The following is a 72089-nucleotide window of genomic DNA, read 5'->3' on the forward strand; positions in this document are numbered from 1 at the left end:
CACTAAGAGAAAGTGGGCAGTTGGGGTGGAAGAGAGACCTGGAGGAAGACAGGAACATATCTTACCATTAAGAAACAAATACTAATTAGAGAAGGTGCAGTAAGTTTGGTCCCTCAATGAAATCAAGACTATGTCCCTTTCAGAGAAATTGCGTGTCATGTCCTAAAGAGCTGAACAACAGCTTTTACTATTACTAGGCTAATGGCTGAGGTAACACAACGCAGCATAAAAATAATTACTTGTTTTATTATTGTTAAGTCTGGGAAAGCCAGCCAAAGTCTTGCTAATAAGCTGCCTTTTTTGGAAGGAATCAAGAAACCATCGTGGCTCTGTGGTAACAAACCGAACTAGATCCATGAGGAGGCAGGTTTGATCCCTGGCCTTGCTCATTAGGTTAAGGATCCTGCATTGCTGTGGCTATGGTGTAGGCCAGCAGCTACAGCTCTGATTCGACCCCTAGTCTGGGAACTTCCATATGACTTGAGTGGAGGGCAAAAAAAAAAAAAGAAAAAGAAACAAAGAAATGTATGCTTCCCTCTCTTCCAGACCTTTATCTATTCTAGCTGTTTGCTCCTAAGACAGTTGAATTACTGGGATGATAAATATAAACATATTGAGGAAAAGAGAAAGCCTGTAAATTATTGCATTTAAGATCCTGATACTGTAAGTCAGTTATACTTTCATTAAAAAGAAAAATAATTTTTTTAAAAAAATTTAAGGAGTTCCCGTCGTGGCGCAGTGGTTAACGAATCCGACTAGGAACCATGAGGTTGCGGGTTCAGTCCCTGCCCCTGCTCAGTGGGTTAACGATCCGGCATTGCCGTGAGCTGTGGTGTAGGTTGCAGACGCGGCTTGGATCCTGCGTTGCTGTGGCTCTGGCGTAGGCCGGTGGCTACAGCTCCAATTCAACCCCTAGCCTGGGAACCTCCCTCCATATGCCGTGGGAGCGGCCCAAGAAATAGCAACAACAACAACAACAACAACAACAAAAAAGACAAAAAAATAAAAAATTTTAAAAATTAAAAAAATAAAAAATTTAAGATTCTGAATTGACTTTGTAACTTTACAATGTATGAAGCACACCAGCCATAGGGATCCCACCCACCTTCTCTAACCACTGATGTCACAACCAAAGCTCTCAAACTCTAGGAGCATCAGCATTTCCTGTTTCCCACAGAACATTAGTGTCCCTAAGGATGTTAACCAATGTCCAATAACCAAAAATACTTGGGAAGGAACTATAAAAGGAGAATATTTTATCAGTATTGTCAGGTGTATTTTTTTAAATGCCAGGAATCTTGTTGTCATATGGTTCCTCACCCATAGCATCCATTCCGGGAGGAAAGAAAAACCAAAAGTAATTGAGAACAAACTGGGCTTTTACTGAAAATCAGCCATTGTCAAGAGTGAAAGGAATCTCTGAATTAAAAAACAAAGAAGAGGAAAAAACCTCTTTTCAAATCAAATGCAAGTTACATTTAAGTTTTGGATTGAACTCACAAAATTTTACTGTAATATGAAATGAGGGAGCTCTGCACATAGTAAAGAGAATTTTAAATTGTCTAGAGAGAAAATGGAGTTCTGGGACAGAAATAGGTAGAGTTTTGAGGAGAGAAGGGTAAGCACATGAGCATTATTGTATTGATCTGGTTCACTGGCTAGGACAAAATCCTAGATAAGGCTGTGTTGATAACAACCAGGTTAGCTGGAAGATTCCAGAGTATGTTCCATAGTGAGACTTTCAGACACGGACCGGAAGATTTTGTCTTCACTTGAAAGACAGCCATTCCCTGGTCACCTGAGCCATATGGCATCTCAAGAACAGGTTAGACCTAGCAAGGGGGGTGATTAGAGGTTATCCTAAAGTTATGTTCCCAAAGTAGCACGGAGATGCAAAAGTCTTCACATGCCATAGAGAGGAAAAGGAAAGGTGCCAACAGGGGTAATGATCAGCAGTCTTCAGTCAGGACAAAGAGGTCACCACAAATAGACATCAAAACCAGAGTCAAATGACCAGAAATTCAGTATTGGGCACCAACACACCATGCCTGAAAGGGTGAGATGAAGCCTATCATTCCCCAGTGGACATGAGTACAGGTTGAACCAAACCTGCCCCTCCCCACTCCTCTACAGCAGAGAGCAGTGCAGATCCAGAATACACCATATAAATCCAAAGGCTACTGTCCCCCATTGTTTCAAAGATCTGCAAAGCAGAGAAGGAGAAGAATCTCAAATACTAAGCATTTCCCCACAATAGAGGGAGTCATCCAATATAACCTCTCCAAATTGGAATAAACAGAGATACTGTTAATCAGCAAGATCTGTGCCTGCTATCCTCTTTTCATCCCACCCCATGAATCTCACATAGGAAAAGCTTCGAAAAGCATTACATAGGTAAATCCTCTTGTGAGGAAAATTAAAAATAATACTGGCTAAGAAAGATTCATAATTTATAACCCTATAATGGAATATTCACAGCAAAACCTTCTGCACTTATGGAGTTCAGGTGGGTGGTGAGAGGGTTCTGCAAAGCTTATTCCTGCAGAGATTCCAAATGCAATTTTTCTTCTAGGTCTCAATCTTTCCCATTAGGTGGATTTATTTTTTCTTTTAGGCTTATGCTGCATCCCACTTTCATATGGAATCACCTATAACTTCTGATAAAGTGATTATTTTACTTTACTTTTAATCATACTTGGTAAAAATAGAAGAATTCATGAAGCTGGGAAACTGTGCTGAAAATATTACTGTTTCAAACACCTTTTTTTTTTCTTCTATCAAAACTGAGCTCTTGCCATGATGGGTTCACCGGTGAATTCTACCAAATATTTAAGGTAGAAATTAAACCAATTCTCTACAACCTCTTCCAGAAGACAGATGCTGAGGGAATACTTCCCAACTCATTCTATGAGGTTAGCATTATTCTAATACCAAAATCAAAGACATTACAAGAAAAGAAAATTACAGACCAATGTCCTTCATGAATACAGATTCAAACATTCTCAACAAAATACTAGCAAATTGAATGCAACAATATATAAAAGGAATTATAGACCACAATCAACTAGGATTTATCCCAACTGTATGCAAAGCTGGTTTAACGTTCAAAAATCAATTAATGTAATAAATCACATCAAGCTAAAAAAGAAAAATCACACAGTCATATCAAGAGAAAAGCACCTGATTAAAATCTAACACCTATTCATGACAAAAAAAAAAACCTCTAAACAACTAGGACTAGAGAGTAACTTCCTCAATGTAAGAGAGAACATCTACAAAAAATGTAACGCTAGCACCACTCTTAAAGCCTTCTCCCTACTCCTTTCCAACATTATAATGGAAGTCCTAGATGATGCAATAAGATAAGGAAAAGAAATAAAATGTAGGCAGATTGAGAAAGAAGAAATAAAACTGACTGGTACACAGATGATGTGATTGTCTATGTAGAAAATGCAAAAGAATCAACAACAACCAAAAACACACTCTTGGGACAAATAAACTATTATATTCAGGTTGCAGGAATCAAAAGTCAATCACTTTCTTATATACCAGCAATGAACAAGTGTAATTTGAAGTTAAAAACACAGGGCCGTTACATTTTCACCCAAATAAAATGAAATACTTAAGTATAAATCTAACAAAATATGTACAAGATCTTCATTAGGAAAAATACAAAATTCTGGTGCAAGAAATCAAAGGAAAACTAAATAAATGAAAGATATTCATTGTTTATGGATAGGAAGACCCAATATTTCAGATGTCAGTTCTTCTCAATTTGATCAATAGATTCAATGAAATTCAAAATAAAATCTCAGCAAGCTATTTTGTGGATATTGACTAACTGATTCTAAAGTTTACAGGGAAAGGAGAAAGACCCAGCATATCAAAATCAATATTGAAGGAGAAGAACAAAGATAGAGAACTGATGCTACTTGACTTCAAGACTTCCTATAAAGCTACAGTGATCAGAACAGTGGTATACTGGTGAGAGGATAGACAAAGAAATCCATGGAACAGAACAGAGATCCAAGAAAAAGACCCTACACAAATATAGTCAACCAAATTTTGACAAAGGAGCAAAGACAATACAATGGAGAAAAGACAGCCTTCTCAACAAGTGGTGCTGGAACAACTAAACAGTCACATCAAAAAAGGAAAAGAAAAATAAATGTAGACACAGAACTTACATCCTTTAGAAAAATTAGCTCAAAATGATCATAGACTTAAATATAAAATCCCAAACTATAGTACTCCTAGAAGACAAGATAAGACAAAACTTAGATGACCATGAGTATGCTTATGACCTTTTACATATAACACTAAAGGCAGGACCCAAGAAAGAAATTAACTGGTAAGCTGGACTTCATTATAAACTTCTTCTCTCTGAAAGATACTGTCAAGAAAATGAGAAGCCAAGCTACAGACTGGAAAAATTATTTGCAAAGGACTGTCATCCAAAATACACAAAGGATTCTTAAAAATCAGCAATAAGAAAATGAAGAATTTCATTTAAATATTGGCCACAATCTGAACAAATACCTCACTAAAGAAGATACAGAGATGTCAAATAAACATATGAAAAGGTGCTCAACATCATATGACTTTAAAGAATTGCAAACTAAAACAAGCTACCACTACTGACCTGATAGAATGACTAAAATCCAAAATACTGACAACACCAAATACTGATGAGGATGTGGAACAATAGGAACTCTCATTCATTGCCAGTAAAAATGCAAAATAATACAATTACTTTGGAAAAAATTTTGGCAGTTTCTTAGAAAATTAACATAGCCTTACGACACAATCCAGAAATCACTCTCCTTGGTATTTACCCAAAAGAGCTGGAGAAACTTAGGTTCACACAAAAACCAGTACCTGAATATAGGAGCTTTATTCATTGACAAAACGTGAAAGCAACTAAGATGTCCTTCGATTGCTAAGTAGATAAATAAACTGTGGTACATCCAAACGATGGAATATTATTCAGCACCAAAAAATGAGCTATCAAGCCATGAAAAACACGGAGGAAATTTAAATGTACATTACCAGTTAAAAAGCCAAACTGGGAATTCCCATTGTGGCTCAGTGGGTTACAAAACTGACTAGTATCCATGAGGATGCAGTTCGATCCCTGGCCTTCCTCAGTGTGTTAAGGATCCATCATTGCCCTGAGCTGTGATGTAGGTTATTGACAAGACTTGGTTCCTGCATTGCTGTGGCTGTTTGTAGGCCAGTGGTTGCAACTCTGATTTGAACTCTAGCCTGGGAACTCCCATATGCCACGGGTGTGGCCCTAAAAAGAAAAAAAAAAAAAGCAACCTGAAAAGGCTACATACTGTATACTTCCAACTGAATGACATTCTGGATAAGGCAAAACCTTATGGAGACTGTAAAAGATCAGTGGTTGCCAAGGGTTAAAGGAGGGTGAGGGATAAATAGGCAGAGCACGGAGAATGTTTAGGGTGGTGAAACTATGCTATATGGTTTTATAATGGTGGATACATGTCATTATACTTTTGCCCAAATTCATGGAATGTATAAGCCCACAAATGAACCCTATGGTAAACTATGGATTACTACGGTATATCAAAGTAGTTTCATCTATTGTAATAAATGTACCACTGTAGTGAGGGATGTTGTAATGGGGAAGCTATATATGTGTGGGTATAGGGGGCATATAGGAAATCTCTATCCCTTCATCTCAATTTTGCTGGGAACCTAAAACTTCTCTAAAACATTAAGTCTATTTTCTCAAACTGAGCTGTTCATAGAAGCACAATGCCTATTTTCATGCCCAGGAATTTGTCTTCAATACTCATATTGAATAACCTATGTCTTTGGCAGTGATCCCATTAAATTGAAAAAAGCTCATGTACTGCTTTCTGGTCAGAAAATATGTCTCCAAATCCTTTTTGAAATCACTTATTCTGGTGCCTGTATTAACCATATTAAAAATTGGAATATGTAGCAATTTCTTGACACTCTAAAAATACAACAGAAAAAAATGTTAAGGTAGTTATTTCTGTATAATAGGATTATAAGATGTTTTTCGTAACTCTTCTACAATTTTTTTTCAACTTTCCTACAATGAATAGGCATATTATGACCAAAAACAAACAGATACAATTTCAAAGATACATATTTATAGATTGCATATATGCATATGTACACATTAATATACACATCACATCACCACCATTAGATTGGGGGAGGGACAGTAAAAATAGCAATGGAATCAGAGTGAAATACATCAAAATGAGACCGATTTAACTGTGGCTAGCTTAGTGTTATAAGACTAAAAGACTATTTTTAAATCTACTTTTCTGTGTTTTCTGGATATTTCATAATGATTCTGTATTTTTATTTGGACAAATAAACTTGGATATATTAAATAAAAATAAAAATTCATGGAATTCTCCTCATGGATCAGCAGTAATGATCCCAACTAACATCCATGAGGATGCGGGTTTGATCCCTAGTCTCGATCAGTGGGTTAAGGATCTGGCATTGCAGTGAGCTGTGGTGTAGGTCGCAGATGTGGCTCAAATCCCACGTTGCTGTGGCTATGGCATAAGCCAGCAGCTGTAGCTCCAATTCAACTGTAGCCCAGGAAATTCCATATGCCACGGGTGCGGCCCTAAAAAGACAAAAATAAATAAATAAGTAAAAATAAAATTAAAAATTAAAATAAAAATTTAATGACACTAAATTTAGAGAAACACTTCCTAAATAAATCTGAGCATGAAAAAATTGTTATGACTGCTGTGGTGAACATTTTGAAAGATTAACAGAAGTAGGATAATGTGATATTTCACTGATCTTTCAAGGGAAGCTGGACAACTAACACTTGAAAAAAGAAAAAGAAAATAGTAACTAGTGATGAAACATGGTGTTTCTAGTATGATTCAAAAGTGAAGTGTCAATTTTTTTCTCTGGAAAATTTCAACACTACCAAAATGCAAGAAGGCACATGCTACAAAAATAGGAGTGAAAAATATCTTGATTCATTTATTTAACACTGCTTCAGAGTTTATCCCAAAAAGCCTATTTTGAAAAGATTCTGTCTCATATCACCTATCCTTTGGAGCAAACTGGCTGAATAAGCATATCTAATGAATGTTGAATACCTCGCATGCTCAGGGCATGTTACACATGTCATCTCTAATCCTCACAACAACAGTGCAAGGAAAGTATTCTTAGTCCCATTTTATAAATAGGAAAACTGGGTCTCAGAGCAGTAATGTATCTTCTCTGACATCTCACACCTAATTCAGGGAGGAGGTGGGCTCCAAAACATCTGTTTGACTCCAAAGTTTATGTTCTTTCTACCCCTGTGCTTCAACCCAACACTTAGAGTCTTTGCCATAACAACCCATTGTCACAATGTACTTTTCATGAAGTTTTGCTTCAAATATTTCTACCTAGCAAGATGCCCCAGGTAATTTGCAAGCTGAGACTTTAAAAAAAAAAGCTTGTCATTTCCAAAAGAAAAAATCCAACCACAAAGGATAGACTTGACCAGTAGTACCTGCCAGAAGAAAGTAACCAAGGCAATAAGAACACTTCAGAAATACCTGGTACAAGAGGAATCACTATCACTTGCTGGGAATTATAGTCATTTGGAAGCAAAATTTCTTTTTGATCACTTAAAATAGTAGTCTTACTATTTTTACACCCTAATACACAGGTAAGAAGGATGAATTATATATTTGCTTTTTACTCCCTTTGCATACTTGCTCCAAGGATGGGTTTACTTCCAAGCTTTAATCATAATTACAACTTATGAAAGTATAGTTGGATTTAATTTTTTAAGCATAAAACAGCACATAAGGAAGTTTATCTGGATTATTCAAAATCATACCCTGAAGAGGTGAGTTCTAGAAAGCAGGTGGAAACTTACAGCCCAGTTGTGTGAAGTACATTAACTACTACAAATTAATTAATTATGCATTCAAGAATCATAAAATGAGAAGTTAAAAAAGAAGTAGGTTTCAGACCCAGCACAACCCCAACAAGCTCGTGTGCCTTTTGATAGCTTGCCCTTTGGAATCACAAAAAGCATCCCAGGCTCGATCTGGGCTATAAAGACTGCTCCTTGAGTCCTGGGTTTTTATTCTGACACTGCCACTAAGGGGTTAAATAAGAAATCTTTCTCTTTCCTCAGCTTCCATTTGGGATTTTCAAATCAGCACAATTTGAAGCTGAGAAGAGAAGGAAAGGGCAGGGAATGGAAGGGACAGAATAAGAAGGAGATGGGCAGGGAGGGGAGGAGTTAGCCTCCTGCCTATCTCTATAATGCCATGATTTGGACAAAGACCAGGCTTTGGCCAACCACAGCCAAAGATTCTAGGTCTAGGAATCTTTTTACATTTTTAAATGGTTAGAAAAACTGAAAAGAATAATAATATTTCATGGCACGTAAAATTAAATAAAATTCTATTTTAAGTAACCATAAATAAAATTATATTGGAACGCAGCCACACTCACTTGTGTACTCATTTCTATGTCTGCCTTCACACTGTAGCAGTGGAGTTGAATAGTTGCAACAGACACCATATGGGCCACCAAGCCTAAAATATTAACACTCTGGCTCTTTACAGAAAAATGTTTGCTGACCCCTGATATAATCAACCAAGTAATCGCTTCAGAAAACTGCAATATTAGTCTAAGATAAGTGAGGGCTGTATAAATTAGGGGAAGATCCTCCCAAGTACTTAAACTAATAAAATTCACAATTTGAAAGAACAGGTGATGTGGCTTGGCAACACGGTTGTTCCTATGTGTCCAAATCTCCCCTCACCTGTGCCCCTTAAGTGGCCAACATTTCCCAGTCATCCGTGGAGAAGGAGGAAGCATTTTAATGACTTGCCCCACATCTTCCCTTCCTCCTACTTCTTCACATTCTACTTCCTGAATGGTTGTCAGAGGAATGCTGGATCCTACTGCTGTTTTTCGGACCCCAGGAGCAGTTTCTGACAATCTTGGCACCGTGAAGCATTCCAAGCTCCTATCTCAGCTCTGCAGCTGCCTGCTTCCATTCAGCCAGGATGCACTACCCACAATGCATCTCTATCTCCCTCTCTCTCTCTCCCTCTCTCTCTCTCTCATATGTAGACACATAAAAACATATATAGACACATACACACACACACACACACACACACACACACACACCACAAACGGATAGAGGGAGAAAAACCTCTCAGCTTCTTGGCAAGAGTAACAGAAAATGCCTTTTATAAACAGAGCTGCCTTTGTCATTTGTAAAAATTGTAGCTATCCTTTCTTCTGGAGAGTGATAGTATTATTTTTCTGCATGGCCTCCTCTGGCCCAGTGTGCATGTGCGAGTGTGAGGCAGGGAGGGAAACAACGAAGGAGGGGTTGGTAGAGAGAGAGCACCACAGAGTATCCAGACAGAATGTCAGCTCTGTGAAGTTAAGATATGGCGTTCCCGAGTCAATCACCTTCAAGCTGGAGAAGAGGAGAGGAGAGTGGGTGGTCCTTTCTGACAACTTATTCATCGTCTAAGGCAATTTCATGATCAAAAATATCTTTTCTAAAAGGGCCTAGGAAAAAAACATAGGAAGAGAATATACCAAGATGTTAACAATGGTTGTCTTTGGGTGGGAGGAAAAGGGGGCAGGTTATGGGTGATCTGTTCCTTCTATTTCAACTGTTCTCCATCTCCAGTTTCTCTTTTTGCTGTACGCTGAAGAAAAAGGGCAGTGACATGAAGAAAAATCACAATGATCCCTGACTTAGCCAGATGCATGAGCTCCCTCCTGTGCCCAACTATTTTAAGGTTAATCCGAAACTCTTTTTAAAAATGCATTATTCAGTATTTATTCTTTAGGCTTAAAGATTATAAACAGAACACAAATGAATCCTCCATCGCCCTGAGACTGATTCATGATCATTTTCTCAACATCATTTCTTTTAAAACAGGAAACAAGGATAAATCCTTATTGACTCCAAGCATGGACCAGTGTATTTGTTTATTACAATATCATGTTTTCCTTTTTTCTTCTGTCTGTCTCTGTCTCTGTCTCTCTCTCTCTCTTTTTCTTCTTCTTCAAAGCAGAACATATATATATATAATTCTAATTAATTGAAACATGGAATGATTAACACTTTAAGAGAAATATATAGACCTCGGCTAAGAGAGGCAATTGAATAGACGCACCTGCCTCCATTCCTTTATTATATCACATTAAATTCACAGCGAGAGAATCTGTTAAAAAAAAAAATAAACCCTCAAGGATACGATGAAGAGAAAAGACAATACCTACAGCACTTAGGAATCTGGGAAGCAGAAAGTAGAAGTGGTACTTGACATAACAGACCCAGGAATGCTGAACCCTAAGCCAGAAGTGAGAAAGCAACCAGGATCCCATAAAAGTCCAAGAACTGGCTAAATAATTTCTCTGGAGGCAGAGGTAAAAGTAAGGGTGAAAACAGGTGGCCGTAGAGCCCACATCTTCTGCCTGCTCTGGAGGACTGCCCCTCCCTCAAGGTGGCACCACCTGGAGGTCTCTCCTTTACAAGGTCTCTGGGCAGGAGCTCAGCATACGCAAAGTGCTGAAAACACTAGAAATAAGTGATCATTTATATAGTGAATGCTGATATCCTCCAGCTCTTCCTCCCACCTGGTTAAGAAGATAGCAGACCCTAAGGTAGGAGATAAGAAGATTCTTCTCTAGAGAGAATCTTATCTGCCCTGCTGAAAATATCTAAAGATACTGGTATTGGAGTATGGTTTCCAAAAAAACTGGCCCAGCCAGATCATCTTCCAAGGAAGCCCACAAACACAGAGTTTCTAACAGCTTTTAGATGCTTCATTTTTTCATAGAAACAGACAGGTAAGGGTGCCCAGATTCCTGAGGAAAACTTCTTTTTCTTTTTTTAGGCAAGAATTATATTTATTAAGATAGGACACTTGTGAGAGATGGAAGCGGGCGGGCAAGGAGAATCTGCCTGAGGAAAGCTTTTAACATAAAAGGCAGAGACCACAGCAAAGAGACAAATAAAAATAACCTGGATGAATAAGGACTGTGTGAAGAGATAAAACCTTCAAAACTCATCACGAATATCCCCAGAGATGAGAGCAGATATTATGTTCATGAAACAAGAACTTAATACAAAGAAAGTTCTTTAAAATTAAAAATATGAAAGCAGAGTATTTTAAAATTCTCATAACAATAGAAGACAAAGTTGAGTAAGAGATTTTTATTTCCTCCAGAAATAAAGCCAAAAGAAAAAGTTGAAGAATAGGAGAATAAAGGCAAGAAAGTTAGAAGAGATTCAACATTCAAATGATCAGAATTCCAGTAAAAGAGAGAAAGAGACACCCAAAAACATCAAGAAAATTTCCCTAAGTCAAAAGATATGTTTTCACAGATTGACACATAAGTGGGGTGGGGGGGGGACCCACACCAAGGCACACTATCCTCCAAAATTGGAAGACAGAGCAAAAAGTTTCCAGAAAGAGTTTCCAGAAGAAAAAAAAAAGAACATATTATTTACAAAGGATCAAAAATCAGAATGGTTATAGGTCTCTTAATAGTAATGCCAGAAGCTAGAAACTAATGAATGGAGTGATATCTTCCAAATTTAAAGGGGGAAATATTTCCAATATAGAATCTATACTGAGCCAATCACTTAAGTGTAATAAGGAATAAAGTCGGGAGTTTCCTTTGTGGCTTAGAGGGTAACAAACCCGACTAGTATCCATGAGGATGCGGGGTTGATCCCTGGCCTCGCTCAGTGGGTTAAGGATCTGGCATTGCTGTAAGCTGTGGTGTAGGTCGCAGACACGGCTTGGATCCCATGTTGCTGTGGCTGTGGTGTAGGCCAGCAGTTGTAGCTCCAATTCAACCCCTAGCCTGGGAACCTCCATATGCTTCAGGTGTGCCCCTAAAAAGCAAAAAAAAAAAAAAAAAAAAAAAAAAAGGAAAAAAAAGAGAAAAAGAAAAGAAAGAAAAAAAAAGAATAAAGTCATTTTTCAGAAAAGTTCACTTCAGTGTATCTCTTATTAGGAAGTTGTTGGAAGATATGTTCCACCAAAATAAGAGTAAATAAAGGAACTAAAAAATGTACAGGGTCTATGAAATAGGGGTCCAACCTAATAAAAAAGCAAAGCAATTTCTATAGGGATAGTAAAGGGAGACCCCACACTGACAACAGTGCAGGTGGCTAGAAAGCAACCACTTCATAGTAGAGCAAGAAAAAAAAGCTCCAGGAGAAATGGTCCAAGCAGATCAAATTCATTGAATAGTTGGTGTGCTTTAAAGTAACCAGAAAAGAATTAAGCAATGGGGATAGGTTGAGAATGATTTAATGGCGGAGGAAATTAAAATACCTCAGGAAACAATTATTAACTCCAAAGAAAGAAAATATCATTCCAGAAAAGAAATTTCATCATAGCATATACAGCTCTGCTATGAATATCGATTACATACAATCATAAAAATGTTCATACTAAATATTGATCTAATCAAAATGATAGAACTATTTGGGGAGGATGGGATGGAGAGGAGAATAAGAAATGTGCCTGTACACAGAAAAGTAGTGAAAAGAGAAATTAGAGAACACTTAAATCCCCCCAAATGGAGCAGTAACAGAAGAGCATATTATTAAGAGATATGAAAGCAAATACCAGAAGTAGCTATAAGAATTGAAAGTGGTTGCCTGTGAAGAGTACAGAAGGGGACACTGGAGGCAAGAGAATGCTAGAATTTATAATAAGCCTTATGGAATTACTCAACCCTTTAAACAAGATGCATATGCAAAGTTAAAAGCCATTTTTTTGTTTCTGCATACACACACATATACATAGATATATGACTCATCCAACACAGAGAAGCAAACAAACATATACCTAGAAAAAGAGTAAGATATAAAAAGGACTTTTGGTTGGAACCCCAAAGGACAAAAAGGCACCAGGAAGAGATGAGAGCAATTGACCTCACACTTAAGGAGGACAGATTAAAGTATAATCTTCATCCTTCTGACATTGACTAGGACTCTCCACTTTGGAAGATCATATATGGACTCCCTGTCGACTGCCCGCAACCTCGCCCTTAACCTTTAGAATAGTGTTTCCCAGTCATTTTCATTTCACATGTTATTTAAATAGGTGTTTACAATGCATAGTTGATTAAAGATATAGAAGACGCATAATCAGAGCAGTGTGATGAAAAGGAAGGGAGAGCATTAGTTAATATGTTGTACAACCCGTACCCATCAAAGAATCTACAAAGGCTAACTGATTGACTAAATAATTGACAGGTACAGGCCTAAGGACTGGGAATGGCTGACAGTCACAGATAACAGAACCCGTCCCAGTCCTGCCCCTCCCCCCATTACATGGACAGTGGTGAGGGATAGATTTGAAAGGGTGGGATTTCCCTCTTGTAGACCCTTGTCTGTGCAGAAGTCCGTTTGAGAATGTCCCCAAAATTTCCTCAGAGCCCCAGCAAATGCCCTCTTTTATCGAGAACTCCATAAATTGGATTTATCTCCCCAGTGAAACAAACCTCTTATAAGACAATTTTAAATCAATTCTGCTCACCAAAATGAAATGTTTCAATACTGACAGAGGTATTTCAAACAAGTTTTTGTGGCTTTCCCAAGGCAGAGTGGTGCAAACCAACAAAGTGGATTTGTATTCATATTTTTTCCAGGAAAAAAAGAAGATATTTCTGTATTTTCATTTTTATAGCCTTGCCTAATGATTTTTTAAATTAAGATGTAACTGACATAGACATTGTGTAGTTTTAAAGTATACTACATATTGATTTGATACACTTATATATATTGCAATAGGATTATTGCCCTAGTGTTAGTTAACATTTCTCTCACAGTCGTATAATTACCATTTCTGTTTTGTAGAGAACATTTAAGATCTAGTCTTTTTGCAACTTCAGAGTATATAACACAGTATTTTTGCTTATAGATACAATGTTGTTCATTAGATCTCCAAAACTTACTCATCTCCTAATTACAAGTTTCTACCTTTTGACCAACATATCCCCAGTTCTCCCACCCTCCCCCACCATGCCAGGGTCAGGGTGCACTGGAAGAAATCCCTCCATGGGTTATAGCTCTCTGTCCCATCTTCCTATATTCCACTGCTGCCCATGAATTCTGATCACATACTTTCTTTGGTAGAGGCATTTATATCACTGATTAACTATAGTCAAGTGGCTCTTCTGGGGGCTACAGGAGGCGATCTGTTGCTTTTGGTTAAATGTCAACTTGATTAATTTAACTGTGATCAAAGCTATTGCCTTTATCTCCAAGCTCATATGGGGGGAGGTCTCATGGATTGCTTAAAGTAGTTGCCTCTCTTCACCTCTCACTTGTGTGATCCTAAGGCAAGTTATTTAATGTGTCATCTGTAAAAGGAAAATATAGTATCAAGACCATAATGACTCAGAAACAAAGTAATGAAGATAAAGTTCCTAGCCTAGGATCTATACTTCAAGCAGTGCTGAATAGAGTCTTTCCTTCCCCTCTGAGACCACACCATAGGAAGACAACCACAGCCCTGGTCAGTGGGACAAACACAAGGCTCTAGACCACATTGCTAAAGCTTTTGCAATGGCAGCTCTGTCTCAGGGTCACTCACTGCCACCTGAGTCTACCAGTTCCCACCTCTCATGGCAAGTGCTTCAAATGCAATTCTGACATACCCTTCAGAAGAAGGATAAGGAGCAAAGAGACCCTCCCTGAAATAAAGACAATAAAAGCATTAAATCCTATAGTTAATGGAAGCAGAATTCATGACCAACTCAACATAGTTTTTCAACAGGTAATCAAGAGCTCCCACAACTCTGCTCCCCCAGTCTATCAGACAAAAGTCTCCTTTTCTCTGCAAACCTAGTTCAGAGTTACTTGGCCTCCTTCCAGCTGACTCACAAAGCCAGATGAAGCCCTTCAGCCCAACTCTTCTTTTAAAGGAGCAACTGCTTAAATGATGGGCAGCACAACCAGTTTCGAGTGACCTGAGGGTCCCATCAGGGCTATCCAGGGATGGTGCTCGGCTCTCAGTCACTTACAGTTCAAAGGCTCAATGTGTGGAGCAATGGAGCATAGGCTCAGAAACAGGAGGAAAATTGCTGCCTTAGTTCTTATCTCCCTGGCAGAGGGGAGGTTAGAAAAAACTGATTTCAGAGCAGTGAACCAGAAATTAGTTAATCTCTTCTGTTACTTCGTTGTGTTTTCCCAAGCAAACACATCACATCTCCAAGTCTCCTCTGTGAAGAGAAAGAGTAGGAATAGAAGGTCTATAAGACCCGTTTCCATCGTTAGGGTTCTGCCTCCAACTTCCAAAGCACTTTTATGCAAACATCTGTACCTCATAAATATTCTGCTCTGCATGAGACAGCAAAGAGAAACAGATCAGCTATTGTTACAGTGTGGTGGAAACTTGCTGTCTTCTCCAAGTTTTGCACTGGAGCCAAAGACTGAGGACCAACAATAGTTGTCAAGAATACTCTCATTTGAATTCAGGTTCTAAACCTTGCAAAGGACAGAGACAAAAACCAGCTTACCAGCATAGACTCTTATCCATCTCTAAGCTTTATAAGAAAAGGCTAAAATTTCATTGGAGGCTGAGAGCAAGGACTTTAGTAAAAGGGTATGTCCTGTAAGTCCCCCCTCTTTACAGCTTTCCTGTGGGTGAGAAAATGCTTCCCTGTCATTTTAAGACAAGTAAATTTCATGAAGAAGAACCTCAAAACAACCACTCAGACAGCTTGACAAGTATTCCAAAGTTTGAAGAATTATTCACAACTGATTCAAATCCAAAGACAAAAGAGTGGATTGGAAGAAAGGAGTAGAGAAAAGAGAAAGATGAGAGTTGGGAGATGCCAATACCTCACATCATGCTGAACAAAGGCGAGTGTTTTCTACTGGCCACATGTGGATTCCACAATAAGGAACCAATCATAGATCTTGAAAAACACCGCCCCCCCAAAAAGGTTCCCACCAGGGGTGAGGCAAGGAAGAAGTACATCAGAGGTAGATGGTAGGGGCGTTATAAGTGACCATCCGGAAAATGTATTTCTTAAGTTAGTGAACTGCAGTCAGATATCCTTAGCAGGGGAATCTCTGAGGAAGCCATGCGTAGGTCCCACGTAAAAAGGCTGCAGTTATGCAACTGCACCCAGAAGAGGAGGCCAAAATACAATTGACCTATTCAGTAAGATGTCTATCTCTTTGTCTCTCCTACCTCCCAACCTTTTAATCAGTCCTAAAAGGACCAGAAATCACCACTAAGAAAAGGTAGAGAGTGGGTAGACAGAAGTCGTACACACTGCCCTCCTCTCCCTTCCCCACTGTAAATTTCTCAGGTTGAAACTGCTACAGAGAGGGGAAGGGATAAAGAGGGGTTTTCATCAATATTTTTATTATGAAAAAATTTCAGGCATACAGCATAAGATGAAGAAAATTATACTGAACAACTGTATACCCACCACCTAGATTCTTGCCTTATCATGTACCTATTCATCTATCTATCCATTAGTCCATCTTAGTATTTATGCATTTCAAAGTAAATCACAGACATCACTATACAACCTCTAAATACCTCAGCATGAATTCTAGAGTTCAGTATAATTTTTATATAAAATTTTACATATAATGAAATACACAATTCTTAAGTATATATTTGCTAAATTTTGACAAATGCATACAGTGTGTGACCCAAAACTCTACTCAGATAAAAGACATTACCACATGTAAGCTGGTATGGAAAACAGTATGGAGATACCTTAGAAACCTATACATAGAATTACCATCTGACCCAGCAATCCCACTCTTGGGCATACATCCAAACAAAACTTTCCTTAAAAAGACACATGCACCCACATGTTCATTGCAGCACTATTCATAATAGCCAAGACATGGAAACAACCTAAATGTCCATCAACTGATTAATGGATTAGGAAGATGTGGTATATATACACAATGTAATACTACTCAGCCATAAAAAAGAATGAAATAATGCCATTTGCAGCAACATGGATGGAACTAGAGACTCTCATAATGAATGAAGTAAGTTAGAAAGAGAAAGACAAATACCGTATGATATCACTTATAACTGGAATGTAATATACTGCAAAAATGAACACCTTTCCACAGAAAAGAAAATCATGGGCTTGGAGAATAGACTTGTGGTTTCCAAAGGAGAGGGGGAGGGAATGGGATGGATTGGGAACTTGGGGTTAATAGATGCAGACTATTGCCTTTGGAATGGATAAGAAATCAGATCCTGCTGTGTAGCCCTGGGAACTATATCTAGTCACTTATGATGGAGCATGATAATGTGAGAAAAAAGAATCTATACATGTATGTGTAACTGGGTCCCATGCTGTACAGTAGAAAATTGACAGAACACTGTGAACTAGCTATAATGAAAAAAAATAAAAATGGTTAGATATTAAAAATTTTTTAAATAATAAAAGATAATACATTAAAAAAAGAAACATTACCACAATCCCTGAAAGTCCCTTCATATCCCCTTTCAGTCCATTTCCACTCCTATACCTTTAGATTATTTTCCAGGCTAGTTTAGAATTGCTAAATTTTAGAATTCCATGTAAATGGAATCATATAGTCATCACTCTTTGGTACAAGTCTTCTTCCAGGCAATAAAATGCTTTTGATACTCATCTATATTGCTACACATATCGATAGTTCTTTTATTTTTATTGATGAGTAACATTCCATGGTATAAATGACTAGAGTTTGGTTTTCTCCCGTTTATGGACACTAGGACTGTTATCAGCTTTGGCTATTATGAATAAAGCTATTATGTTCATCTACAAGTCTTTTTTTTCAATATACATTTTCATTAGTCTTGAAAAAATACCTAAAAATGAAATGATTGAATTTATAAGGTGGGTATATAATTAGTTTTATTAGGAGATTCCAGAAATTTCCCAATACTTGTACTATTTTATATTCTTACCAGCAATACAGCTGAGTTCCAGCTGTTCCATGTTCTTAAGAACGCTGGTGTTTAATCTTTCCAAACAGCCACTTGTGTGGGTTGGTACTGGTGTCTCATTATCATTTTAATTTGTACTTCCTTGATGACTAAGGATATTTGAGCACTTTTTTACATTTGTGTATTATCATTGTGAAGTGTCTCCTGAAGTCATTTCCCCCTCTATAAGATTTTTTTTTTAAATCTCTTATTTTCAGGTTATAAAACGTCTTTATATATCCTGGAAACCAATTATTTCTCAGCAAATGGATTTATAAGTATATCCTCCCATGCTTTGACTTTCATATTTATTTTCTTAATGTATCTTTTGATTATCAGAAGTTTTTCTTTTTCAATTTTTTTTGATAGATCTTGTGTTGGTTTCTATACATTGTATCTTTCAAAGAATTTGTTCATTTCATCCAAGTTGTTGAACAAGAAGCTGTTGTTAATAATAGTCTCTTACCATTCTTTTCATGTCTTTAGATCTGTAGTGATAACTTTACTTCTGATATTGATAATTTGTATTTTCTTTTTTTTCATGATGAGAGTTAACTGGTTGTTTGTTAATTTATATTTCTTCAAAGAGCCAAACTTTTACTTTGTTAATTTTCTCTAATTTCTTTTTCAATTTGGCTGGTGTCTGAATTTTTGTCTTTTTAATTTCCTTCGCACTGCTTCCTTGTAGTTCCTTCTTTGCTTTTTTCCATTATTATCTCAAGGCCTTTGATTTTAGACCTTTCACTTTTTCTAATAAAAGCATGCATAACTATAAATTTCCCTCTAATCACTACTATAGCCATAATCTACAAATGTTTAAGACTTTCCTGAGTATATTGTTGATTTCTACTTTAATGTTATGGTGGTCAGGGGACATGCTGTCTATGGTTTTAATTTGATTTAATCTATGAGTCTTTTTTTAATGACCTAGAAGGTAATCTATCCAGAGGAAAAGCATATGCACATGAAATACATACATGTTCTGTGGTTGTTGAGTGCAGTCTTCTATAAGTTAAGGATGATTAATGGTCTTGTCCTAACATGATCATCTATGTCTTTACTAGTATTTTGTCTAGTTGATCTATCAATTGCCTAAGAGATAGGTGTTAAAATCACCAATAAACATTGTGGATTGGCCATTTATCCCTTTAATCCTATTTTTGTTTCATGTTGATTGAATCTCTGTTATTAAGTACTTTTAAAAATTTTTACAAATTTCCAATGAATACTTTTATTATTATGAAACTGTCCTCTTTATCTCTTTGAATTGTAGCATATTTTCTGTGATATTGCTTCTCCAGATTTTTATCACTTTGTTTTCATAGTATGCTTTTAAAAATATATTTAGTTTAACCTACCTATATTTTCATATTTAACATGAATGTCTTATAAATGGCATATAATTAGGTCTTAGAGGGGTTTTTTTAATCAATTCTGGAAATCTTTAAATTTTAGTTAAAGTGTTTGGTTCATTAACATTTAATGTTATTAAATATTGGTTTATTGGTAATTCAACACTGTGATTAGATTTAGGTCCACCATTTCAAAATTTGCTTTGCTTTTTTGTTTGCATGTTTTCTGTTTTTCCTCCCTGCTTTTTGTCCATGTTCCTTTTTTCCCTGACTTTTTTTGGATTACTTAAATGTTTTTATGATTTCATTTTTAATTACCCATTGAATTTTTAGATACACTTCCTTCCATTATTTCTTATTACTTACCCTATGTATTGACAAATACAGGGAAGAATAAAGTTTTTTTAATTTGGAAATTAAATTTTATTTTGAAATTGGATGAGATTTTTCAATTTTGAAGTTAAACTGGACAGGATTTCTTTAAACTTAAAATTGTTCAGGAAAATATGGCATGTCAAAGACTTCATCCAATGGATTGATAAGAATGAGTCCCTGCCCCCCCCCAAAAAAAATTGGACAGTAGAGGGAATAAAGCAACCATTTCTATTCTCATTAGATGTAGTACACTCAATAAACTTTTTACAGTGCTATTGTTATGGTCCTTTCATTATTATTACAATTATTACCATATGAAAAAATAAGAGCAGTGGAAAACTGATAGAAAACAAACAGGATTGAGAACTGCCTTTATGCCTCACTTTACCATTTGAGAATTATAATCAACATGATGGCTTTTCACACAGGGGATCAAGAGGTTTCCCATCTGTTATGTTTCCTGTTACTTTCTGGATGAGATTTTTCTTCCCCTGGGAGCCTGTTAAAGATATTTGAGAACAATTCCAGCTCTAAACAAAAGTCCGATCAAAGCGGAAATGTGTTTTATTTCCCTGTCATTTAATCCCTATCAGGTATTTACTATTACTTCTGCCATTTTATATAGAACATAAAGCTCAGAGAATCTAGGTATCAAGTCCAAAATCTACTTAGATGTCACCAATTCCTTGGGAACTTTAAAAATTGGCATATAGGAGTTCCCGTCGTGGCACAGTGGTTAACGAATCCGACTAGGAACCATGAGGTTGCGGGTTCGATCCCTGCCCTTGCTCAGTGGGTTAACGATCCAGTGTTGCCGTGAGCTGTGGTGTAGGTTGCAGACGCGGCTCGGATCCCGCGTTGCTGTGGCTCTGGCGTAGGCCGGTGGCTGCAGCTCCAATTCGACCCCTAGCCTGGGAACCCCCATATGCCGCGGGAGCAGCCCAAGAAATAGCTAAAAAGACAAAAAAAATTTTTTTAAAGAAATAAAGATTATATTTATCAACAATTAAGATATATGTAACATATAAATTAAAAGATATTGTTTTACACTGTTATGATTGGCTTTTTTTTTTTTTTTTTTGCTTTTTAGGGCCACACCCATGGCTTATGGAAGTTCCCAGGCTAGGGGTCAAATCAGAGCTGTAGCTACTGGTCTACACCGCAACCACAGCAACTCGTGATCTGAGCTGCATCTGAGACCTACACCACAGCTCATAGCAACGCCTGATCCTTAACCCACTGAGCAAGGTCAGAGATCAAACCCACATCCTCATGGATACTGGTTGGGTTTGTTTCCTCTGAGCCACAACAGGAATTCCTGACTGGCAAAAATTTTAAACCCTAACAAGTCAAACTAAATGCAATGCAAGCTATATGATGTCACTTGTGGGAATACAAATTGTTATAACTATTTTAAACAATTAGTCCATTCACAGTAAAGTTGAAGATAAGCCTACCTGACATATTCGCAGTTCTACATATGTAAGAGAGCTTTTTCTCAAGAGCTCTACACAAGATCACACATGGCAAGAGTGTAGTACTTATACTGTGGTATGTCCATGTGGTAGAATATTATTCAGCAAGGAAATTAAATAGACTAGAGCTATACACTTCAATAAAGATAAATCTTGACAAGCTAAAATTGAGCATAGGAAGCTTCTATGTATCTATAATGTTTTCTTTTGATGGAAAGGGAGAGGAAGAGGGGCACTGGATAACAGAAAATAATAAAAGATAAGTATATGGAAAATAAATCCATATTTTTTAATTGTGATGATTGACACATAAGTGTTGTTATACTATTCTCTGTCTTTTCTGCATTTTTGAAGTAAAAGAGACAAGACATAGGAAAGAATATTGTGAGAAGATACACCAAAATTTTAATGGTGATTATCTCTAATCACCATTAAAGGTAAGATTCTATATGATTTTTAAATTTTTTATATTTCTCTATATTTAAACATGTTTGCACATATGAAATGTGTTTTATTTATAAGAATTAAAATGAGTTACTGTAAGTTAATGTATGCAATTTTTGTAACATATAATGAAACTATATGAAATATAGACACAACATAAAGAACTAGAAATAGCCTAAGATATTAACAGTGGTTAACACTTGGAGTTGGGGTTATAAGTGACTTTTTTTCATATTTTTCTCTAAACATCAATCATTTCAGAGTGGGAAAATAATATTGATAAATGTTGAGCTAAATAAAAATCTATAGGTTTTAATTGAAAATAAATTCATTTTTTTCAGCATTGTAAAATGTGCATGTTCCTAATGGTGAAGTAATTTACTAGAAAAATCTGTTTTTAAAGGAAAATTGAATTAGAGCCAAATAATTTTTAATTGAGGATCATTATGGTATTGCAATTTATATGATAGTCTGTTAATGCTCACTCTGCTAACCAAAATATTGGTTAAATAGTATGAGCTATTCCCTAAATAAATTCTGTGGGGGAGGGGTTCTTGGTAAAGGGTGAGCATAAGGTCCTAAGTGGCCTCATGACCTGAGTTGTTTCCATGAGAAAGATGCATCAGAGTCATTTAATTAATTCGATGTCCTTTATAAACCCTCAGGAACCCTCCTAGGAAGCCTTTAAGAGATGGATTCCTCATTACTGCTGATATATGTTTCAGTTAAATTTTTAGCATTGCTCTCTTGGGACTTCCCAGACTGAAGGAGGGAAGATATAATCCTAGGCTTCTGATTCCTCACCCTCAACAAGATTCTTACATATTAGGGAGGTCATGACCAGCCTTTTGATTACAATATATAAAGTAAAATGATGGCACTGCTCCAGCAATACTGAAGCTCAACTCCAGAATCCATGAAAAGCTCTGATGAGATTAGAATTTCTGTATGCACATGCAGGTAGGTGTCTTCAAATATAGGAGCAATGTTATTTTCTGGAGGAAAAAAGAAGAGTCTAGGAAAATTCTATAGTCCTCTCCTCTGCCACTTCTTTCCACTCCACCCCATTAATAACAGCCAAAGCCCAGGAAGCAGTTACATCTAAAGTTGCTCACAATGTGTATTATTAGGTGATGAGTTTTATAAAAATATCTTTTGAGATCTGAACAGCAAATGACTCAAGGCAGAAAAATTAAGGATTATTACTCCAAAGTGTACAAAAAAAAAAAAACCCAAGACTTAAAGAATTTAAGCAATTTGCCAAGGTTGCCTTTGAAGCTAACTGATAAGCCAGAATAGCTTTAGACAAGAGGGGAAAAAAATGTGCTTAAGTGATAGTTGGAAGGCTTCAAAAGCAGATACACAAATTAAATAATAAATTTTATAATGTACATCTCTTTTAGCCCTTTCACTCTTTTCTTGGGTTAATGAGACCCTACAAACATATGTCCATCCACAATTTCATCTTCATTGCTTTAGGGACTTGTGTCTGAATAGCCATAGGAAATGCAACTGACCTCTTCTCTATTATTTAATGGCCTCCAGTGCACTCCCCTTTTCATTTTGCTTTCTCAACACCCATTTAAGACTTACAATGATTTTGCTGCTCCCATGATTTTGCATCATTTCGCTCAACTAATTACCCCCAACCAAAAAATGACTGTTCCACATACTTAGAGATATATGGTAATCAAGCAAGTAAATGTTCCTTTTGCTAATGACATGTTTTTTCAATACGTTCAAATGAGAGACTCATTGGAAATTATTCACTTTCTTCTAAGTTGCAAAGGAAAATGAAAGGCAAATTATGGCTGTGTAAGCACGTGTTTGCTCAGATTCTATTCCACTGAATTAATTTTCCATCCACAGAGCTATTGACAGCTCACGCTTTCCTCGAGCCTTTTCACTTACCAGGTGGAAATGATTAAAAATTTAATTTCCTTGAGGAGCCATATTTAGGTTAGAGACCACACCTTTGTAATACAGAAGCCACAGTGTCCACTAAAGAGAATAAGAGAACAATGGCTTCCGTAAGTGTTTCAACTGTGGGGAGAGGGAGTGTGAAAGCTGAAAGGAATTCAGGTCATTAGTGATTTTTCAGATGAGGAAACTGAGGCCCAGAGAGGTCAGCAGGATTGATGAAAATCAGTTTTGTTAGTTTGTAGTAGAGCTGAAAGCAGGAGCTAAGAGTTGCAACACATGGCCTCTCTCTCCTTCCCATCCAGCCTGCTTCCAGCAGCATCAGTGGTAAATAAAAGCAAATTCAAGAAAATGTAGCTTGGGGAGAAGTACTAGGATGGAACAACAATGCACACTTGCAATTTTCTACAAAGTCCTTAATTATACAGCTTCATTCATTCACAGAAGCTGCCACATTCACACATAGTCCAATACACGCACAGTCTAAAGGAAATAATTCATCATTATCTTACAGCATTCAGGGTGCCCCATTCCAGCCAGAATAAAGAAGAGAGGCAAGGGTCAAGGCAGCACAGAAGCAGCTGCTCTCCTTCACTCTCCATCCCCCACACCTCCCATCAACCCAGGTTGATCTATTTTCATTACATTTCTCTTTGATGGAAAATCCAGGAAACTTGGTCCAGAAGCTCTGCCTATCAAATCTGTTATTAATAATCCATTTTTATCAAACTTTATCTGAGGGAACCGAAATATGTTTGATTTTAGTGTAAAGTACATTTATCTGTCCTACTGCCAAAATGGCACGGCCTGGAAGTGAATTATATTAGGAGCAAAGTCTCTAGAGCCAGAAAGATATGAGTTTAAATCCAAAATCCATCACTCCCTACCTGTAATGCCTTGCCCAAGTCACTCATTTGTTCAACAACAACTTACTGAGCACACTAGGTGCTAGGTATACAAACAGATACAACACCTGTCTTCCCCTTGTTACACTTTGGAAGCAGACCCAAACATTAACACACCTGTCACTTGTGTTATTGCAAAGCCATAACTCTTACGAATGCTGAGAAAGAGGGTTCCTGGAACTAGGAGGGCACCCAGCAGGAGGGTTCGCCCTAGTTACAAAGGTCAGAAAAGGATTCCCCTAGGAAGGGTGGCTGGAGATGAGATGAGAAGGCTAAGCGATGAAGTGAGGAGGAAGTCTGAGATCCCAGGCAAGTTGCTGGGCTGAGAGGGACCACACTCAGTCCTAGAGATTGAGTCTGTGTAGTGTGAGCTGAAAGGAGGAGGACATGGTGAGGTCAGAGAGATGGACAGGGGCCGGTGGTCACGGTAAGGAGGTTTGTCCTCGTTCTAGATGGCATGGGGGATGTGGGGCATGATCAGACCTAAGCAGGAAGAAGAGACTGGGGAACACAGGTATACAGGGCAGGAGGCCAGTGCAGTAATCCATACAAAAGGTACTAGTGCTGTAGATGGAAAGAGTGAACAGAATCTAGGGGACTTTTTCAGAGCTAAAATCCATAGGCAATAATGATAGAATGAGAGAAAAGGGCATATCTAAGCTAATGAAACCAAGCAGGGCCCTGTGTGGCTCCTGGGCACAAAAGCCTATGTCCCCCATTGCTTTCTGGAAAACGGGCCTTATTCAGCCTCCATGACCTTCCCTGGATTCCAAAGGGTAGGTTCAGTTGTTAATCAGGGAAGGGAGGGGATGCAGAAACCAGGAAGGAAGAATCAAATGATGATACTGCAGTCTTGGGGCAGGGTCCCTTTGAGTTCTTCCACAGAACTAAAACCCCCAACAAATGGATCATATTGGAAAGAAGGATCACCAGCTTTGAAAAACAATAGAAGCTTGCATCTTTGCAAGCTTAAGGATGCATCTTTGTGTCCTTATCTGAGGTCCTATTTTTCACTCCCAAACCATAAAACCACCTCCCAATCTTTCCCAAGAGGGGCACAGTATTTAGGGAATTAGCCTGCTATGGCCTCCTTTGCCTAGCAAAGCAATAAAGCTATTTCTTTTCTCCTTCACTCAAAGCTCTGTCTCCATGTTTGTATTTGGCACTGGCGGACAGAGGCCAAGTTTTGGCAACACTAACGTGTAGGAGCTTGGCTTCTGTAACTGGGTGGTGGTGATACCATTCTCTGGAAAATGGAATTTAAGGAGGACCACACTTGTGACCTAAACCACTGAGCTTCAGTTTCCTCATCTATAAAATAAAAACAGTAATACATATATCACAATGTTGTTAGAAGAATTAGAGAAGGTTCCTAGAAGGTAACTGCTATGCAGTACTCCCCCAAATAAATGGTATCTATTCTCAGAAGCTATTCTTTCCTGATTTGATGTGTGAACTGAAGTTTGACACTGCCCTCAGCCTCTACATGGAGCAGAACATGAGCCACTGCAGCAGCCAACCTGTAGCACCCCCTGAGTGGAGCTCAGGGTAGAGACCAGGAGTGAGGCACTTTGTGCTCTGGGAAAACTGGAGGAATGGGCCTTCAGATAGATATGTTCAGGAGAAGATTTTATGAGCCCAATTTTTGCATCTCCTCATATCTAGAAAAACACTAAAATTGGTCAATGGACTGATGTCTGTGACTAGTAGTAACCTTAACGAGACCAGCAGAAATCTTCTGTAAAATGTGAGCAAGGCTGCATGCACCTCCCTCTTCACCTATATGACTTATATCTTGATATTCCCCCTTTCCCTGTTGGGGCAGTATTTCAGAGCTATCTGACATATTGCCTCCTGGGCTGTAGTTAGTGGGCAAAACAAAAGATGTCATGGTCACCTGTGAGAACAGGCACTCCCAAGGGTGGGCCAATGAGCCTTGAGGGAACTCAGGAAAGCATATTAAAGGAGTGATCCTAGTAAGCCCAGGTCTTCCCATAGAAATGGTTTTCTGTAAATTATCTGTAAATCTGGTTATCTGTAAATCTTTTGTTCCTTCTACCTCCCCATTGTCGCAAAAACTCATATATCCTAGCTTTCCCCTTCACCTCCTGGGAGCAGTTTCTGGGTGCTACCTGAGATGCTGTCCCCCAGGCTTAAGTCCTAATTTCACCCCAAATAAAACTTAACTCTCAACTTTCAGTTTGTATTTTTTTTTAGTCAACAGATAGTAAATTCATGATTTCAGACACTCATTTCTTTTTAGTCTCTTCTCTGATCATTCTATCAAATTGGTGGTTTACCAATCTAATCACCTTAAATAGCCTTTATTATGTCATTCTAGCAAAACAGGCAAGGTTGCAACTGCTCTCATAAACTTATTATTGTAAATAGCACTGCTACAGTTTAGCGCACAATGGCTCACTTTGCTGTTCAAGGGAAAACATCGATTGCAAATGCTGCTCCCATTATTAGCCAAATGTTCATGGGCAATGCATTCATTAACCAGGGGTGTAGTGCTGGGTTACCTAAGAGAAACTGAAAAACACTGCTTCCAAATGCAAGGGAGAAAAAAATAACACATACACAGCACTTGAGAGTTTATAAAGCCCCATCACACGCACTGTATTGGTGGAACCTCACACTGTAGGGGAGAGAGAGGAAAGACAGGCATTTGCATTGTTACTTTTACAAATGAGATTAACTTGGAAAAGTAACTTGCTCAAAACAAGGAAGTAATAGCAGTGACTGAAATACAAGTCCTGTGGCTCCCCATTCTACAATATGTCTATCAAAATCCCCCACCTTCCAATGTTAAGTCTTTCACTAGAAACAGTAAAAATCATGCAGCCACTAAACATAGGAGCAAGGCAGGATCAAAATTCATTTGAACATTCACGGTGACATTGCATCAATTCATTACTATTTATTTGTTATTGTTGTGGTTTTCATTTATAGACAAAATGTGTTAAGTGATTAGGATATGCCAGGTCATATGTTAAATACTTCATATGCATAATCATACTGAATCCTCACAGCAATTGATAACTTGAGTGGTTTTAAAAACAGAATTATTAAAAGTAAAGATGAGAATAGAGGTTTTTTGAAAACATAAGTTCTTGCCCAACTCCTAAATCTTGATCTCTTTCCCAAGCCACTGTACTAAACTAACATACTTCTGTGGGACATAATTAATATACAGCAGAATTGAATACCAATAAGACCAATATAGTGAGGGATTTCATGTTATCCTAGGTTATTTAAAAATTCACACACTGTCTCCTTATCATCCTTATGAATAGAAAAGCATTTACCCTAGTTCCACCCATCCAGTGAGCGAACAGGTATGAGCCCTTATTGGGCCAGGTACCACTCTGGGTTCTCCAGTTTTTGTGTAGAGGTTTATATCTCAAATTTCAACCCTGGCTCTGCTCTTTACCAGCTGGAAAACCTTGAGCAAGTTACTTAGTAGCTCAGATTCTCAATTTAATAGTCTGTGAAATAGGGGTGATAATAGTTCCAACATCATAAGGTAAATGGAACCACATGCATAAAGCATTTAGCATGGTGCCTGGGACATGGTTGGTGCTTCACACATATTAGCTATGATTATTTTATATTTGATGATCCTCCAGATAGCAGAACAGATGTTAGTTTCATTTTATAGAAAGGAAACTCATTCCAAGACATAAAGTACTTTGTATAATCTTACACATCTTATAAATGGTAAAACAAAGATAAGAAAACAAGTCTTCTAAATACCATAAAGAAATTTTTAGGATTAAAAAGTCCCTCACAGCTCTCTAAGGAGGGTGAGTCTTGATATCCAGAGGATTTTGAAAGTAGAAGCAGGATGGAGCTAAATTCCTCATCATAAAGTGTTGAGAGATTGAGAGACCTGGATGATTCAAAAGTGGGAGGAGGAGTTCCTGTTGTGGGTCAACAGAAATGAGCCTGACAGTTATCCATGTGGCCTCATTCAATGGGTTAAGGATCTGGCATTGCCATGAGCTGTGGTGTAGGTCGCAGACACCGCTTGGATCCAGTGTTGCTGTGGCTGTGGCATAGGCTGGCAGCTATAGCTCCAATTGAACACCTAGTCTGAGAACTTCCATATTCACAGGCACAGCCCTAAAAAGACCAAAAAAAAAAAAAAGAAGTTGGAAGAAAGGACCAAGGACCAGAGTATGGAAGAGAGGGTCAGAGAAAAGGGAGGAGTAACAGAACAGAAGGACCTGGGAGAAAATAATACGTTCAAAGGGATTTGAGAAATTTGCCCCAGGGTGTGCAATGTGAATTCTCTTCTATCTTTAAAATGGTCATAAAAGTCTGGACTACTTATAAAGGCTATGGTTTGAGTTTAGAGGTGTAAAGAGGGGCTGGTCCCCATCTCAGGCTGGTGAGGAGTGACAACAGATGCACACAAGGACAGCCCACACCTAGGTATTTTCATGGAAAAGCCATGGAACCATGTTATACATTGTGTTAGAAAGAGTAAAGGTGTGGAATCAGATTGTATTTATTGGATGAAGGCAAACAGAGAGAGGATGGGGGAGGAAATCGCCCAATTCTGCACAATCTGAGAAAATATGACAAACAGCTTTTGCTTCTAAGACATCACTTTTAGTCTAGCCAGCTTATAATGGGGACTCAGATCATTCATTCAGAAAGCCACCCATCCTGCCAAAGCCTAAAAGAGCATCTTACCTATAAATGCGCTCTGATAGTCCTTGAAGTGATATACCTGATTTAGGAAGAAGGCGTGAAACTAGAGAATTATCATAATTGCTCCTAGTTTGTTTTTTTGCTATGCTAAATCCAAGAATACAGGGATTTTCCTTATAGCACACTGAAAAATTATAAAATCCCCTCAGTTTTGTCCTACCCTCTCTGCCAAAAATGTGATTAATGAAAAATAGAATCTGTATTGGCCACATGTTCACTGAAATACAAATACTTGGATTATTGTGGTTTAAAATCATATTTGCTTTTTAAAAATCATATTTTCTTGGCCTAGACATAATAATAATTGTTGTAATAATTACAGCGGCTGGTGTTAAGTAGCGAGAGAGATGGGGAAGAAGGACAAGGGCGAGGAGGAAGGCAGAGGCAGGCAGGGAAGAAAAATAGACTGGGAAAGCTGATCTCTCCTTAGGGACTGAGCAAATACCTGTCTGCTGTGTTTTGTTTGGAAGAAGGCACTCTCCTGGGTGTTACATTCACCCTCCTTTCTCTCTTCACATCTCCCCCTCACCCCATTCAAAATGAGCCAAATAAAAACCAGATCAGATAGGAGAAAGTTATCATTTGGCATCAAATGATCTGGGTTTGAGTCCCAACTTCTGCCCTTGGTTAGCTGTGTGTTTCTAAATGGAATGAGGCTTTGGCGTTACTTCTTCTCACATGTGAAACAAGGTTATAGGTATTGTCAGTGAGATAATGCAGGTACTCAGTACATTTCTACAAATAGTCACAACACTGATGAACAAAATTAATTACATTAAATATTTTAACATAGGACCTAAAACTGTCAAACTCCTAGAAGACAACATAGGGGAAAACTTCGTGATATTGGGCTTGGCAAGGATTTCTTGGGTATGTCACCAAAAGCACAAGCAACAAAATTGCAAAATTGGGCAAATGGGACTACATCAAACTAAAAAGTTTCTGTGCAGCAAAGGAATCAATTCACAGCGTAAAAAGCCAATCTATGGAATGGAAGAAATATTTGCAAAGAACAGATCTGATAAGGAATTACTACCCAAAATATATAAGGAACTCCAAAACTCAATAGCATAAAAACAAATCTGATTTTTTTTTGTCTTTTTGCTTTTTCTAGGGCCATTTCCCACAGCATATGGAGGTTCCCAGGCTAGGGGTCTAATCGGAGCTGTAGCCACTGGCCTACACCAGAGCCACAGCAACACGGGATCCAAGCCACGTCTGCAAACTACACCACAGCTCATGGCAATGCCGGATTCTCAACCCACTGAGCAAGGCCAGGGATTGAACCTGAAACCTCATGGTTCCTAGTCAGATTCGTTAACCAATGCACCACAACAGGAACTCCAAAACAAATCTGATTTTTAAAATGGGGCAAAAGACTTGAATATATGTCTCTCCTGAAAAAGATTTGACTTTAAGTTGCTCAACTAAATGTAACAAATTCACATCTTCCCTTTCACTCAGCTCTTCCGTTGCCAAACAACAAGCACACACGTGTGTCTTTCTTCTGAGCCAAGCTGTTCCACTCACTGGGCTGATGGTAGACACAAGCTCAGCAAGCCTGGGGTGGCCAGTGCAGAGTCACATGAATAAAGTCTGAATCAAGAACTCTAATAGAATAAAAATAATAAATAAATCATTTTTAAAAAAAGAATTCAGGAAGACATCCACCTGCCCACAGAATCTCAGTGGCCTATTGGAAATGTCTGAGTTGGCACACATGCCTCTCCTTGCCCATGCTTAAGTTTCAGTGCTTAAAAGTGTTTCAACTCCAAATAGGACCTGGAGAAGACTGCTATGAAACAGAAGTTTATTCAGAGAGGCTTGAATTTACTATGGCTGTTGTGCATGAATTGGTCAAGACCATGCAGGTAAATATGGTGATGGAATTTCAGTAAGGTACCACAGTGGTGGGCAGACTATGGTCCATGAGTAAAATGTGTCCCATCACCTGATTTTGGAAGGCTCATGAACAAAGAATGGATTTTACATTTTTAAGTGGTTGAAAAATTCAAAAGAATAGCATTTCACGATATGTGAAAATTATATGAAATTATGTGAAAAGTGTAAAAAATGCAAGTTTATCATCCATAAGTAAAGTTTTATTGGAACGCATCCATGTGTGATCATTTACATACTGTCTATGGCTGTTTTCCCACTATAACTACAGAGTTGAGTATTTGCAGCAGAGACCATATGGCCAGCAAAGCTTAAAATATTTACAATCCAGCCCCTTTCAGAAAATGCTTGTTGGCCCCTGAGCTATAGCACATTACTGCTCAAAGGCTACAAATCCACTTATCCCCATAGTGCAGGTCAACACTAAACTGCCTTTCATTCCAGCCTGACCCATTTCATTAGCTGTGAGTATATTGCCTTCATTCTTGCCCTTTTTTAAAACATACTTTCCATAACCTTCATGCTATCTTTCTGTTCAAAGCCTTCTAGATATACACTTTTATAATTAAGAGAAAGAATCTTCCATTATGCCAATTGGGCTCTATCATTTTAGAACAAATTCCAAAATAGTTGTGATGCACATATAAAACCATTCAAATCTAACCTCAGTCTCCTCATCACTTCTGGAATAAGCATCATTCTGCCAATTCCCACTCTGCAGCAAATCCCTTTCACTTTCACCTATCTAACAGCTCCCTTACTTCCCTCAAAATCTAGCCCAAGCACTACTCCCACTTTCCTCATTGCTTCAATCAAAAGACTGTGTTTTGTCCACCAATTGCTCCCCCAAAGCCCATACTTTTTATAAACTTCTGCAGTGAGATATACCATAATACTTTGAAATGATTTATGTATGTATGGTTCATGACTGTCCATATGTATGTATGTCTAGCTTGACAAACCATAACCACTAGCAACTGAGCCACGAACCACATTTTCTTCACCTTCATGACCCCAACACTTGGAGTAAAGACAGAACATAATATGTGTTTATAGAATTTAATAACAACAGTAATAGCTATGATTCTTTTTATTGCCTTATTTCAGTAGTTTAGAACATGATTCTTACAAATAAAATTGGCCATAGGCACAGATTTGTCTCCACAGGTTTATCCTAAGTAGCTCTGTGACATGAGGTAAGCCACTTAATTTTTCTATGATGCAAATTACTCACATGATAGAAGATAAGGATGAGACCTAAGTGGCTGACTTTATCTACCTTATGGAGAGGATGATAATCAATCATAAAAATAACCACCAGCATGATTCACATTTCTAAAAGCTCTTAGTTCAAAAAGTACTCTCATAAATGAGATATTTTATACTGACAAAAATAGTGAAGTCCAAATAACATAATGTCAGTAAAACCTCTTTATAAATTGTAAAGTACACATGTGAAATAATATAGCTTTTAGGTATTATAATAACCACTTGGCATAGATCAAAAGATCACAACCTAGCCTGGCAGATACAAGAGGCTATTAGGAGGGCTCGTAATGCATTGCAAAGGAACAGGTAATTTTATTTTGCATGGTAATGATATGCCTTTTGGCTTCCTCTACTTTAGCTTCCTCATGAGGAAATAAAACACCTTACAAATGCATGGAAGTTAGATTGACAAGAAATTTCACATCCATTATCCCTTTTAATCCTCAAAACTCTCTTCACTTTGCAAATCAGAAATCTACTCTTCAGAGCTGGAAATGGCTTACTAAGGTTCTTCCAGAAGCAAGAGGGTGTTGGAATTCAAACCAAAGTCCTCAGACTGAGTCTCTGATCTTTGCATCATGCCAGGAGCCTATAAATTGAGATCATTGATTCTAACAAATTTTAGAGATTAAGAAACTGAGGCTAAGGGATTACAAATGATCTCATATCATATAATTAAGGAGAAAACCAGGAATCCAACCAGGATACTCCTTCAGTCCCTAAGCAGTTATATTTTATCTTCTGTGGTCACCAGCCTCAAAGATGACTCCATTGATCCCTGTCTTCTAGTAGTTGCACTCTTGTATCATCTCCTCCCATAGTGCAGAGAGCTGACTTGTATAACCGATAAGATATGGTGAACATGACAATGTGGCTTTTGAGATGAGGTCATAAAAGGCATGTGGCTTCTGTCTTGCTCTCATGAATCGTTTGCTCTGAGGGAAGCTGGCCATTATGTTGAGTGCACTCAAAGCACTTTGGAGAGGCCCACATGGCAAGGAACAGGAACATCCTGACTATTTAAGTGAGCTTTATTAAAAAGGACCCTCCAGCCCCATTCAAGCCTGTGAATGACTACAGCCCCTGCCAATATTGTGCTATAACCTCACGAAAGACCCAGAGCCAAAACCCCACCTGGCCAAATCGCTCCTGATTTCCTGGCATGCAGAAACTGTGTAAGAAATAAATGGTTATTGCTATTTAAATCACTTAGTTTTGAGGCAATTCGTTTATGCAGCAACAAATAATATATGTCCTGTTGTGAGCAGCAATTTCTCCAAGGTTGATACACATTCTCTTTTCTCCTCCTAAATTCCAGGTTTCTCTTCCTAAAATGTAGTCCCAAATCCACTTTTCAGTAATTCCCTAAACTCACTTTCAGAGACATTAATCAAATGAGAAAAGTTACTTTAATAATCTGATTCCTCCACGGCATTCACCCAGCTGCCCCAGAAGTTTTCCATCTTGTCCCCAAGCAATTTCCCCACCATATACTCATGTCTAAAGCCTGAGATAAGATTGACTAGGCAATGCGAATGTCACATACTCGATATCTGATCTCTGTGGAACACGTAATAAGATCTGAGGTGCATCTGGTTGAAAATTGGATCCTAAACCGATAGGATCATGGCACTTAAATATATTCTTGGTTTGTTGTTGGGTTTTTTTCCGTTCATATCCCCTGTTTCTCTTTTCTTTAAATACTATTACCAGCCTCCTGTCCTTTATGATTTATCATCCTTAACAATAAAAATGCTCATCCTTTTAAAAACAATATATTTATTAAGCAGAGCCCCTTTTTTTCTAAAGCAAATAAATTGTGAAACCTCTAGTCCCCAAAGATTTGACCATTTGTGCAAGTCCCTTGAGGAAAGGAAATAAGTGAAAATCCTGAACTCCTCCCATCTCTGCCCTAGGAAACCTTAAGATACTTGTCAAGATGAAGCGAGCAAGACCCCAGTCTATCAGGGACTTGATCCTGCCTCATCCTTGTTATATGGACAGGAGCGAACACGATCAAGTCCTTTACAGTGGGCATGAGAGTGAAGCAGAGCCAGCAACACCTTCCAGAAGTATTCTATATTAGAATGAGGAATAAATTAGATAATTGCAAGTGCTTCCCAAACTGTCAAGAGTATACACATTACTGAGGGATTCTGGTAAAATGCAGATTCTGATTCATAACTCTGGAGAGTGGCCTGAGATTCTGCATTTCAGCAAGCTGCCAGGAGATGTTGATGCTGCTGGTCCAGTGACCACATTTTGAGTAATAAGGATATAGAAGAATCATAGCTCTTAGCAATTCTTCTTGGTATTATTAATATGATTTGCATAGCAAGAGTAGCAATGCTGGTGACAGAGCTGGGATTTAAACCCAAGACTAACTCTCCCCTCAAATCCCCACGTTGCCTCTGAAAAGGAACAGGATGTGCTTGGAGCAGGGCTAGGCAATAGTTTCAGTTTTCATTATGCCAGTGGTCCACCAGCCCAGTGACTTCCCTTCTGACAATTCAGCCCTTCTATCTTAAAAGCTCCAGAAAGTTATTCCAGTAGAGGAGTCAGGGATTCATTAGAGTCTCCATCACATTATCACATGCTGAGGACTTTCAGGCTTGCCCAGAAAACGTTTGTCAGCAAAGAGAGATTCTATCAAAAATGAAAACTGAGGCTTAATTCAGCCTGGGGAGAAAACTGATTAACCAGAAGATGGGAGATTAGCCCCCTGGGCCACACCTCAGGGGTGAGCAGGGGCTGACTCTTCTGTGCTCATTAGAATCAATTAAGCACTGTCCACCCCGGGAATCACAGGGAGGAAAACTTCTCCCAGGACTGAATAAGCCCGGAGACAGGGGTACCCACTTCACTCTACTGGCTTCTCAGGGGACGGCTGGGCCTGAATAAGCAAATATTTTGCTCTAGAGAGGATGTGATGAGCCTGCTGAGACAAGCCTCGCATTATCATCTTACACTTAACAAACGGCACTTTTGAGGCGAGAGTGCTTGGCATTTCTATATTATTGTATTTTAAATATGCCAGTGTTCAAGAGAAAAGAAACAGAAATAAATTCCGAGAAACAGAAAGAAGTGGACGGTTGTCACATTCTTATACGTTGGCGTCAAACCCTGGGAGCGTTGCTTCCAGATGCATCAGCACCTAGTTGTGGAAGGTTACGGACTAATGACGTACTTGCAATCACAGTGAGTTTAAAGTTTGGCTAATAAGACGTATGACTAATAATAGCTACTTTTGTGTCAGGTACTGCGTGGTGCGTGATAAATCCATTATTATAGTCACTCTTTCCTATAGTCTCGTGGAGGATAGGTCTGTGATTCCTATTTTACCAAGAACAAGAGTGGTGTTTCTTGCCTACTTCCAAAGGCAGACAATGCTACAAACATATTTACTTTCTTTTAAAATTTTTGTTATAGTAGATTTATAGGGTTGTGTTAATTTCTGCTGTACAGCATAGTGACCCAGTGATACACATATATATACATTTGTTTCTCATACTATCTTCCATCATGTTCTTTTTTCTTAACTGAGGTATGTTTATTTACAATGTTGTCTTAATTTATGCTGTATAGCTAAGTGATTCAATTATATATACACACACACACTCTTTTTTTTTTTTTTTTGTCTTTTTAGGCCCACACCCATGGCATGCAAAAGTTCCCAGGCTAGGAGTTGAATCAGATTTGTTGGCCTATGCCACAGCCAAAGCAACAAATGATCTGAGCCATGTCTTTGACCTATACCACAGCTCATGGCAACACCAGATCTTTAACCCACTGAGCAAGGCCAGGGATCACACTCAAATCCTCATGGATACTAGTTGGGCTCGTAACCCATTCAGTCACAACAGGAACTCCGAGCAACATGTCCTTTTGAAGACTGACAGTGACCCTGATTTGTTGGCTCATTTCTTCATGACCAGTAGGAGTTCCCTTTAGGAAACTGAAACATGTCTTCTTCCAACATCCACACTGAGAGAGGGAAATTGGCATGAAAATAATCAAAAATCACAGGCTAACTGGCCAATCCATTTACATCTGACTTTAGGTCACAAACCTGCACTCCAAAATCTCAGGAGCAAACCCAGCATACACTTTTTCACATGCATATAAGCTGTGCATCCTTAGAGTGAAGGAAAGCCCCTGTCCTAGCTCATACTCCCTGTCAAAGTAGGGTCTCCACCAAACGTCAGTGACAGCTCGGAGGACCAAAGCTGAAACAGGAGTCAAGATGAGGTCATTAACCAGTGGTCATGGGACCTAGCTTCTTCCCCAAGCCATCCTCAATCAAAGTAGAAGCCTATGAAAGGGAAAAGAAGGGCTCTCTTTTTATCTCTTAAATTAGAATTCTCTCCCTGAAGTTATGAATGCTGGGTAATGACAAGCAAAGTCTTGGGTTTTAGGGATATATAAAGCCGAGTTTGAAATACAGAGCAATATAATGGATTTGCAAGTTTCTTTGGTTTTGTGTCCAACATGATTTTTAAGCACAATAATATCTATCATTTTTTATATGCTGCCTAGTGATTAGCACCTTACATTGTGTCTTATTTGAGATTTTTGATAAACAGAGCCTGATTGAGGAGTTCAAAAGGTGATTCTTGAATACACAAGAGAGAGATCAGAGACAGTGGATGAGGAAGGAGGAAAGGCCAGAAAAGTTTGCATTTTCAAGGTCACTGTGCAAAGCAGCAGGGCTAGGCTCTGCAAGGAGCTCTGAAAAGTGTACAGAACATCTCACAACTGAACACTAGGACGCTTTCCCACCACATGCTTTTTCCCTTAGATAGGGGTGCCCTAAGGGATGTTAACTGCTCCCAGCCCCACTTCATGCTGCTACTGTGCACAGGCTGGGCCAGCTCCAGCTGCCCATGGCAAAAGACGGAAAGAGGTTCAGTGCATTGGATGGCAGGCAGTTACCACCAATGGAAGCAGATGCACACCTGTCCAACTGAGCCACAGCTGAAATCAGAGGTGGACCACCAGGGTGCAGAAAGCCACACAAATGGGTCTGCTACACATAGATATATATATATATATATCATAATCCCTGACTGCTTCTTCTACGTCAGGACTTTGGTGCTACCTCTGTGGAGAGCAATTTAGCCATAACTTTCCAAATTAAAGTTTGGAACTTTAAACTTTAAGTTTAAAATTAAACTCTCCACTTGATCAAGAAGCTCAGATTCTAGGGATTTGCCCTTTGAATATTCTTGCTTATGAGTGAAATGTCATATGTACAAAGAAGTCTACAAAAGCATCATTTTTAAAATAAGGAAAAAATTCAGTGTCAATGAATAAGGGCTAATCTATCAAACAAATAATGATATGTACATGGAACAATGAAATAGGGGTGATAATTAACTATATTCAACAAGCTACATGAAACTGTCAGTAACAAATCAGAATGAAGACTCAATGCAAGAACAGAAGCCAGCTGGCATGCCTGTAATAATGCATAAAATGTCAGTCATGAAAAACAAACCATGTAGCAGTTAAAAAGAATGAAGCCTCCCTATAGTCACAATTATACTCTTCCTTTATATCATTGTTCTGTTAAGAAGCTCAAGCTGAAAATCTAGCCACCTTGCCCTTAATTCTCCTGGCTAAATTCTTCTGACCTGAGAACAGCACACAGGCTTTGGTAGCACAGAATGTAGATGTTTGTTTGAAGGGTGAAAGGAATAATGTATTTAATATATTAGGTTTATTATGCAGTTATTAGTAGAGTTGTGTTTTTTCCTGTTTTGATCTCATTTTTATTCTAGATGTCTAAGCGGTTGATTGAATTATGAAGCTGGAGTCCTGCAAGTCAATAGCCAGGACTTGCAGAGTTAAACTAATTCCACAGCAGGATCTCCTCATCAAGCAAACTGATAAATCACACTCAGCAGGATTTTTTCTTCTTCCTGATAGCTTTCCTCTCAGCTTTAATATGCAAACAAAATTGTATCAGCCTTAAGAAAAAGTGTCTAGAATCTAGAATCCTACTTGGTCTTCCCCATGGAAACCAAGATCCTGGAGAGCCACGTCCAGATCCATGTGAAACCAGCCTCTCCATCTGGCCTTCTACATTCTCGGTCTTTAAAAGGCAGAGAAAATTCACCAACACAAACCTGACCATGATTTTTTAAACTTCAAAAGGGACTCACCCAGGATCCCATGTCTAGAATCATGGCTTAAATTCAAGGTGAAAAAAAGCAATTCTGGTCCTGGACTGGACCCTCCTGGGGAGTTGGTTAACCCTGAAGTATCTTTCCTGTACCTACTCATGTGGTCAGACATTTTTTGGCCTCAATAAGTGCTCAGCCAAGTGTAGGATACAAACACAGCAGAAGACACCCAGAACGACTGTCAAGAAAGCAAAAAGCAGTCCCTACCCAGAGTTCTGTCTGGCATTCTGCTTTCTTTCATAATAGGAAAAATCCTGGAGTATAAAAGGAAAACCTCTCATTTCAGGGCTAATTCCAAGAATGGTAAGGATTCAGCACATTGTAGGAGTTAAGTCTCTGTCCATTAAAAACATCCTTCAGACAGACAGATGTTCAAAAAGAACATGAAAAGATGCTGACATCACTAATTATTAAAGAAATGCAAATCAAAACTACAATGAGGTATCACCTTACACCAGTCAGAATGGCCATCACTAAAAAGTCTACAAAAAATAAATGCTGGAGAGTGTGGAAAAAAGGGTACCCTCATAAACTGTTGGTGGGAGTGTAAATTGGTACAGCCACTATGGAGAACAGTGTGGAGATTCCTCAAGAAACTAAATATAGAACTACCATATGATCCTGAAGTCCTACTCCAGGAAATATATCCAGAGAAAACCATAACTTGAAAAGATATATGCACCCCAGTATTCATTGCAGTACTATTAACAATACCCAAGACATGGAAGAAACTTAAATGTCCATTGAGAGAGGATTGGATAAATAAGATGTGGTACATATCTAAATGGAATGTTAGCCATAAAAAAAGAATGAAATAATTCCATTTGCAGCAATGTATATGAACTAGATATTATGCTAAATGAAGTAAAATCAGACAGAGAGAGACAAATATCATGAGATCACTCATATGTGTAATCTAATAGAAAATGATTCAAAAGAACTTGTTCAGAAAACAGAAACAGACTCAAAGTTTTCAATACCAAAGTTATGGTTACCAAAAGGGAAAGGTTCAAGGAAGGGATGAATTGGAGGTTGAGACTGACATATACATACCACTATATACTGAATGAATGATAACAGGGACCCAGTACATAGGACAGGAAAATCTACTCAGTACTCTACAGTGACCTATATGGGAAAAGAATCTGTATTCTTTTGGCTGTATACCTAAAGCTATCGCAAAACTGTAAGTCAACTGTACCCCAATAAAATTTTTTAAAACAAAAACAAATCTCTTTTCTCCACAACCCCTCCAGCACTTGTTATTTGTGGATTTATTAATGATGGCCATTCTGACTGGTGTGAGGTGGTATCTCATGGTAGTTTTGATTTGCATTTCTCTAATAATCAAGGATGTTGAGCATTTTTTCATGTGCTTGTTGGTCATCTGTATATCTTCCTTGGAAAAATGTCTATTTGGGTCTTTTGCCCATTTGGGATTGGGAGCTTGGGATTGATGGATGCAAACTATTGCTCTTGGAATGGATTAACAATGAGATCCTGCTGTGTAGCACTGAGAACTATATCTAGATACAACGTAGCATGACAGTGGGAGAAAAAATTATGTATACATATATGTGTAACTCGGTCCCCATGCTGTATAGTGGGGGAAAAAAAGTGTGTTGCGGGAAATAACAATAAAAAATAAATTTTAAAAAATCCTTCTTCAGGGCAGTTCCCTGGTGGTTAGGATTCAGCAATATCACTGCTGTGGCCTGGGTTCTACTCCTGGTCTGGGAACTGAGATCCCATGTCAAGCTCCTACATGCATGCTACGGCAATAATAATAATAATAAATAAAAATTTTTTAAAAAAATCCTTCTTCAACTGGACATTTTATGGACTGTGAAATCCCATAAAACAAAAATACTTGCCCCTCTCTTTTCAATCCATAGAGATTAGAGTTTGGATCCACAGTAGCTTAAAACATAGCAGATGAGAAGACTCATTCATCAGAGTGACAAGGACTGCAGTAAAATTTCAGAGTTGGGCTCCACTCAGCTCTGTTCACAAAGGCTGAAAATGATGATAAAACTTGTTGATTCCCTAGGCTTCACTAGCTATTGTGGAGCAGAAGGGGCCTGGGGATTTCTGGGGCTGAAGGCATAAGCAAAGGGTCTTGAGGGGAACTGAGTGCTCAGAGCAAACAGGACAGGTGTGTGTGCTGGCATCTCTTTTGGAGCATTGGTTCACAGACAGGCTTGTCCTATTTCCCTGTCTTGTCACTAAACCTTGCTCATAACTGAAACAAGGATGCTAAGCTCACTTCATGAATTCTGGAAATTCCAATGTGTAGAAACACAGACTAGTCATTTCCTGCCTAGATCTTATAGTTAATGGAAGGAGAAACATAAGACAAGGTTTTTTTAATTTTTATTGTATAAATGAAATACTATTTAATTTGTAGAGCAAATTTCTCTTGCATTAGGACTCTTATTTTACATCTATCATTAAAAAATATTTCAGATGAATAAAAAACCCTGTCCCCACTCATTACATTCCCTTTGCTTTCCACATCCCCCCATTATAATTACTCCAAGTTTGCATTTATTTTTCCCATATACGTCTCTATAGTTTAATTTTACATGTATATACTACTGAACAATACTTAGCATTATTTTACTACTTTTTTTTGTCTTTTGTCTTTTTTGTTGTTGTTGTTGTTGTTGCTATTTCTTGGGCCGCTCCCACGGCATATGGAGGTTTCCAGGCTAGGGGTTGAATCGGAGCTGTAGCCACCGGCCTACGCCAGAGCCACAGCAACGCAGGATCCGAGCCGCGTCTGCAACCTACACCACAGCTCACGGCAACGCCAGATCGTTAACCCACTGAGCAAGGGCAGGGACCGAACCCGCAACCTCATGGTTCCTAGTCGGATTCGTTAACCACTGCACCACGAGGGGAACTCCTATTTTACTACTTTTAAAAGTTAAATGTATTTCATTCTGCATTTGGTATTTACCCATATTGATATGATTGCTCCAGTTTAATCTGGCACCATTCAATAATCCATTTTATGAATCTGCCATGGTTATTTATCCCTTCTCCTGCTCATGTGTATTTAAATTGTTTCAATTTTTTTTCACCATTGCAATACTGCTACAGTAAATATCAATGAATATCTTTGTACTTGTCTCTTTGTGCACATGTGAAATGGTTGTGACATATTTTTAATAAAATGATACATCTTGGAGATTTTTTCATGCTTGTACATGTTACCATAACTCATCCGTTTAACATCTGAACAACATTCTAGCAAATGAAATACTAAAATATATTTAATTCATTTTTGTTACTGGCCCTTGTTGAGAAATTAACAATAGTCACATTTCTTTGGACCCAGGTAACTGTTTCTCTATGGTCAGTACCTAGAATTGCTCCAAAAGTGTTTGTGTGCTTCACTTTGCTATCTACTGCCAAACTCTGTACCAAGAATTTAACAGATATCACCTTGTTTACAATAAAATTGTAAGTATTATCCCCCCCTCCAGGGATGAGGAAATAGAGACTTGGAGAGAATAGCTGTTTACCCTGAGGTCATGAAGCTTATAATCAGCAGAACCAGCATTTGAATCCAGGTTTGTCTGCCTCCAAATCACATGCATTTTTCGCTATACAAAGGAATCATAATCCTTACAGATACTGTAGTTTGAAGAAAAGGTTGGCATTGGAAAGGTAGCCATTCTTCCAGAAATAATTATTTAGGGGGCTAAAGATTATGCCCAAATCTTTCTGAATCTAACCACCATGGATTTTCAGAGGCACACTTTCCCCACCACACCCCAAAAGGAAGCTGTGGCCATCATACTATTGTTCAAATATTGTACCTTCTGTGGGGAATTAGGCATTCTCCTCTCTTCCACCCCTTATACTATTAATCCTTCTGCTAGGAAAAGAATGGTTAGTTTTTCAGGAAGCAATATTAGCTGCTTCCTCAGGGGGTTGATGACTTGACAAGGCATGCTAAGGGGGAGAGATGAATCAGGCTTTGAGAGAATACCAAACAAGTTTTGTTTCAAAAAGCATTAGAATTTATCCTGAAAATTTGTAATTAAACACACACCCATTGAATATATTACACATTTTTTAATCAATGGTTTATTTCTCAACTACAATTGTTGGGTGATTACAGAAGGAAGCCAAATTGAGACTTGATAGTATGCAAATGTGGGAACTTATAGGAATTTCTGAAAGTTTTTATAGCATTTAAGATGTCTTAAACTCCAGCAGACTTCCCATGAGTTTTAGGGCAAAGCATTTTCCAACCCAAGAAGCCCTCTGCACTGTACATCAACCTCTAGATGTGACTTTAGCCAAAGTCCTGTGGGACAGTCCCCACTTCATTCTCCTACCTCCCACAAGCCTTTTTCTTCTTTCTGCTTTAAGATATTTTCTAAAGTCAAGAAGTCTTCCTCAGCATTTGTACAGAGCCAGAAATTCTAGAGTAAATACCTCTGGAGGCAACTCTCAACCAGTAGAAGATTAAGTCAATAAATAAATGTCCCATCTCTGGCCCTTTGAAAAGAAATTCTAAAGTGGATTCTACATCCCATCTGCCCACAGTGGTAATGCACCTTTTCTTGACTTTTCTTCCTTTCTTCTCACTCTCCCTACTCTCTCAATCCTGTCTTCTGGGAACACCTCCCAAATAAACTACTTACACCCAAGTCCTTTTCTCAGGTTCTATTTTGTGAGGTATTTAAAACAAGACCCCCAAATTCTCACACATATCTATTTTAGATATAATCTCCTCCTCCAGTAAGCCTTCCAAGATTTCTTCTAAGTACAAAAACTGCAGCTAAACTTCCCTTTTATCACACAATATTTTAATTTAAATTTTCCATATCCCTCACTGGACTGTGATCTTCTTGAAGATAGTATACCATTACATGCCTAGTCCCTATCACAATACCTTCCACAAAGTAGGCACTCAATAAATATCTGATGAATAAATGGAAACAATAATGTGTAGCTACTGGGCTAAGTATTTGTCAATCATATGCCAAGATGAATAGTATTCAATATTCCCTTTGGTTCAGAGGATTCAGTGCCCTATGGGGGGTGGTGATAGATATGAAAACAGATAAACTGAAAAACAACATGTTTTGAGCTTCAGTGAAGACATGAAACAAGCATTGCTCAAGCTCTAACTTGAAAGGCCAGGAGAAGGCTCTCAGAAAAGATATTTGAGCAAGGACTTGAAGAAAACTGGTGTGTCTTAATTAAATGAATAGATAAATATAATTAAAGTAACCCACATCTGCTGAGCCCTACTATTTATATAAAAGGCTTTTCTGGCACTAGTTCATTTAACCTCTGTAGATAGATATTGAGCAGTTCTATTTCCCAGTTAAAGAGACCGAGGCTTATGAGGTTAAGAATTTGTCTCAATTTGCACAAGCAGCAAAAGATAAAACTGGGATTCCAGTTTATTTAATGTCCAACATTTATTATAATAAAACTTGCTACTCTAGGGGTTGCGATTCAAGATGGTGATATAAGAGGATCCTAAACTCACCACCTTCCACAAACTCATCACATCTACAGCCACAAATGGAACAATGTCCTCTGGAAAAACAACCAGTAAAAACTGGCTGAGCAACACATCAGACGAATGAATAAAGATCCACATTGAAGCGGATGGGAGAAACTGAGACACTGTCTTACGAACGCCAACCCCAGTGCTGCCACCTACAGTTGAAAGAGAACACAAAACCTGGAGCTTCTCCCTGAAGAGCGAAGTGTTTGAACCCCACCTAGGGCACCACAAACATTTAAGACTTGTACCTTAGAGATGAGCTCCCAAAACATCTAGTTAGGATTTGTTGGTTTGCTTGTTTGTTTTTAGGGCCGCACCTGCATTATATGGAAGTTCCCAGGCTAGGGGTTGAATCAGAGCTGCAGCTGCCAGCGTACACCATAGCCACAGCAAAATCAGATCTCAGACGACATCTGCAACCTACACCACAGCTCACAGCAATTCTAGATCCTTTAACCCACTGAGAAACGTCAGGGATCAAACCCGTATCCTCATGGATACTAGTTGGGTTCTTAACCCATTGAGCCACAATGGGAAAACTCCCCGAAACATCTAGTTTTGAGAACCAACAAGACTTGCATCCATGAGATCCACCAGGCTACAGCTATCTGAGAAGCAGCTTTTAAAGGGCTCACATGCTCCGATTCACCCACCTCAGGGGCCGTAACAGAAGTGGCTGATCCAGGGCATCCAGATTTGTGTGGAAGAGGCTAATTGTCTTGCCTTAGAGCTTTGGCCTTAGGGCCAGGCATCTGATGTGACCCACATTTGGGGGCTTGCAGGCATGCTCCCAGATGGAGACTGAGAGGCGGCATCACTATGTTCTCTCACTGCCTTGCTCCAACTGGAGGGCATCATCCTTTTTTTAAAATCTTAAGATTTTTTTCTCTCTTGCTCTTCCCTCCACGCTTCACAACAGACACCATCTATCTTCATGTCCTCCCTCAGCCTTATTCCAGCCAGTGGATTCTTCTTTTTCTTCCTTTAAATTCTAAGAATTTTTTTTCTTCCTGCTTTCTTTCCTTCCTCCCTCTCTTCCCTTTTTCTTTCTTCTGTCCTAATGGAAGTCATCTCTATGCTCTCCCTCTACCTCGCTTTCCTCTGCCATGTGCCAGAGTGTGGAGCTCCAGGAGAGCAGCTTTTACACACTGCTCCTTGGTTTTATATCTAGTGCCTGGGTTTTTGTGGCTGCTGCCATGGTACACTTCTACATATCTTGACTGTAATAGCCAGTAGGGGTATGCTCCTGGGACCTCCAGGACTATAACTATGGGAGAAAGAGTTCTTAAATGGTTACTACCCCCTGGGCATAGCAAGAGGAAACAGACCCAGGAGATTAGTCTCTCTGTGAAAGAAGCTTATTAGCAAAACATCATAGCTGCAGCCTAAGGGGCAAGCTTCTAATTAAACACACTTCTAAGGGCTGACTGACCATAATCCTTTCCAGAAATTTTGGATGGTGGGCATTATCTTTACACTCTCTGCCATGCTCCAATGCATCAAGATCTCTCAAAGTGAGATTTTACATCTGCTTCCCTGGCTTTTCCTCTGGTGCTCTGGTATTTGAGGCTGCCACACAGGGGATGCTCCTTGGTTGTCTGGCTTGGTGGCCAGGAGGGCTTGTGTTCCTGGGTCCCACACAACTGTAACAATAAGAAAGATAGTTATTGGCAGGCTACCACCCCAGGGCACTGCACAGACAATAGCCTGAAACATTGAAACACCCTAAGTCTGTCTGTGAAGGAAGACTATTTGCTTGTCCTGGGGCTTCAGCCTGAGAGGCAGGCTTCAAGTTTGGCACACATCTAGGGGTTACAGATGTACTCTCAGGAAACATAGGACAGGGAAGCCACTTTGTGGTCTCCCAGATAGGTGCTTATACACTTGTCTGGAGCCCCAATTTTTGCAATTGCCTCCCAGCGGACTCCTCTAGATCACATGGCTCTGGTGGCCACTGGGGCTTATGCTTCTGGTCCAAGAAGACTGCATATATTTGCATACTTTAAAAGCTGTTGCCTGGGGGTCTGGTTTCCAATCAGCATGAATCTATGTGCTGATTGAGCTCATACCATTTGGGACACTGCCAGGTCTTGGCACACCCTCAGCTATTCTGAATCATTGAAAATAAAATATGCTGCTTGGATAATCACAGAGGTTTGAGAGATGACAAAGACCTAGGGCAAAGTTGAAGAATAAGTTTCATCTCCTACATGAGGCCACTCTTTCAAGATTGGTAGAGGTGGCTATTTTATCTAATGCATAAGAACCATATCTAATACAAAGAGTCAAGAAAAATGACAGAACAGAGGACTATATTCCAAAAGAAAAGGTAAGATAGACCCAAAAGACAAGAAAAAAACTTTAATGAAACAGAAATTAGTAATTTACCTGATAAAGAGTTCAAAATAATGGTCATAAAAATGTTCACTAAGCTTTGCAGAAGAATGGTGAACACAGTGAGAACAAGAACAGAGATGGAAAATATAATAAAGTACCAAATAAAAGTCACAGAACTGAAGAATATAATAATTGAACAGAAAAATAAACAGAAAGGATTCAATAGCAGACTAGATGAAGCAGAAAAAGGGATCAGTGAACTTGAAGACAGAACAGTTGCTCTCACCCAATAAAACTTGCTACTCTGTGGGATAAGAGTTAAATCATGTTTTATTCCACATGTGCCAAGGATTTTCATGTGAATACAGGCATGCGGGTGGGGGAGCAAAGACAGCCTCAGGCAAAAGGGGTGGGATGTCACATTTGCAGAGTGACAAACACTACCACATACCTGTACATAACCTCAACCACATGCTCACTCCACACCAAAGCTCACATTTAGTCTTCAGCAGTTGGAGAGTTACAGGGTCTGTCTCTTTCTCTCTTCTTAAAAGGGTGTGTACAAGCTTCTTTCCTCCTCTTGCTTTGATTAAAATTTTCTACTTATATGTGTACACACACACACACACACACACACACTACTTGGAATCACCTCTTAGTTCTTCAAGCACTTCTTAATTTTTTTTGTCTTTTTTTGGGCTGCACCAGCAGCATATGGAGGTTCCCAGGCTAGAGGTCGAATCAGAGCTAAATCCACTGGCCTATACCACAGCCACAGCAATGTGGGGTCTGAGCTACCTCTGTGACCTACACCACAGCTCATGGCAATACTAGATCATCAACCCACTTAGTGAGGCCAGGAATTGAACCTGCATCCTCAGGGATGCTAGTCAGATTCACTTCCACTGAGCCACCATGGGAACTCCTTCTTAATCACTTTTTTTTTCAGCTTTATTTTTTTATTTATTTTTTATTGTTATTTCCCCCAACACACTTTTTTTTCCCACTGTACAGTATGGGGACCCAGTTACACGTACCTGTATACATAATTTTTTCTCCTATTGTCATGCTGTGTTGTAAGTACCTAGACATAGTTCTCAGTGCTACACAGCAGGATCTCATCGTTAATCCATTCTAAAGCAATAGTTTGCATCCGTTAACCCCAAGCTCCCAATACCTCCCACTACCTCCTCCTCCTCGCCCCCCAGGCAACCAAAAGGCTATTCTCCAAGTCCATGATTTTCTTTTTTGTGGAAAGATTCCTTTGTGCTGTATATTAGATACCAGATATGAGTGATATCATATGGTATTCGTCATCCTCTTTCTGACTTACTTCACTCAGTATGAGAGTCTCTAGTTCCATCCATGTGGCTGCAAATGGCATTATTTTGTTCTTTTTTATGGCTGAGTAGTATTCCATTGTGTATATATACCATATCTTTCTAATCCAATCATCAGTCAATGGACATTTGGGTTGTTTCCATGTCTTGGCTATTGTGAATAGTGCCACAATGAACATGCGGGTGCACGTGTCTCTTTTAAGGAGAGTTTTGTCCGGATAGATGCCCAAGAGTGGGATTGCTGGGTCATATGGTAGTTCTATGTATAGTTTGCTAAGGTACCTCTATACTGTTCTCCATGGTGGCTGTACCAGCTTACATTCCCCCCGACAGTGCAGGAGGGTTCCCTTTTCTCCACACCCCCTCCAGCACTTGTTATTTGTGGAATTATTAATGATGGCCATTCTGACTGGTGTGAGGTGGAATCTCATGGTAGTTTTGAATTGTATTTCTGTAATAATCAGGGATGTTGAGCATTTTTTCATGTTCTTGTTGACCATCTATACATCTTCCTTGGAGAATGGTCTATTCAGGTCTTTTGCCCATTTATCCATTGGGTGGTTGGCTTTTTTGCTATTGAGTTGTATAAGTTGCTTCTATATTCTAGAGATTAAGCCCTTGTCTGTTGCATCATTTGAAACAATTTTCTCCCTTTCTGTAAGTTGTCTTTTTGTTTTCTTTTTGGTTTCCTTTGCTGTGCAAAAGCTTGTCAGTTTGATTAGGTCCCATTGGTTTATTTTTGCTTTTATTTCTGTTGCTTTGGGAGACTGACCTGAGAATATTCATAAGGTTGATGTCAGAGAATGTTTTGCCTATGCTCTCTTCCAGGAGTTTGATATTGTCTTGTCTTATATTTAAGTCTTTAAGCCATTTTGAGCTTATTTTAGTGCATTTAGTGTAAGGGTGTGTTCTAGTTTCATTGATTTGCATGCAATCATTTTAAATCAGTCCTCCAAACTTCCTAAAAGGTGCATCTGTGCACTTCTCTCCCTTGCTCTCTCTCTCTCTCTCCCTCTCTCTCTCTCTCTCTCTCTCTCTCTCTCTCTCTCTCTCTCTCTCTCTCTCTCACACACACACACACACACACACACACAGACGTGCACCAAGGGAATATCACCAGCAATCACCTCAATTATATACATAAAGGATAATCTGGGGACACTACTCAGTAATTAGGAAATAATGCAAAATATTTTAAGGCTTAACTCAAGTCAATACTCCAAATTTCCTCTCGAAATCTGATCAACTCTGCTGTAGAAGCAAATTATTTCAGCTGTTTCATTCTCAGCAGAGTCATAGTACCATTTTGACAACTTCCTACAGGTGAAATATACTTAACATGGTCTATTACAGAAGTCATTTCATAAAGGTGGAAAAGAAAGAGAAAAGGAGAAAGATCAAAAGATTGGAAAGAAATAGAGAAGAAGGAAGGAAGAGGGAGGGAGGAGGAAAGGAGGGAGGGAAATGAAAGGAAGGAGGGGGGGAGGAAGGGAGGGGGAAGGGGGAAATGGAAGGGGAAGGAGAGGAGAGGAAGCTACTTCTCTTCTGACTGGAATAAGTGTAGCTGCTGAAAAAGAAAAATAAATATTAGGGAAGTAAAATCCACTTTCCAAGTTCATTTTCCATTAAAATAAAACATGAAACTTCTCACACTGCCTCTGTTCTGCAGAACACCAGATGGAAGAGGAAATTCCAAAGGAGAACAAGTATCTTTGCCCTTATTTGAAATACAGCATGGATAGATCAAGAAATTGAGATCTTCTAATGGCCCAGAACCAGCATAACTGATTAAGCAAGATGCCTGGGTGAAATGAACTTCACTTTATATTCTTTAAAAGAACCGGACCTGACTCAGAAGAAGGCAGAGAGACTAATTGCAGAGTGATGGGCAGTTATCAGTATCTTATCAAAGGTCTATTAATGGGATCTTGGAATGAGAATTGGGCTGTGAGCTTGTTAAGCTGACAACTGTTAAGAACTTCTTCCAGTAAGACTCTAATCCCCGCAGGATTGAAGAAAGTGATTGCAGTGCATAAAACATGACCACAGTTTATGGCACACTTCCTTGCAAAGATCTCAGGCAGCCCCTGAAGAATTGCCAAAGCTGTGATTCCACGTTAATTGATACAAAAGGTTCTGTTTCCAGATGACCTCACACCTAATTGAATAAGGCAGACACAATTACCACATGTGATCATGTTTATTGCATGCATTATTGTCATTTAGCATTTATCACTCTTTACCAATAGCCTGTAAGAGTTAAGAAGGCTGGTTCTAAAATCTGATAGACCCAACTTCTGTCAAAAAAAAAAAAAAAGCTCTAAGAGTTTAATCATCTTTAAAATGGTGACAAAGAATAGTACCATCTTCAAAAGTTTTTGTAGGTGGAGGAGAAGGAGACTAATGCTTGAAAAATATCATAGCTGGCATACATTAAATATTTGTAAATATAATTATTATTTGCATTTTCCGAAAGCATCATGGGTGGGCTTATTAGTTAGACTTTCCTCCTTGGACAAATTTAACTAACAATTTTCAAGCACCTATTTTGTGCATATTACTTTTTTATATGCTTTTTATTCCTCACAGCACATCAGTGAGATAGGCATTATTATTCATAATTAAATGTTAAGAAAATCAAAGCTCAGATAAAACAAAATAAATTGCCCCTCATCATTTGACTCTAAAGTTGTTTGATTTAAGCTCAGGTCTTCTGACTTCACAGCATGGAGAGTTGTACTATATTATACAGTATTATGACCTTTTACACACATGAATTTTTATAGCATGCATAGGAATTCTACCCATTAGTGTTCTGATAAGTCATTTATCCCAAAACCAAGCCCTGTTTTGTCATATTTACCAACTTCTGCAATGTAAATACTCCTACCATGGCCAATTTCAACAACTTGGAAAATTCTATACTTCACAATCTGCTCTTACTAGTCATTATAAGCCAGTTCTAGCCAACTGTTATCCTTATTTTTACATAAAACCCCTAGAAACAGAGAGTGGAAAAGTGGTTTCCAGGGGCTGAGGGTGGGAAGGGACAGGAATAGGAAGAGTTTGATAAAAGGGTACAACTTTTTCAGCTATAAGATGAAAAACGTCTGTGGCTCTATGTATAACATGGTAAATATAATTGCTAATGCTGCATTGTATAATTGAAATTTGCTAGGAGAACAGCATTTAAATATTCTCACCAAAAAAAAAAGGTGTAAATAGGTGAAGTGATAGATGTGATGAAGGCATTAATTCAATGAGGAAATCCTTTCACAATGTATACATGTATCAAATCGTCACATTGTACACTTTAAACATCATTTTAACTGTCAATTATACCTCAATGAAGCTGAAAAACGGGACAAAAATTAAATCGTATTTAATATATATCCATATAGTCAGCACTAAAATCAAACTTCAGACAAGTGGTTCTCAGTGTTGACCCGACAGTATCATCACCTGGCAAGATTTTTCTTTTCTGTTTTTTATATTTTATTGTAATTTATTTACAATGTTCTACCAATTTCTGCTATACAGCAAAGTGTCCCAGTTATACATATATATACATTCTTTTTCTCATGTTATCTTCCATTATATTCCACCACAAGTGATTGTATATACTCTGCTGTGCTATACAGTGGGACCTCATTGTTTATCCACTGCAAATGCAATAGTTTGCACCTTTGACCCCAGACTCCCAGTCCATCCCACTCCCTCCCCCTCTCCTTTGGAAACCACAAGTCTGTTCTCCAAGTCCATGAGTTTCTTTTTTGTGGAAAGATTCCTTTGTGCTGTATATTAGATACCAGATATGAGTGATATCATATGGTATTTGTCTTCCTCCTTCTGACTTACTTTACTTAGTATGAGAGTCACTAGTTCCATCCATGTTGCCACAAATGGCATTATTTTGTTCTTTTTATGGCTGAGTAGTATTCCGTTGTGTATATATACCACATCTTCTGAATCCAATCATCAGTCAATGGACATTTAGGTTGTTTCCATGTCTTGGCTATTGTGAATAGTTTTGCAATGAACGTACAGGTGCATATGTCTTTTTCAGTGAAAGTTTTGTCCAGATACACACTTTGCAAGCTTTTTCAAAGTCTTGGTTGCCTAAGCTGCACCTTTGACAGATCCTATCAAAATCTCTGAAGACAGGACCAGATCATCCCATAAATCAAAGTGCCCACAACTGAGGGAAATTAAAGCTTGATCCTGTGCCTCTTATTGCCTATTGCTGGTTATGTTCCTTCACTCTCAGGCTCCCTGAATTTCTCAGACCTTATGGGCACAAACTTGGAGCCTACCCAGGGGAGGCAGAGTGTGTTAGAGAGCAGAGCTAACCTGTAAATCAGAGCAAGCAAACAGCGGAGGTCCAGGCAAGGTAATGAAAGCAGTGACTCACAAACTAGACAGGCAGCCAAGAGCAAGGGAGGAGGCACAAGAAGAGGGCCCAGGTACTAAAGGAACACAGAAACTAAGCAACTAATGATCAAATGGGGGGTTCAAGGCTCAGAATGGAAATCACACCAATTCAATCAACTCTTTGCCCAGCCACTACTCACAATGTACCCATGAGCATCTCATGTAAATTCTCTTTTGCCTCAGTCTCCTTGCCTATAACTGGAAGCAATGGTATCTTCACATTAATGATATAAGAGTAATATAGATACATATTGAATAATATATATGCAGTATTCAATAATATTAGGTTTAAAAATTGATTGTATTACTGGCAAGAAAGCCAACTCTTCTTCAGTCAGGAAAATCTTTTTTTATTTTACTTTATCCTATTTTTTCAAGCTCAGGTACACAGATTTGATCACCTGCTTAAATCATCCATCCATCTATGGGTCTCTCTCTCTCTCTTTTTTTTTTGCCACACCCAACATTTTGGCTTACAACCTCTCCTTGGCTTACACTGCCTCTCATTATGTCCTCACATGGTCTTTCCTTGGCATGAGCACATATCTGGTACCTAAATTTCCTCTTCTTAAAAGGGCACCAATCAGGAGTTCCCTTCGTGGTGCAGCAGAAACGAATCTGACTAGGAATCATGAGGTTGCATGTTCAATCCGTGGCCTCACTCAGTGGGTTAAGGATCCGGCATTGCCATGAGCTGTGGTGTAGGTCGCAGATGAAGCTCGAATCCTGCGTTGCTATAGCTGCGACACAGGCTGGCAGCTGTAGCTCTGATTCAACTCCTAGAGTGGGGACCTCCAGGTGCTGCAGGTGTGGCCCTAAAAAAAGTTTAAGGGGGGGGGGTCACCAGTCAGATTGAATTGTGTCCCAACATGAAAACCTCACTTACCCTAATTACCTCTCTTAAGAACTTGTCTTTAAATATGGTTACATTCTGAGGTCCTAGAGGTTAGGGCTTCCACATATGAATTGCAGGGGCAATGGGGGGAGAGACACAATTCAGCCCATTAATTATTGTTTTCATATAGTAGATTTTTGCAGCCCTGGCATCCAGTGAATAACACACCTCCTGGGAACCAGGCTTTTTTTTTTTTTTTCTACTTTTTAGGGCCACATCTGTGGCTTATGGAAGTTCCCAAGCTATGGGCCAAATTGGAGCTACATCTGCCAGCCTACACCACAGCTCACAGCAACGCCATATCCTTAACCCACTGAGCAAGGCCAGGGATTGAACCTGCATCCTCATGGATACTAGCTGGGTTTGTTACAACTGAGCCACAGCGGGAACTCCAGAACCATGCTCTTGTGTACCCTCTTTGTCACCGACTCTAGACTTGGCTCATTAGCCATCATGATCGAGCAAAGTTTTGATAACTGCTCTTGCACTGGGGCTTGGCCTCTCTTGTTACTGGCAACTCCTCTGCTACCATGTGAGAAAGCCCAAGCCAGCCTATAAGTTGTTGCTGATATGAGGCCCTCCCAGACATAAGGAGCCAACCTCAATTGCTAGATGGATAGGTGAAGCCATTGCAGACAACCTAGTAAGAGTTGTTCCAATGGCCAACCAACTATTGGGGAATGAGCAAGCCTAGGAGAGACCAGAGAACTGCCCTGCTCATCCCAACCCCAAATGTTGACTCATAGCCTCCTGAACTAATAAATACTTGCTATAAGCCAGTAAGTTTGAGGTGGTTTATTAGCAGCAGCAGATCTCATAGCAGCTATGGATTCATTCTATTTCTTACTTTTTCTCATTTAACGTTATGTATTTGAGATGTTGCTATTTGTAGATCTGTTTCACTCCTTCTGGCTGCTATATGGCATTCTGTCATATGCGCATGTCATATTTTACATATCCATTCTTCTAGGGAGGAACAGTTGAGCTGCCTCCAATTTTTCCTTCACACACATTCTTGTAGACATCTCATTATCTGCCTGTGTGAGAATTTCTCTGGACACACTACTCAGAAGTGAAATTTCTGGGTTTCAAGGCATATGAATACTTAATTGCACTAAATATGATTGGATTGGTCTTCATAATAGCTGTATCAATTTACATTCCTTCCAGAAATGAAGGGGAGTCACCAGGAGACTTTTATGTTTCTTATTAGAGTAAGAATTATTACCTGTTGGTGGCTAGCTTCAGCCTGCAAGAGAAAGGAAGTACAGCTCCTGAGCTGGAACAGAAAGGAATGGTTTAGAAACCACAGCCCAGCTTCTGCCATAGGCATATCTTAACACATTTTATATAATTTATAAAATCTATAAACTATAGATTTTAGCTAATAACAATGTCCGACTATTAGTTTCTTCATTGTAACAAATGTAGCAATTAATGTATAGTTTAAAGATACCTGTAAAGGTTATAAAACTATACAGATAAGCTAAAAAATACACAGTGATCATTTAAAGGGAATCTTAGTGATTATGATCACAGGAGCCATGTGGGTATTTTCAGAGATGCCTATAATACCATATTTCCTAAACTGAATAAGGGGTAAGTATGTGTTAAAGCAGATGTTTGGTTTAGTAATACTCATTACAGCTTATTACTATATGATAACATCTATTTTATGTATTTTTATCACCATAAAGATATTTTTTAAAGGCAATGAAATAAATTCCAATAACAAAGAAGATTTTCTCTAAGCAGTAAAATTATGGATACTGTTTTTTTCAATATTTTAAATTTTTTTCTACATTTTAAAATATTTTAAATGAATGCTATTTATTATCTGAGAAGTGTAAATCTACTTATTAAAGAGGGGAAGAAAAGCAGACTGTCAAAGAGCATCTGGCCAAGAATAGCCTTTTTCTTTCCATTTACAGCTCTAGATTGTGCTAAAAGTTGACTAGAAATATACCAGTTAAGGTCATCTAATTGCATGTCAAGTGGAAATGTAAGGCAGAGTATAATGCACAAAAAAAAAATAGAACTGCTATAATCTAGTTTTCCATATGTCATTCTAATGCTTTAAAATGTTGTTTTCATAATTCCCAGTGTGGAAATGAGCTCACAAACGGCAAAAATACAGTGACTTTGGAGAAGACACAATGACCCACAGAAAAGATGGCAAAGTTGCTTATCATTTCACAGCCTCCATTTAGAAGCAATTAAGCATCTGGCTTTGTGCTTTGGTTTGTGATGTCAAATACCAAAGGGGAAATTATATGTGAAATAGACAACATCCTCAGCTTGATTTTGTGCAGGCATTTCAAGGGAGCCACTCACAAGATATCCTTAGAGAAGTCCAAGGAAAAGAAACTTTTTGATTTTATGTGACCTTCTGTAAGTCACGTAAGCCTCCCTGGACCTCAGTGTCCTCATCTGTAAAATGAAGGCTTGGAAGAAATGACCTCTAAGGACCCTCCTAGTATTAAAATATTATGACTGAAGTCTATTCAGCATGCAGGAGAATAGATCTTATGACAAACCCAATGGTGAAGATAATAGCATTGAATATTCCATAACATTTTAACCTATGACAAATACTTTTCAGTCTAGGTTCATTTTATCCTCAACAACTTCTATTTTAAGTAGGAATAGAAATATTACTATACCTATCTTGGAAGTCAGAAAATTGAAATGAAGTAGATATTGACATAATGCAATAGACAGCACAAGTTTCAGAATTTTCTGAAAATGTAGGACTTAGCATTATGTAGCTGTGGACTCAAGCATTCTCGTTCTCGTTTGGGATTTTTAGTCCTTTTTTATTCTCATCTGTAAAATGAGCAGGTTGAACCAGACTAGATGAGCTCTACAATTCTGTTTATAACTACATGATTCTTGAGCTATATGAGCTATACAGTTCTTTTACAACAAATTCACATTCTAATAAGTAAAGGTGCTTGGACCCACAACAGAGTTCTGATTATGAAAATAGCCTTCCCCCAATCAATGATCATTTTATATAGCTCAGAAAACTTTAATGTATTTAGAAATGGCGTAGAAGTCACTTATTTAGACACTCTCCATGGCCTCTATCAACTGATGTAGTGCACACCAGTCTCTTCTCTGTCACTGAATTGAGTCAACAGAGACCCACATTCTGATTCCAACTCAACCACTGGACCTCAGTTTTGTAGTCTATAAACTTAAGGGTTTGAAAACACCAGGTAGCCTGTAGAGGTCTTGCTTGACAGTGTTATGCCCTCCTAACGTTTCATAAGCCAACACAACCAGTCAGTTGCCACTCTTGGTACAATATAGCAGCTCACCCCAGCTTTCATCAGAAAGTTTCCCAAATTTATATTAACTAGACTTGACCCCTCCCCTCAGGCATTCGAGTTTGTGTCCCCACCTTAATTATCTTTCAAAAAAATTTTGATCCTGGTAGTTTTGTATTCTGTGGCTTGGCCTTCGTGACAGTGAGTCTCAAACTTTCAGGGGCAACAGAAGTGAGGCTTGTTATAACAGAGGGCTGGACACCAAGCCCAGAATTTCTGATTTAACAGGTGTGGCATGGGGCCCTAGAATCTGCATTTCTAACAAGTGCCCAGGGAATGTTGATGTTTTTGGCCCTTTGGGTTGCTCACTGCTCTGAAAGGTATATTGCGCCAAGAGTAGTAGGTAGACTTAATAGTGAGCAAGTTTTCCCTACTGAATGAGCTCTACCTCCCTTTACTTTTCATCCATTGAAGAAGCTGCCCTTCTTCCACTTGACTGTACTTCAAATATTTGAAGATAATTTTCCTGCCTACTTCTTATGGTCTTTTCGGTCATTTTCTTATGGTGATTTTCACAAAGGCTTTCATAAAAAGTTATCTGGTAAAATTTAAACGGTTTCCTCTAGCGTTGTGGAGCAGTAGTGATTGACCACGTCAATAAAAAAATTTGTTTAAAAAAAAAACACAAAATAATGAGGCTGGTTCATGAGGTCTCAAATTTCTCCAAATTCCAGGACCTATGTTTTAAAAAGTCAGTATGCTATTTTCTGCATTGCTTTATTATTTGTTAATTTGAAAATATCTTCTCTCTTCAGTTTGATTATGTGGTTGGATTCCAAGCTCCACTTCTAATTATCACTTGCCAAATTTCTTAAACTCTCTGTACCTCAGTTTCCTTGTGTGATTGTTTTGAGGACCAGAATGAGTGTGTGCACACACACACACACTCACACACACAAACACTGTAGTGCCTGTGCAAAATAAGCCTTACAAGTGATTTTTCTTACTGTAAGTTGTTTAAAGAAAAGGACAGTATAACCAGATATGTTTAAATAAATGGCCATCTTATAAAGGAATTGATTTCTCTAGTAACTAAATTCAATTAATAATAGAAACAAATAGCTCACAGGCTTAAAAATCTACAACTGCTCACCTCCTAGGAAAATGGATTGACTTAACTTAGCAGAACTAATGAATTCAGTGTTTGCTCATAAATACATCGACAAGTTCCTGGTTTTTTATGCTTATTTTTCATTTTTTCTTGCCCTTCCTAGGACATCACCTACCTTGTCTGATCACTCCATCCAAATGGCTACCAGGTGACCCCTGTAAATCAGGCACCTGTCCCAGGGTAAGCCAACCAGATTGCTGGCATGGAAATCTTGAAACTAGAATAAAGCAAGAAAGTCAGTCAGCTCTTGAGTGGTTTACTGTAGGAGAGGAAGCTCCGGGTGGATTTATAGTCTAGTTTCCCATGACATAGACCAGAGGAATGACAGAAACATTTGTACATAAAAAGGAAGAAGTAAAAAAAGTGGTATATAGAAAGAACTGTAGGTAAAGGAACTAGAAAGTCAATTCTGGAGTTCCCATCCTGGCTCAGCGGTTAACAAATTTGACTAGCATCTTCCTTAACCCACTGAACAAGGCCAGGGATTGGACGCAGGTTTGATCCCTGGTCTTGCTCAGTGGGTTAAGGATCTGATGTTGACGTGAGCTGTGGTGTAGGCCACAGATGCCAGTTAGATTCTGTGTTGCTGTGGCTGTGGTGTAGGCCGGCATCTATAGCTCTGATTTGACCCCTAGCCTAGGAACCTCCACATGCTGCAAAGCATAGAAAAGCAAAGAAAGAAAGAAAGAGAGAAAGAAAGAAAGAAAAGAAAGTCAGTTCTGAGAGCATCTGTGTTTCTGATCCCAGGTTTTCTTGAGAACAGATAACATTTGTGTTCTTAGGCTCTATGAGACATCCCAGTGTTTTTAAAATAAATTCCATTATTGCTTAAATCAGCTAGTGTGATTTTCTTTCACTCACACCTTAATAATCCTAAACAATAATATGTCCCATTCACGATGGCTACTTTGAAGGTCATCATTCATTTAGATGTAATTGAGGCTACACCCAGAACTCTCCAGTGAACTTGGGTTTTTAATGACAGTAAAAGGAGTTCCCGTCGTGGCACAGTGGTTAACGAATCCGACTAGGAACCATGAGGTTGCGGGTTCGATCCCTGCCCTTGCTCAGTGGGTTAAGGATCCGGCGTTGCTGTGAGCTGTGGTGTAGGCCAGCGGCTACAGCTCCGATTAGACCCCTGGCTTGGGAACCTCCATATGCCGTGGGAGCGGCCCTAGAAATGGCAAAAAGACAAAAAATAAATAAATAAATAAATAACAGTAAAAAATATAAAAGTACTCATCTGAGATGTAATGTTCAAGATGTTCAGTTCTCAAAAGTGAAAAAAAAAGATTCTGTGAAATTGCATGAGATAAAGTCTGAACCTTACATGAAGCCACAGCTGGTAGAAGAATTAATGGTTATAAATCAATTTTACATCAATAAAATTAAAACACACACACACAAAATTGATGAAAGAGGCAGATTTAGCCCAGGCATAACCAGGCTCATATTTCAGTTTGGCCCTGAGATTCTGGCTTCAGAATTAAAAAAAAACTTAGCCTTCAATGAGTTCTGCAAATTCAAGTCCTGCCCTATCACATGAGGGAGCCAGGCTGCAACAGACAATCTTGATCTGAGAGAGAATGGAGGGTGAGGTGGGGGACAACTAAGACCAAAAAAAAGAATATAAAAGCAAAGCTGCCTTTTGGATCTTCTTAATCAGTCTTGAGCTACATTCCCACACTCTCTCGACAAAGCCATCAGAAGACAAGCTTCCAGGATTAGGCAGTTATGGATGAGAAAGATGTGGGGTCAGGCTTGGAGCAGCTCCCAAGAATAGCAGTGTGTCAGCCCTTTACATGCACAAGGAAATTCTTCATTGTCTAGCATGGTATTAGAAGCTGCCCTAACAGGCACATCCTAGAAGTGACAAACCATAATCTGGGTTTAATGATTTCCTCCTTATCTCTAAAGAAAATTTACCAAAAATAATCCAGAAGTCTTGCCATGCAGGGCAGGCTATAATTAACATTGTGGCTGAAGTTAATATGGCTTTAGACTCCAATTTTCAAAGCAAAAACAGGGCTGCCCTTCTGCTTTGACTGATACGCTCTGTCTTGGCTGATTGAAGACCTGAACCTTAGACCAGGTTGCAGAGGGAAAATTTCAAGGAAACACGGGAGCATGAAGCTTTTGCCTAATCAAGGCCTCCTAGGTTGAGACCTTGCTGTCAGTCCTGAGGCCTACAAATGAGTATTTAGTCAATATTAGCCTTTCACCTTCCATTATGATAAACACCTTTTGTTCCTTTATTCCCCCTTTGCTGGATCACTGCCTTCATGAGTCTGACTTTAATTGATTCTTTTAATTGGCCTCTGTAGTATGTGAAACTGTGAAATTTCCCACAAATTAACAAGAAAGAGTCTGTGCCAGGAAAGCATTAGAATGTAGAAGTGAGGAGGAGTTTCATGAGAGAGTTGTAGTGGGAGTTTTCCTTTAATTTTAAGACTTCCAGAAAATATGTTTTCTTATCTGAGTCACTTAGGAATATCATATTCCTGTATATATCATATCACATCATAATGTGACCCTGTTGGCATATCTGTTGAAGTGGCCAGAATATCAGGAGGTTTGTAAACTCTATGATGCATATAAGTAGGAGGTCAAGACTACTATTTCCATATGAATTCTCTTGCTGAACTAATTCTGCCTTAAAAGGGATGCTCCTTCAGGGAAGAGACTAGGGAAGAAGTCTATGAAAACTTGACTCTTATCCCTGGCGGCTAAAATCAAGGTTGAAACCCCAGGTCCACAAGAAGCCACTTATGTGACCTGGAACAAGTCGCTGAATCTCTCTAAGCTTTACTATCCTCATTCAAAACCACAAAACAGAAAACAAGAAGGAAGCAATGCCACCCACAAGATGGGCTGCTACATGCTCATCCATCCATTCCTTCAACCAGCAAGTGTAATTCAATGTAATAACTGTAATAGATGGGTTTGGATAAAACCCTGGGGCACAAAGAAGGAGCCATCCATTCCATCTGGAGGTGTTAGGATGGGGTGCTCAGGGAAGGTAAGTTGGAACTTGGAAGATTCATCATGTCAACCATGCCTAGGGATCAACGTGAGAAAAGGCAGAAAGTCAAAAGAACTGTATGAGTTGAGAAAAAGACACCCAGGGCTCTGTGAGTGGAGCCTCCCATGGTGAAACTGGGCACAGCGGCTGGGAAAAGAGGTGGGGCCAGAATATATGCCCTTAGAATCAAATGAGAAACTGCTTCAGGAAACACTTTCTAAATGGCAAAATGAATATGAACGTCTGCTATGATGATTACGTCTTTTCCTCTCTCCTTCCCTAATCTCTTTAAGCGCTGCAGAGAATACCAAATTCTCCCATAAGAGCTTCACAAAGAGAAGTTTTAAAACCTTCCTACTCGAACTTGAAACTGGGCTCCACATAGTTGCCGCATGAACCTCAACTTACCCATCTTTACGCTGAGGTTGATAATGCCTACTCTGCAAAAATGTTATGCACAGTAAGGGTCATTTATATAAAATGTCTGGCACATCCTAAGTGGTCAATAAATGGTAGCCATTATCATGTTTTTATTAACAATAATGTATTTAGAGTGCCAAGATAAATGCCTGGCACAGAGGAGATATTAATGAATCCCCTTTATTACCCTTGGAGGTGAGAAGGGCAGTTTCTTGATTAGCCATATTTGAGAAGGATTCAGAATTCCACTTCCCCCAACAATTCTCCTCATTTGAAAATTTCCACTCTCAATTATTCAGTGGGTCATGGAAAAACTTCTCCAAAGTGTGTTTTTCAGGCAAAATAGTTCTGTGGTCTGAATATGTATTAGAAACACACACACACACACACACACACACACGCAGGGAGTTCCCCAGTGACTTAGCTGTTAAGGATTCAGTGCTGTTACTACTGTAGCTAGGGTTCAGTCCCTGGCCTGTGAACTTCCATATGTCACAAGCACTGCCAAAAGAGACATGCAAACACAGTCATGTAGAATTTTCCAAACTTCTGTGACCACAGAACACTTTCCCTGCAGAGCCAAACTCAGTTGGAGGCTTGGGCTTGATCTGCAAGAGGCCCATATGAACATTCAGGCATCTTATCCAAAAGGAGATAAAACTTGAACACTTTACAGTAATAGTAGTGATAATATCTATAACTCAGTGTCCTCTATATGCTTAGAATGTTATATACATTATCGCTTTTAATTAATGTTTATTAAGGTCTTAAGATAATAATAGCTACACTTATATAACACTATGTGCAAGGAACTCTGAGCATTTTAATGGTAATTCAATAGTTGTTCAATTCTTGAAATAGCCCTATGAGGAAGGTATCATTTTTATCCGCATTTTACATGTGAGAAAACTAATACACACGTTAAACAATTTGCCCAAGGTGACAACATCTGAAGGGCTGAACCAGGAATCAAACCCTGGCAGTCTGCCTCTAGAGACCACACTTTTAACCACTGCATCATATATCCATCAATTCAGGGACCCATTGCTAACACGTAAACTGAGGCAGGGGAAATAGAAGAGACGCTTCCAGGGGAAAGTGAAAGATGCTGACGGTAAACGTGGTGAATACTCAGCTCACTCTCTGAAGTTAAACTGAGGTGAAATTATTTCTGGAGAGTTGATTACAATGTGGTAGAATTCAGGATACACATGGAACCAGTCTCACCTCCACAGGGTCCTGGGCAATTGTTTATCCGACAACCCTCACCAAAAAAAAGTACCTTTTCCAACCAAACCCCTAGGTTGACTTGGGTCCCCTGGAGTCTAGTCCTCATCAATCTCAGCAACACGGCTTGATGCCTGGGCCCCAAAGACACCAGCAGCTTGCTGCCCAAACCTTCCATAATGGGACGAAAGCTGCCCCAGGTGGCAGGTTCACCTACTGCTTCCTGCTCTGGTTTAGCCACTTCCTCATTAAATCAATTCTAGGTCCGCTTCACTTACCGCTATTTAATTTAACAAATGAGCCAATATGGCTTTTCCTGGGACTTACAAAGTCACAGATTCAGTCTTACATCTGGCTAAAATACTTCAGACCACAAAATCAAATCAGTTGGACCGGAACCGGGTGCCCTGTGTCATTGTCATTGACAGCACCTGCAGATGGCTTTGTTTTCCTCCCAAAGGCACACTCACACTAATAGAAAATGGAAGACTTTATTGCTTTCCCAGCACGCTTGTGCAACTTCTTGGGGGGAAGAGAGGATTTATGAGAGCTCCAGAACCCCCAGGCTCTGAGATTCACCCCACCATCACTCAGCAGGTGCTAATGCTCTGAAACCAACAGGACACCAGCCCAGGTAACTGATGCTCAGGCTGGAGACCCGAAACCTCTCCAGGAAAGAGTTTACCTCCTATGGTCCCGTCAAATGATGAACTATCACAGAGCCACAAAAAAAAAAAATTTCTAGAAAAACAATGCAGAATTATAAAACAATATTTTGATGTAAGAAAATTTAAAATGGCAAAATTCAGACTGACCCATATACTCTGAATGACACTATGCTGAAGTATTTGTGCAAGTGATATGTAATAGGCAATATGAAATTCATGTTTTAAGTCATGTGTTGGAAAAATTTTTTTATTTTTTAATTTTTAATTGTTTTTCTTTTTTTCCATTATAGCTGGTTTACAGTGTTCTGTCAATTTTCTACTGTACAGCAAGGCGACCCAGTCACACATGCATATATACATTCTTTTTTCTTACATTATCATACTCCATCATAAGTGACTAGATATAGTTCCCAGTGGTATACAGCAGGATCTGAAAAAATTTTTAATTATTGCATATATCCTTTTTGATCAACTTGACCAGTGATATATGAGATTTTGAACATAAAAGAATCACATATTCCATGAAAGCTTTTGTAAAGCAAGTTAATAGCCATTGATTATGTACTACATGGTGAGGGGGTGTTTATACAATATTGCAATTAACCCTCGAAAAAAATTATAAGTTGGGTAGTATTATTTTCTTCTTTCAGAGAGCACAGCATAACTCTCAGATGTGCTGTCATGCCTTCCTTTACCTCTTAACTCAGAGTTTTCTTTAATTCTCTGATCACATTTATAATGCTACTTTGACATTGGTTGCTGTTAAAGCTGACATTTGATGATTCTCACAAGCAGTTTCTATTTGTCTTCTTCTTTCCTGGTGTATGGGTCATATTTTCCTATTTCTTTATATGCCTCATAATTGTTGTTGGTAACTAGACATTTCAGATTATATATTGTAACAACCCTGGGACTGGTATCCCCCTCCAAGGCTTGTTTTCATTATTTGCTTTTGTAAAATAAAAGTCATATTTTATGGCAATACAAGAAGAATTTAAACATAAAAATTTTCTTTAGCCCTCTGTCCTCCTCTATCCCCCTCTTTGCATTGTGTATCTGCATTATGTATTGACCAAGCCTCCCCTACTGGCAGAAATACTTGCTCAACCATAAAAAGCAACGTTCTCCTGTCACCAACAAGAGAACCACTTAAAAGACAACATTCCTTCTTGATCTGGTCTGGGGCAGCTTAGACCTGGATAATGTAAACTGTCAATAATGTATCATTTAATATACTGGTTCCCTGTCTCAAAAAACTTATAGAACTGTGCCCTGACTTCTAACAGTCAAAATGGTTCTCAGAGCTTTCTGAGATGCTCTTCCTGGGTTATAATCCTCAATTTGGCTCAAATAGAATTTTCCATTTCTTTTTTAGATAATCAGTCAACTTTTCATTGACACTTGTTCACTTTTTAGTGACTAATTAGGTTTTAATGAAGTCCATTTTCCCCAAAACACGGAGTATTAAGTCTCTTGCATTGTCTCTCAGGGAGGTGCAGATAAGCAGATGCCCATTGTCACCCTAAGATCACAATGGTATAGTCAAGACTCACTTTCTCTTTTCCCAACCTCACCCAGCTGTTAAACTCTACTAATTGCCTACTGATTACAATGAGTAATTTATTGCCTTGGGGCATACATTGCTCTATAAACTAATCCAATCAAACTGTGACTCCTTTGGAAACAGTTTCTGATGTTCATGTTTGTTCTGACCCCAGGAGGACTCCTCCCATCTGTCTTATCCCCCAGTTCTCTTCTGCAAAGTAATCTGCCTATAGCCTAAAATGTGTCTTCAGCAAATCCATGAATCTCCACCCAATTGCCTTTCCCCTCAACCTTCACTATTCTTGAGAGTGTCCTTGGGTTTGAACTTCTCCAGACTCTATTGTAATTGAAGTCAGTTCTTTGGGGAAAGAGGTTGGGAGCTATCTCTTTTATGGCCTGCCTCTCTCCCAGGCAAAATCCTCAGAGCCACATCTCTGAAGCTGGAGGTGAGAAAAATGGCCAGCTTTGCTATGGAGTGACAACCTGCTTTATTTGCTGACCATATGTTGGGGGTTGAGAGGGGGGTACAAACAAGTCCTCTCAGCTTGCCTCTCCTGGTATGGAACCACCACCTCACTAGCCCTGGCAAAGGCAAAAAGACCCCAGTAATCACAACATAGCACGTCCAAGGCAGAACATTGTCCCACAGGAGGGGACTGGGCTGAAGAAGGAAGCCCCACCTCCAACCACACTCACCTGAGACTTAGCCTAAGCTTCAGGTAGTTGGGGAGCAAAATGATAAATGCTGAAGTTGTTCTCTCCCTGGTAAGAAAGCCCTTGACCAGAAGCAAGGGGAGAGGGAGCCTTGTGTTGAGCAAGAGTGATGAGAAAGAGAGTGGTCTTAGTTTAATACTACAAACTCTCCTTTTTTATTCAAATTTTCATAGATTTTCTTGTAATAATGCTTTTTATTTGTTGTTAGCTCATAGGATATGTTTTTTTGGTTTTTTGTTTGTTTGGCCTCACTTATGGCATATGGAAGTTCCAGGGCCAGGGATCAAATCCAGGCCACAGCTGCAACCTATGCTACAACTGCAGCAACACCAGATCCTTTAACCCGCTGTACTGGGCCAGGGATCAAACCCACACCTCCGCAGCAACAACCCAAGTCACTGCAGTCAGATCCTTAACCCACTGTGCCACAATGGGAACTCCTCCAAGAGTTTCACCTGGTTGGGGGTGAATTTCCACCAGTTAGTAATTTCCACCAGTTTCACTGGTGAGTGGATTGGAGGCCCCTTGCGCTGTGGTGCGAAAAGCCTCTGGTCCAACCAATGGACCTCTGATAACATTTGTAATTAATGAAGATGTAAAGTCAAAAGCAAATATCTGGACAATGTTTTACTCCAAACCTGACCATCCATGGATATACAAGCTGAGGCCTAAAGTCAGTGGTTCATTGCCCTCATCCTTCCTTTTGCTATCTCTCCCCACAGCTGGGAGCCCAGGCAGGCCCACGAGAGATGTGTAAGGTGCAGTCCTGGAGGTGGATTAAGGGAGGATGTTGGGAATCTTCATGCTGTCCAGTTCATCCTCTCTCATCCAACAAGGTAGCTCCCAAGAAGGGGAGATTTTATTGGTGTGAGACCTCAATGATGCCAGCCAGATCAAACACTACCATGCAGCCAATTCCCAGGTTTCCTTAGAATTGTTACATGTAGTCGTTGCTTCTTTAATCTTATATTACTAAAGATAACTCAGCTTTGTTTGACAAAAATGCATCTGGAGTACAGAATCTTAAAAGAGAATGTGCCCAGATGGTAGCAGTATTTAAGGAAACATAGTTTTCCAATTTGGGAATGTGTAACCCCCTCTGATTTCATTTGTATGATTTTCCAAACCCCCTTTGTGCGCATACACCATTCAGGTTGCCAGGGGACTCTTGTGGTGTCGTCATGGTAACCATGAAGCCTCATTATGCTACCCACCCCCACTACACACATGCATACACTTCACACACTTTACCCACCAACCGTAACTCACTCAAAAGCCAAAAATTATTTATAGCCGGAAAATGAGTTCAAAATAACAAACTCCAAAGTTGTTTGAACCACCACATGTTGTGTTTTTGTCACTCTGTCTAATTACTATTCACACCAAAGGTAAGAAATATAAATGGGATTCAGGAGCAGATTGCTGGCGGTTGAGGACTTCCTCCTTAATAGAGAGGAAAGTAGGGGATTTGTGAGCTCCCCCCTCTGCTAGGAGGAAAGCTGGAATTGAAGGTGGCTCTAAGATGTGCTCCTTCCTGATTGTTTTCACTTCCTTGCAGTAATAATTATTCTTGGCTAATAATGTTGGTTTTTAAAGCAGGTAATTAGTGCTTCCAACACTGTAATTGAATTTCCTGAAAGCAAAGGACCTGCATTCTCCAATCCAGGACCCAATTATTTGACCAAGTACTGAATCTCCATGACAAGAGGCCAGAATTCCCCTGCATTTGCTTTAGTCAGGCTGTACCCAGTGCAATGCTCAGTGCTCAGGAGACAGGCTTCAGGGGAACATTGATGGATCAGTCTGCATCCAGGGGCAGGAGACCGAGTCAGTGAGCAGATCTGTAAACTGTGTCTTAAAACTAAGTCCTGGAGAAACTCAGAGTCTTTGGGCTAGAGAATTGTGTGGGATTTTAAACCCCAAAGCCTTTTCTTTAGGTGAAATCATCTCTGAAGGTCAGAGGAACTGCCTGTTGGGAGTTCCTGTTGTGGCACAGCAAAAACAAATCTGACTAGTATCCACAAGGATGTGGGTTAGATCCCTGGCCTCACTCAGTGGGTTAAGGACCCTGCATTGCCGTGAGCTGTGGGGTAGATCACAGACACATCTCAGGTCTGGCATTGGCTGAGGCTGTGGCCTAGGCCAGCAGCTGTAGCTCCAATTCGACCCCTAGCCTGGGAACTTCCATCTCCCATATGCCAAGGGTGCAGCCCAAAAAAGCAAAAGAAAAGAAGACAAGAAAAAAAGAGACGAGACGAGGAAAGGAAAGGAAAGGAAAGGAAAGGAGAGGAGAGGAGAGGAGAGGAGAGGAGAGAGGAGGGAGAGGAGAGAGGAGAGGAGAGGAGAGGAAAGGAAAGGAAATGAAAGAAAGGAGAATAAGGAAGGAAAGGAAAGGAAAGAAAGGAAGGAAAGGAAAGGAAAGGAAAAAGGAAAGGAAAGGAAAGGAAAGGAAAGGAAAGGAAAGGAAAGGAAAAGGAATATCATTAACCGGGGAGATATGTGCCCCCGCCTTTGCCACCCCTCCAGAGCAAAGGATGGGGAAAGTGCCCTCACTGTTTGTACTGGGGCCCCGCCTACCCCTGCTCTCTACAGTGATGTGCTAAGTGCAAGAAGCTCTCCCAGGGGAATGATCCTCAACTGCTTCTTACTCTCAGTGTGTTATTTCCCTAGCCTGAGTTACCCCAGAGTAGAGACTGAGATAAAGGCATATGTGAGAGTAGTTTATTTGGGAGGGTGATTCCAGGGAGCAAGACTAAGGGACAGGGAGAGTGGAAGAAAGGAGGAAAGAAGGAAAGCCAATGCAAAGACACACTTGTATTGTCAAGAGCCACTTCATGGCGTAGGATCCCCTGAGAAAACATGGAATGTCATTGAGTCCTCTGGGTAAGAAAGGGGAAGACATTTATCCTGGGCTCCATCCCCAATGGGTCCAGGGCTTCCCCACTCCCTCCATGTTGCAGACTCCCTCCATGCAGACTCCCTCCATGTTGGAGCTGAGCATCTGTGCATACTGAGAAGTTCTTCAGGTGTGTCCTGCCATGGCGTCAAAAAAACTCCAAGGAAGCAAATGAAGCCTGAGGAAAGCTTGTCCAAGCCTGAGTGCACTAATTGTCCAGCAGCTGTGATTGAAATAAGAGGCCAGGCCGAGGTGATTTGAGGTGGTGCCTAGGGGTACCCACTCTTTCCATGAAAAGAGTAACAGAGCGAGGGGCAGGTGGATGAGGTCCCGGACTCCTTGGTCACTCTCTGGGCAGACGTAGTAGCAGGGACCTGAGAGTTGGCTTCCGACCCATGGATGAAGTTTCCCATTTCCTTCTCTACCATCTTCTCCAACAAGATGGAGAGATTACACTGTGCTTGATTTACATCCATCTGAAACTGCATATGTCCTCAGATGTGAATCCTGTCTCCCTCTGACCTGTTGGAATGCATGGAACTGACTCAAGCCTGTAATCTATGATTTGTGACCTTTTCAGTTTCCCCTTTTGAAGGATTCAGGACCGCTGAATACACCCACCTTCTGTATTCTGAGAATTTCTCAGGATGACCTCTTTCTTGCTTCTGTGGGTACCACCTGCTGAACCCTTCGGACCTGGCCCCATTCCATGTCCTGGCCTCCTCCTCACCTTCTGTGATCTGCTTCCATCATCTAATTCATTCTCTCTCTCTCTCCACTTCATCTCTTTTTTTTTCCAGGCTAGATTTCCCTGGGGAAAATCTTATCTTTGGTATAAATTACATTTGAGAATTCAATGCAAATGCAACATTGATTTTTAAGCAAGATTATGTAAATTGTGAGTAGTCTATTAGTTTGCTTGCCAAAGTTCCTTTACGAAAATTATGAAGTTGAAGTTCTTTAATATGAGGCAGGCCAAGAAAAAGTAAATACATAATAATCAAATCACAAAAACATGTGATACTGGAGCACTCTGTTGGTGTCACAGGCCCTGCATTCTGCCTCAAGGAAATTCCAACACCAGAGTATTGGAAGAGACACAGTTTTTGCTGAACTTGACCCAATCCTCTTACCTCTCTTTTCCTTGTAAGAAATCTGACTCCCTCGATCATTTTTTTCTAGGGTGCATGGCCTACATTTGTTTCTAAATATCCTATAATTGGGGTCTCTTTTACAGTAACCACCCAAGTTTATTAGGATTTTCCCTAGGCTATTAATATAGGATTTCCAATTCCATGAAGAGTCTCTCCCAGTTATTTCCAGAAGTGCACAAGAGTGCCATATGTTTGCACCTAAGTGTCTTCCTCGTGCTCTGCTGTCTGCTTTGATGTTTGGTGTCCTCCCCGCCAAGCCCTTTCTCCACTGTCACCATCACTGAGACTACTGTGCATAGTCCCACAGCCTCCTCTCCCATGGGGCTCCTTCACAAGTCCAGGGAGGCGGCCAGTGACCCATCTCTGAGACAATGCTGTCCTCTCACTCTTCTTTCCCCTGCACATACCCGATTGCCATTCCTCTCCAGCCAAAAGGAATTCTGCCATACAGACCAATGCCAGGAAGGTCCATGTCATGAAACACAGCAGGACTCACGCTCACACACACTTCCACATCTTTCACCCCTCTGTCTTTTCTGGTCTTCTTTCTCTGCTTGGTCATCTTTAGAATGGGAACAACCTGGAAAAGCACATTGCTTCAGGCCAGACTTAGGGTACCCTGATTTTTCTACTATAGTTGCTGGTGCCTTCTATACCCGTTTGGCTTCAGGAAGAATTATTTGTACTGAATGGATGAAACATGAAACTCTTTTGTTTTCTTTAGGACTACAGGTTCAAAGAAAAGCAAAGAGGGAGAAGCAATCTCATTGACATCAGATGAGAAAAAGGAGGCTCAAAGAAGTCCCTCACTTGCCCAAGCTTACTCATCTAATAAATGATAGTCAAGGATTTGAATCTCCCTCTCTCTCTGTCTCTCTCTGTCTCTCTGTCTCTTTCTCTCTCTTCCTCTCTCCCCTGGTCTGTCTGATTACTTTCTTTCAGTTTCCACTGATGTGACTAAATGAAATTTCCTGTCACCATTTTGTGGGTACCTTAATTAAGGTGTGACAATAAAGCTAGATTCCATATTTTTTTTCTTTTTTTCTCTTTTCTTTTTGCAGCATGCAGAAGGTCTCAGGACAGGGATCTAACTAGCACCACAATGGTAACAAGAGTCATGGCAGTAACAGCACTAGATTCTTTACCCACTGAGCCCCCTGGAACTCCTAGATTCTATTTTCTCTTTGGCTACTTCTTTTTTCTTTATCTCTGAGCCCATATTTCCCTCCATATTACATTTACAGATCACCTGCCAATTTTCCCTTCAGCAGAAGCCACCAATGAGGAATAAGCTAAGCACATCTTGTCAAGCATCTCAGAATGAAGTGTATCTAACCTTGCATGCATTCTCTTCCTTGCCTCTCACTCAGATTCACACACAGAAGATTCTATTTCTGCATTTTGCTTTGTATGTCTTTCCTGGTGGACATTGTCCTCACTGTAGAAAGTTAGAAATTGGAGGGACTTTGCAATCATTTGTCTACCTTTTCTTTTATTTTTTAAATTAAAAAAAATTTTTTTGTTTTTTTTGGGCCAAAACTGCAGCATATGGAATTTCCTAGGCTAAGGGTCAAATCAAAGCTAGAGCTGCCAGCCTACACCACAGCCATAGCCACAGCAACTCAGGATCCTAGCCGCATCTGTGTCCTACACCACAGTTCACAGCAATGCCAGATCCTTAACCCACTGAATGAACCTGTGCCCTCATGGATACTAGTTGGATTTGTTACCGCTGAGCCAAAGGGGAACTCCAAGTTTTTCTTTTAAAGATGAGGAAGTTGGGATTAAGCAACCAGTCCAATACCTCCCAACCCTTCCCTAGATGGTACAAGTTAGGAATGGAGCCAAGAATCTCTGGGCTCCCAAATCAAGCTTTACCTAGGGGATCTGACAGCTTTTGCATAGATCAGTTGCACTGAAAAGATTTGCTCCCATGCACTTAGCTAGGACAGTGACTACACGTGCTCAAACATGGCTAACGTCAGGAAACACCTCCCACATGCAGAAGAGTTCGATTTTTGAATAGACACACTATAAATATACAAACACCACTCCTGCATTCTTTTTTATAACACTTAATCTTCACAAATTCCCAAGCACTCCCAATGATGTTGCCTGTATGAAACTACCCAGCAACGATAAATAGTGAAGGACTGTTCAAATAAGCATGGGTTGCATGTCAGCAGCCTGCTGGAATGGTGTTCCCATGTGAACTTTTAATAAAAGTTTACTAAATCCAAATCTAGGTAATTGCCCCATCAATTAAGAAAATCCTTCCACTTCAGGCCTGAGCATATTACAAATGATTGAAGAATCCCCTGGGCCCTGGAGAAACTGCTCTGGAATCATCTTCACATTTGGCTGCATCCTAAAGAGTAGAGAGGAAATGTCCATTGTTTTGTAAAAGCTGTCTCACTCCACTTGACAGAGATGGAGTCTTGACAGAGGCTAACCACCCTTGGAATACAAACCTATTTTATATCTGCAAAGTAGCTACTGCCCTCTAGTGTTATGGGAAGACAGCAAAAATTATACCTGGTAGAATCCAAATCCAGCCTCACAAACTTTTTTAATTAATATCTCTCAGTAGCCATAGGAGGTCCTTAGAAAACAGCACTAGAAGAGGACGCTGCATTAGGATTGACCGGATGTGGTTCCAAAGGTTTCTATTAAACCAGCTCACATTGGTACATCCATGCTTGTTAAAAGACTGAAGTGCTTCCATACCACTTGGCAGAAAGCCACTACCTGAGTAGCTACACTGCCAGCCCAGAACCAGGACCTTCCCCTGGGCCCCCAGTTCTTTCCACTCTCCAATAACTGAAGTCTTAATGCTTGGCAAAGCAGGGGTCTCCAAGACCCTGATCCAGAGCTCAGTGTTGGGTCAGCATTCGAATCAATCTAGTGATTAAATAT

The sequence above is a fragment of the Phacochoerus africanus genome, chromosome 9 (assembly GCF_016906955.1).
Source record: "Phacochoerus africanus isolate WHEZ1 chromosome 9, ROS_Pafr_v1, whole genome shotgun sequence".
NCBI lineage: Eukaryota > Metazoa > Chordata > Mammalia > Artiodactyla > Suidae > Phacochoerus > Phacochoerus africanus.